At 35.7% G+C, this 72,089-nt stretch overlaps 2 protein-coding genes and 2 long non-coding RNA genes across 7 annotated transcripts; 2 read left to right on the plus strand and 2 right to left on the minus strand.

The window, feature by feature from the left end:
- Positions 1 to 9,955: 9,955 nt before the first annotated feature.
- Positions 9,956 to 13,271, minus strand: LOC149414450 (uncharacterized). Its single transcript, XR_016304135.1, has 3 exons — positions 13,135 to 13,271; positions 10,906 to 11,078; positions 9,956 to 10,122 (listed from the first exon to the last, which is right to left on the minus strand). It is a non-coding gene; the product is annotated as an uncharacterized LOC149414450 (long non-coding RNA).
- A 9,440-nt stretch (positions 13,272 to 22,711) lies between these two features.
- Positions 22,712 to 26,946, plus strand: LOC149414451 (uncharacterized). Of its 4 annotated transcripts, none has more exons than XM_089643797.1 (4): positions 22,712 to 23,994; positions 24,146 to 24,566; positions 24,718 to 24,852; positions 25,003 to 26,946. In XM_089643797.1, exons 2-4 carry the CDS (start codon positions 24,488 to 24,490, stop codon positions 26,898 to 26,900), a joined length of 2,112 nt encoding a protein of 703 aa, XP_089499923.1. In that variant the 5' UTR covers positions 22,712 to 23,994; positions 24,146 to 24,487; the 3' UTR covers positions 26,901 to 26,946. The 4 variants fall into 4 exon arrangements, with proteins under 4 accessions (XP_089499923.1, XP_089499924.1, XP_089499925.1 ...); XM_089643798.1 differs by having other exon boundaries at positions 22,712 to 23,707; positions 23,860 to 24,566; XM_089643799.1 differs by having other exon boundaries at positions 22,712 to 23,539; positions 23,618 to 24,566.
- A 6,770-nt stretch (positions 26,947 to 33,716) lies between these two features.
- On the plus strand, positions 33,717 to 38,322 carry LOC149414452 (uncharacterized). Its single transcript, XR_016304040.1, has 3 exons — positions 33,717 to 33,730; positions 34,191 to 34,326; positions 35,616 to 38,322. It is a non-coding gene; the product is annotated as an uncharacterized LOC149414452 (long non-coding RNA).
- A 2,457-nt stretch (positions 38,323 to 40,779) lies between these two features.
- On the minus strand, positions 40,780 to 47,245 carry LOC149414453 (uncharacterized). The gene is made up of 3 exons (XM_089643859.1): positions 46,961 to 47,245; positions 41,039 to 41,185; positions 40,780 to 40,948 (listed from the first exon to the last, which is right to left on the minus strand). Exons 1-3 carry the CDS (start codon positions 47,094 to 47,096, stop codon positions 40,893 to 40,895), a joined length of 339 nt encoding a protein of 112 aa, XP_089499985.1. The 5' UTR covers positions 47,097 to 47,245; the 3' UTR covers positions 40,780 to 40,892.
- Positions 47,246 to 72,089: the final 24,844 nt, after the last annotated feature.

The following is a 72,089-nucleotide window of genomic DNA, read 5'->3' on the forward strand; positions in this document are numbered from 1 at the left end:
TGTCTAGCCACTATTTAACTTTGTTTATGCCAATTTCTGCTTTACTGTGAGTTTTTCCCAGGTTTTTCCTTCAAATAATAATACTGTATCATCTGCAAAGGTAATAATATGGTCTGCAAAGGAACTATTACAAAACTCATTTCTATAAACATTAAACAAAAGTGGTCCTAGCGTACTTCCTTGAGGTACACCGAATTTTATATTTGCTGGATCGCTTAGAGTACCGTTAATTTCCACTCTTTGGCTCCTATTTTCTAGGTAGCTGACCAACCATTTTAGAAGTTGCCCCTGGATACCGATTCTCTGTAGTTTACTCAGCAGAATTTTGTGTGAAATAGTGTCAAATGCTTTGGCTAGATTCAAGAAGAGTGCAATGCATTTAATACCTTTGTCTAGATCTAGATTATTAGAGATGATTTTTGTCAAATTGGCAATGGCATTTTCAGTGCTTAAACCATTGCGAAAGCCATATTGTCTGCTAGAAATGATGTTGTTATTTTCAAGATAATGACTGAGAGGGATCTTCACAATTTTTTCAAAAATTTTAGTTACAGAATTTAGCAACGAAACAGGTCGGTAATTTTGTATTAGTGATTTGTCCCCATTTTTGTGTAGTAATATAACTATTGAGTGTTTCAAATGATTAGGGAATTTACCCGCTTTAAAGCTTAGATTAGAATTGAATGCAATAGTTATGGCTATGTAAGATTTAATGATTTTTAGCAGATTTGATGAAATCTTATCTCGACCACACGATTTTGAAGATTTGAGGTCGTCAATTATCTTCATGACTTCATTTGGTGATGTTTGGATTAATTCTATTTTGTGACTGAGATTAGGGATAGATAAATTGGCTAGATCGGTTTCTGTTGTCATACAATTATCGAGAATTTTTTTTACAAGTGTATGTACACAGATGTGAAATAATTACTGGCATAATTTGCCATGTTTTTTGGGCCTTGAGAGTTTGAGTTGTTGATGTAAAGAGATTTAATTTCTGAAGATTTGTTAATTTTAGATTTGGTTATTTGACGAAACGATTCCCAAAAATGTTTTGGAGAACAGTTGTTTTCGTAAATGAGTTTTAAAAAAAAGTTTATTTCGCTGATTTCACTTAATTCTTACACAAATTCCTATACTTTTTATAATAAACTTGTAATAACAAATTCTCTGGGTACGTTTTCGCCTTTTCATGCAGTTGGTTTCTTTTGTGGGTCGATTTGACTAGTCCCGGGGAGATCCATGGCGTTAGTTTTATTAGTTTATTAGATATGGGTTTATTGCTTGTGTGTTTTGAAATATACTCATTTAGTTTGTTAACAAATTCATTCATTGCTGCATCAGTGTCTGCTTGGTCAAGAACTTTTTGCCATTTTTCTAAACTCAATTCGTCAAGTAAATTATTGAAGTTTGTTTGAGAAACGAATTTAATTTTTGTAGAGGTATTGGGCTTTTCTTTGAGGCAAATCGCTGTAGTGTAATGGTCTGAAATAGTAGTGTGCATAACAAAAGAGTCGATAAAATTATTTTTTTTCACATTGATATGATCTATACAGGATTTACTCAGGCCCTGTTCACGAGTAATGCTGTTAATTGTCTGAGTGAAACCATTTTCCGCAAGCAGACAAAGATAATCGTTTGTTTGACGATGGTAATCCGGGATGGTATTAATGTTAATATCTCCTATAATGATTTGTCTTTATAGTTTTTTTGAATTATTTATGATTGAGTGTAATGAATTCAGGAAGGGGTCGATATTTTGGAAAGAGGGTGACTTGTAGATAGCAAATTTACACATATTATTTTTCAGTATTATTTTCATACAGTTTGATTGCGATAATGAAATTTCTTCTACTTGAGCTTGTAGACCGTCTTTAATATATATAACAATCCCGCTTGATTTGTTGAGTTTGAATTTGGTGTGATGTTCAGAGTAATTGGGGACTGTCTTGGAGGTGTAATCTTTGTTTATCCAACATTCAGTTAATATGATAACATCAAAAGAGGAATTAAATTGATCAAGAAAAATTGTAAAATCATCAAGATTCGATATACTTCTAATATTCTGATGTATGATTTTCAAGCTATATGAGCTCCAGTTATAGTTGTTTAATTTATTCATATCTAGAACAACGTCCATGTAACAGCTTATATCGGAATCACTGTAATTATCCACATGCAGCTGAATCATAGTTATAATTTAATTAATATAATATTTAAATATATGAGTTAGTGAGTTCTGAATGATGTGTAGGATTTTTGTGATGTTTGTGTCAATGATTGTTGTATAAAAACACGCGTTATTGTTCGTTCTGTAAGTTATTTGTATGTTGAGAATCTTGAAGGCTATGCATATACTAAAAACAATAAAATGGCCTATATCATGGTAAGTACTTATGATAGAGAGAGGTTGATGCTGAAAATAAGTTACAATGAAAAAATGAAAAAAAAGCAAATATATAAGATCAATTACATAATGAATATATAGGGTATGATTTTGATCTTGTGTGGGTATTTGGGGTGAGGTTTTCTTTCTAATCTATGAATAATTGATATAAGTATACTGTTACCCATTGACAAATGACTTATGATAAAGACAGTTGCTATTGATAATTTTTTTTTAATTTTTTTATTTAATATTTGAAAAAAATATATTTTTACATAGATAAGTATACAGGATATAAACAAGATATAAAACAATAAAAATTAAATTAGCCTTTCCTCACCATAAAGAGACAATGCTCTTGTGTTTGGTGAGGGAATTCTAGTTCAATTATGTATATGTTAGTATTAAGGTAAATAAATTATTAAGAAACAACACAAGATTTAAACAATATTACTTCTAGATGAAAGTAGTGAACGTATTTTGGACTTAAAATAGTTTAAGGTAATTTTTTAATTTAAGGTGAAATTCCTGAATATTTTCGATATTTTTAAATTTAATGGAAGGTTATTAAAATAAATTATGCCTAGATAAAGATAGGTATTTTGAATGAGCTTAGTGTTAAATTTTGGGATTTTAATAGTTTTCTGGTATCTTGCTGATGTATTGAATTGCAAGTTATGAGTATTTGACTGCATTTCTTTGTAAATTTGAAGTATTGAATATTTTTGATACATTTTGTCTATTTTGGGTACTTTAAAAATTGTAAAAAGAATTTCGGTAGAAAATTTTGAGGGTTTTTTCAAAATTACTTTGATTACCAATCTTTGAACTACTTTAAGTGGGTTCAAAATTTTATTATATGTTCCTCCCCAACCAATAATACCATACTGTAATATAGATTGAACAATCGCATAGTACACTCTTTTTAGGTTTTCTAGTCTTAGAATATTTCTAAGTCTTATAAATATATAAATACATTTCCTAATCCTTTTGACGAGTTCACAAATGTGTGTTTTCCATTTAAAATATTGATCTATATATACACCAAGATATTTGATTTTGGATGTTGGACTAAGGATAGGACAAGTTTGATTGCAGTTAGTTCTGCCACATTTGTGTTGGTGTATTATAATGTTTAACTCTGGTTCTGATTTAAATTTATTGATTGAAAATGGGATAAATTTTGTTTTTTCTGTGTTTAAGGAGAGAAGATTTTTATCGAACCAAATTTTCAGTATATTAATATTAGCATTTGCCAAGTTATTAACAGTATTCCAATCCGTACCTTCGATTGTTATGACAGTGTCATCAGCATACGATATTATTTTCCCGTTTAGTTTTTGTATGAATATGTCATTAACATAGATGATAAACAGTAACGGACCCAGAACTGTACCTTGCGGTATGCCGAATTGACTCGTTTTTGGCAAGCTAAACACATTGTTAATTTTTACGACTTGAGGTCGTTTGGAGAGGTAACTTTTTACCCATTCTAGAGCTGTACCATTTAATCCAATGTTTCTTAATTTACTTATAAGTTTGTCATGTGATATGCTATCAAATGCTTTTTTGAGATCTATGAAAATTCCAAGGCATTTTAATGATTTATCTAAAGAATTATATACTAGGCTACTCAATTTTGCAATTGCATCCTGTGTGCTTCTCCCTTCCATAAAACCGAACTGGTTTTCATTAATTATACCATTGCATTTTATAAATTGGCTCATTCTTTTTTTAACTATTTTTTCAAAAATTTTTGCTATATTTGAGATGACTGATATGGGTCGGTAATTGTTTACTTCTTCTGGATTACCTGATTTAAATATTGGAGTAATGGTAGTTTGTTTGTAAACTGATGGGAATACTCCGCTTTGAAAGCTTGTATTTATTATATGCCTTAATGGTTTGGAAATTAGTTTTTTAAAATATCAACTGTAATTGCATCAAAGCCCGGAGCAGAACCTCCTTTCATATCAGTTATAATAGAAACTATTTTGTCTTCTGTGGTGATTTCAAATGTTGCCATTTTTTTTCAGCATCAATATTACAGTCTGGAGATGTTATATTTGGGTCAATATGTATAAGATTGGCTAGATTTTTCCCTACGTTTGCAAAATAGGTGTTAAATATATTTGCAGCTTTTGATGGGTATTCTTTACAACATGTTTTCGAGTTATCATGATTAATAGCACTGATTTCATTATTCCTGTATTTTTTTTGTCAATTATTTCATTTATCACCGTCCATACTCTTTTGCTATCATTTTCAGCCTGATCCAACTTATGTGTATAATAACTTTCTTTTGTATGTTTTATAATATAAGAAAGTTTGTTTTTATATGCTTTAAAATGATTGAGTAAATTTTTATTATTTGGTTGTTGAGTGGTCAATTTGTATAGAGCTTGCTTATGTCGTACAGATACTTTTAAACCGTGAGTACCTAATCCATGGTTTTATAGGTTTGAATTTAGATAGTTTGCATTTGGGTATTATATTATTTGATGAGTCATTTATGTATTTGGAAATTTTTTCTTCAAATATTTTACAACAAACATTGAAATCATTACATTGAAATAATTCTATCCAATTTTCCGATTCTAATTTATTTTATAATGTATCCATATCGAGTACTTTTTTTGAGGTATTATTTTGTTTAAATGATGGCAATATTGGATTGCTAAATTTATGGATAAACATACATGAGTAATGATCAGTAATATTAGTATGAATGACAGCTGATTTTATATTGTGGATATCAGGAATATTTGTAAAAATATGATCTAAACATGCAGGTCGTTGACCTGGAACGTTCCTAGTAGATGAATTTACGCACGATAAATAGTTGAGTTCCGCTAACATATTGAGGTACTTATCTTTATCCATACTAGAGTATCCGTTTTCGATATTTAAATTAATCTCCCCAACAATAAAATTATTTTTGTTTCTAAAATTGAATAAAATATTTTTTAAATCATCTATAAATTGTGATATTATCGACATATGCGTACGATAAATAGCAATAACGTTATAATGTTTATTTATATCCTTAAATTCAATATTCAAAATGTTAACATTTCTTACACTGTTAATCTCTCTAATATTGAGTACATTGTACTGGTTGGATATGAATATTCCGACACCAGAGTTTTTGTTTAATTTTGTTATTGTTGTATGATATGAATACCCCGGAATAGTATAATTCAATTCCCCGGCTGAATGCGTTTCTGTTAACACTATGCATCCCGGAAAATAATTTAAATCTTTTAATGATATTATTAATTCTTCTATGTTTTTTTCTATGCTTCTAATATTTACATGAAATAGACTAAATCCTTTTTCAGGGCAGGTTAAATTGAAGTCTTTTATGGATTGACATAATTTTTCTTCTATATACATTTTTTTGTTATCTCGAGCGTTACATAAAAAATCATCCATTTTGAAGTTTTAAGTATAAATAAGTGAAATTTAGCATATTTATTCGTAGTCGATGCGCTCTCTAGCGATTTGCAGCATTTTTTGCCGATAGAGACATTTTGTGCTATTGGCTGTGTGGTCGATGGAAAACTTCATATTATACCTTTTGTTTTGGATACAGCAATTGTTGCAGATTGGTTCTTGTTCTTTGTTGTCACATTTGGATAGTATGTGTTCCTTAGCGCAATGAGGGCAAATGGGGGGCTCCGTCCTGGCGAGACATCTTATCGCTGTGTGGCCAAACTTCAGGCAGTGAAAACATTGTGTAATGGGGTTACAGTCTTCGATGTATATTCTTTGAAATTTGATGTTTATTTTTTTTTGTCTATTAGTGTTTTTCTCAATTTTCCGGTTGTTTCGATTATGTAGTTAGTGGTGTCGTTTTCTTTCCCTTCATTGTGTTTGTTTTTTATTTACTTGATAAGTTTAATATCATTTCTATCTTCTTGATTTATTCCTTCATTTTGTTGTGTGATTCCGTCTATAATTTCTTCTTTCGTCAATTGGCATTGGAGTCTTTTCAACATAAGAAATGGTTTCTTTTTTTTGTATTTCTTCGGCCAATACATCTTTACCAACTACCTTGTTAATTTCTATGGTTAATTTTTCTGCATCTTCTTTATTTTGGGCATGAGATTAGTATTTTTTGATCACCAATCTTTTTTACTCCATTAACTCCGACTTTTAGTTTCGTTAAGTTGATATTTTTTTGAACTTTTATTTTTATGTCTTCGGCCGTCAAGGTGTTTTTTGAGGTAATTAAGATGGCATATTTGGTTCAACATTGAATGTATTTGAATCCACTGATTTATTGTTGTCTTTAGAATTTGAGCATATGATTTTCGGTTATTATTTCTTTCTACAATATTTTCTATTATTTTGGTGAGTTCATCTTGATTTTCGATGATTTTTTTTGCAGTTTAATTATCTCTTCTTGGTGTTTGATTCGTTCAGATTTCCAAATTTTTTCTAGTATGTATACATTTTGTTCTAGATTCGTTTTAGCGTATGAATCTTTCACTGTTGTGATGTTTTGAATTTCCGCTTTTATGTTTTCGATAGCAATGTCCATGATTCGCTGACGCGTATGCGCAAGGCGCAAACGCCCGAGTAATTTTGTGGCAAAGATCGGTTTTCAACGTCAGCAGTTTTAAACAGTTGCGCGCGACCTTCCTGGTTGACAGTCGGACGAGAACTGAATGAATGAATAAATGAATGTAAAATACATAAAAATGAGTATAAGATATTATTTTTTATCAGATATATATAGCTTTACTGAGAGTATGGGATTTAATAAAATTTCATACCATAATTATAATAATCAAAATGAGAAAACTTTTTTTGACGACGTAATATCCTGTCGAAAAAAAGGGTTATGACTAGTGAAAAAGTCAGGAAATGAAATAAATATTACAAAATTAACCTTATTAAAGTAAATTAAAACCAAAAAATTAATGGACGCTAGGTAATTGATTCGACGATGTAGTGTCATATTGAAAATGGCGACGTGACTCGTGAAAAAACCAGAAAAGAAATTATGATTACAAAATTAAATTTCTTTAGGTAAATTAAAACTAACAATGAACATGTAAATTAAAACAAAAATGAAAAAGGTTTTTGTCCGCTGTGTGTAAACATGTGAAATTTTAGATTTTGCTTTGTTGAACATGAATAGTTGCAGTTGGTACATCGTCAAGTTTTTTTACACTATGGGTAAACATATTAATTATAAAATTTGTGCTCCTTATTTATTATTTAATTTGAGATGCCAAACCACCAGGCGAGCACATTTCATATTGTGTTTCTATTAATGTAAGTATGCATACATTATTTTGTACTAACAATCATGAATGCAGGGACATTGGAAGGTCTAGAATCGTTTTAAAATAAATGTAGCTTCTTTTTACAAAAAAAAAAATAGAGTCCTGACGTGTGCGGCTAAGGAGGTTGAACAATCAGTTTCCTCACACAGCCGTCGGGAAAAGGTGGGTCCCCTCCAATGTGGGTAAACATGTGAACTTTTAGATCGCTCTTTCGAGAAAATGAATAGTTGCACTCTGAACATGAAAAAGGTTTTTCTCCACTGTGACTCAGCACGTGGCATGTCAGAGTGTTTCTTCGAGAACAAGAATAATTGCACTCAGAACATGAAAAAGGTTTTTCTACACTATGAGTCAGAATGTGGCTCATAAGATTGCCCCTTCGAGAACATGAATAATTGCACTCAGAACATGAAAAGGGTTTTTCTCCACTGTGAGTCAGCATATGGCTCGTCAGAGTACAACTTTGAGAAACATGAAAAATTGGAGTAAGAACATGAAAAAGGTTTTTCACCATTGTGAGTCAGCATGTGCCTCTTTAGATTGCCCTTTGTCGAACATGTATAGTTACACTCGGAACATGAAAACGGTTTTTATCCAACAAGGGTAAACATGTGAATTTTAAGTTGTTTCTTTGTTATTCATGAATAGTTACAGTCGGGACATGGAAAAGGTTTTTCTCCACTGTGAGTCAGCATGTGCCTCTTTAGATTGTAATTTGTCGAACATGTATAGTTGCACTCGGAACATGAAAACGGTTTCTCTCCACCATGGGTAAACATGTGAATTTTAAGTCGTCTCTTTGTTAAACATGAATAGTTACAGTCGGGACATGGAAAAGGTTTTTCTCCACTGTGACTCAGCACGTGGGTTGTCAGAGTGTCTCTTCGAGAACATGAATAATTGCACTCGGAACATGAAAACGGTTTTTCTCCACCATGTGAAAACATGTGTCTCATTAAATGGCCCCTTCGAGAACATGAATAATTGCACTCAGAACATGAAAAAGGTTTTTCACCAATGTGAGTCAGCATGTGCCTCTTTAGATCGCCCTTTTGAGAAAATGAATAATTGCACACTGAGCATGAAAAAGGTTTTTTTACACTGTGAGTCAGCATATGGCTCGTAAGATTGCCCCTTCGAGAACATGAATAATTGCACACAGAACATGAAAAAGGTTTTTCATCACTGTGAGTCAGCATGTGCCTCTTTAGATTGCCCTTTGTCAAACATGTATAGTTGCATTCGTAACATGAAAACGGTTTTTCTCCACCATGGGTAAACATGTGAATTTTAAGTTGTCTTTTTGTTAAACATGAATAGTTACAGTCGGGACATGGAAAAGGTTTTTCTCCACTGTGGATTAACATGTGAACTTTTAGCTTTCCCTTAGTAGAACATGAATAGTTGCAGTCGGAACATGAAAAAGGTTTTTCTCCACCGTGTGTGAACAAATGAATTTTTAAATTCCTTCTTTGAAAACACGAATAACGGCATTCGGAACATGAAAAGGGTTTTTCTTCAGTGTGGATGCGCAAGTGCTGTTTCAACGATGAACTTCGAATGCAACAATAGTTACAATGGGGACAAGAGAATCGTTTTCCCCCAGGATGCGTCTTAACGTTCGCCAACAAGTCTGAAAAGAATGTGTATAAAGCATAATTAGTCAAGTACAGTAAATATATATATTTTTAAATTAGATGAGAATAAATGGTTAACCTTAACAAAACAAAAACGGCCGTGTCGGCGGTCTGTTTAATTTTAACACAGCGCTAAATGTAACAACCGTGTATATAAATAAAAATGTAAATGATCGTTTGTTTAAAATCTTAAATCTCCGTTCTTCATAAACCTTCTTCACGGTTTGCTTTAAAATTTTGACACAACGTTGCATTTGAATACTCGTGTGTTTTTATATTCCTATTTTATATAGATGTCAGCTGTGACAGGTAAAAACATTTTTTTGAAAACCAAGGCCGTCTGTTAGACAAACTTTTTTTATTAATAGTGCCATCTGTTGGACGTACAATAAACACGCGCAAATGTTTCACTACATGCACAGACAGAATGAGCCACAGCAATGCGTGGCGAAGTATAGCTAGTATATAATAAATATGTATATAACTTAAATTACTTATAATAAGAGGTCTTTTGAGAACAGAATAACTAATGAACGGCAAGGACTGAATTAACAAGAATAAACGTATTGTCTATGAAACAGGCAGGAATTCTGAACATTTGAAACCAACATACCTTTGTAACCCAACTTGGAGGTTGCCGGAGTACTCTCCGCATACTGCAAACACTCATTCTTCACGTCCGGGAGGTAGATATCTATATCTGTATACGACATTTCACATCCAACCTCTTCCTGGGACCCTTGTTCCACCTTGATGGAAACACTGTTGGGAAGACCCATTGCCTCCCGGTAAATGGTCCCAGCTAAAAATAAATAACATAATGATCACATTCAGTTGAAAAGAAATATGAAAGATGTCGGATGTAAGCTGGACCACCTACAGTAAATATCACGGACGATTATTTGACCTCGCGCATCAAAGAAGTAAAATATCAAGATGGAGAGCAGGTACATAAAATTATACAGTCTGTTATACAAGAAGTTATAATGTTATCGCATAAAGCTAAAAATGGTTATTGTAAAAATAAAAAAAAATCACTGTCCAGTTGACAGTTTGTTAATTGTGCTTCCTATCATATTAGTCATACTTGGAATGAAACTAAATCGAAAGCATTATATTTTATGGATTTACTTGACATCGTGATTTAAATTTAAACTAAAATAATAAATTTGCAATCAATAACAGGGCAGCAAAACAGTGCGCAATAAAATAAAGATTGATATTTAAAATATATCACGGTCGCTTTAACCAATAAGACGGCAGAAGAGAGACCGCTCAGTTCCTAAAGAGAACTCAGAACGATGTTGACTTCAAAAACATGACTGGCAGTAAATAGTATTATATATAATCTGATTAGTAGATACTCTCCGTATTCCCCGAAACTCCATGGAAAAAACGTAATAACGGATTGTCGGACGCATCGCCCTCATTTTCAGTCAAGTAGGTTAATCAAGTATTTCGGCATAATTGAGATCTCTATAGGGTTTGCAGATGGTCACCATTGAAGAATCTGTATAGAAGAATCTGCTAGCCCTGTACAATACGCGCAGTTTCTAGAAAACCTATCCATTACAATGCAACTTACTACTCGCCAAACATTCCTTCTTTACGTCGGGGAGGTATATATCTATTTCAGTATACGGCATTTCACCTCCGTCCTCATCCTGCGACCCTGGTTCCACCTTGATGGAAATACTCTCTGTGTTAAGAAGATCCATGGCCTTTTGGTAAATGGTCGAAACTCAAAATATGATAGAGCTGAAACGGAATATTAATGAATTAATCATATTGACAAGGGTTATAATTAGTTTAAAGTGATCACCTTCAGATGGAACGAAATACTCAAAACCTCCAAGGTGAAATGGACCACATACAATAAATAATATAGAGCGTTTTTTGACCTCTAGCATCAAAGATGTCCAATATCAGTATGGAGAGCAGATGTCTAAAAATTTTGCCTAGGGTAATTAATTTAATATTTAGTATTAAGGTAATTTTTTATCGCATAAAGTTAAGAATACTTTCAAGGAAACTTATTTATATCACAAGTGTCCAGTTGACAGTTTGTTAATTACGCTTAGTATATAAGTCTAACATGGAATGAAACAAAATGAAAAGAAATATATTTCATGGATACACTTGCCCCTATGCTTTAAATTTAAACTCGATGCATGTTTAAAATCATTAACACATTAAACTTTTAATTTTTATAAATTTTAAATATCCGCTTTCACCAATTACACGACAGAAGAAAGAACATTCAGAGAATTAAAAGCGGCGTTGACTTTACAAACATGACTGGCAGTAAATATATTTGACTGGATTAATATAACCGATGTAAATACGTTAAAGTTGAGTTTTGCAAGAGTTGAACCAGTTGCTACAATGTTATCTGAGTGCTAGATACTCTCAATATCACCCTGAATCTTTATACATATTAGAAAGGTTTCTTAAAATGGCTTAAGCCGTTTTTTGCGACCAGATATGGTATAAAGCAAAATGTTTGATATTAGTTTCAATTTCAGGGTGCAAAGTAAAACAAACTTGGTGATGTCTATTACTGACAATGAGTAAACGCAAGACAATATATGTAATGTAACTTCTAGTGGAATTGACTAATTAGAATAAGCTTAAGTTTTCCACTCAGTGTAAAGATATAAACAACCCCATGTACCGTCTGTCGCGAGTTAACCTGGTTGGTGTTGGGTAACTCAATATATTATAAAGTCAATGTAAAACTGATATATTCTTATAATTAACATGCATCAATTAGGTTGCTCAGGTCTTTCTTATTCAATATAACACGAACCTGCTAACACGAGTACAAGGCAACAGTTCGAATGTGTTGAAGAAATGTCACTAAAAAATTAGAAGTGCAAGAATGTGATTTACTTCGGAATAAAAAATGAGATGTTCACTGAAGTGATACAAAACTGTATAAATGGAACACAAATATTATGCAGAATATAATACTTCTTCAGAAAAGAGGAACAACAATGGTATTGTGTTACTAAGCAAAATGCACTACGACGTAAATAAACCACTCACTAGGTCACTTTCGTGTTTTTTGTATGGCAAAAGTTGGCACACTTCTTAACCACAGATATAGCCGACGGAGCGTTGATGATATGCAAGGCAGAAAAAATGAAAGCCATATAAAAAAAGTGCGACCGTAGACAATAATATTGCGCTCAGCCATTCATTCTTTGGCCCAAAAACAATTTTAAAATTTAAATCGTCTTGGAAGCAGAAAAATATCAAAATGTTACCTGACAGCAAAGTTCACCTAACAAAGCATTGTTCTAAGAAAATTAACTATCAGGGCTCGTGTTATCAAGAGGAAACTTTGTCAGTGGACACTTGTTAATTTGAGACAAAAAACCCAAAAGTAACAAAAAACTTGAATAAATGAAAAACAAAAATTTGCAAACATGATTGTGCTTATCTGCTTATTTTGAAAAGAAAAATAAATGAACTCATGGTCACATGTTTAATATTTTTGAATGTCACTAAAACAATAAGATAAAACGTGATAATCATTGATAAACAGCGCACTTGAGATGATTTTGCATAAAAGACGGCGCTGTACAATTCATCCTAATACTATTTTTATTTTATTATGAAAAGTGAGTCAATGTAATCGATAACATTTATACGCTGTGAAGGTAGACACATTTGCCAAGAAGGCATATGTCATAATGTAAATAAGTAGGTAAGAAGCACTTTTAACAAGCCATTTAACGTATTTTGCGATTGCAAAATCCTGACGCGTAATAACCTACAAACTGTCAATTCTTTTTAAATTTGAACTTACGTAGGGAGTACATTTAGGTTAGGTTGAATATATATTTTTAACTCGCTAACACTACACGGATTATATTTTCATCACAAATAACTTTAACTAGCTAAATTTTAGACACGAAATGATAGTATCTCACGCCATCACACATCTGCGTCATATCCCGCGTGGCCTCGAGCGAGATGTCAAACTCTAAGCCAATGAGATCTGAGCTTTCTGCCACAATATTTTTTTCTATCAGAAAACGGAGTTATGAGTGTCGGTTTCAAATAGGTTTCAAGGACAGGCCGTAGTTATATACCTCTGCACAAGGAAATGGAAACGTCACTAGAGGTGGTCAATATTTGGGTAAAGGTAATGAATTCAGCTTCACGGTAAATATGGAATGTTTACTTTGAATTAATACTTGAATTTAGTTATGTTATTACTAAAGGTTAGTATAAATGTTGGGGAAAACCAAAAATAAACACTTCAAATTTTAATTTCGTTTAAATTATTTCACAAACACGATATACACCGGTCGTCAACCAAAATCATAACACCATGATCATAAACCACTCTCTAGATCGATATCTTCGGGCTTTTTGTATGGCCCCGTTTTGTCACCCCCTTAACCACAGACGACCACAGATAAAACGGTCGTTTGGTCCAGACAGGTAAATATATCGTGGACCATAAAGAAACCTCAAGGCCATTTAAAAAAAAGTGCAAACATACAATAACTGCACCCAGCTAACATCGTTCATTCACTAGCCCAAAAAAATTATATTTTAAATATAAAAATATTGGAATGCAGGAAAATGAAAATAAAAAAAACCCACAGCTACGCACACATCAAAATATTTTTTATTTTCAAAAATACAATGGACAGTAATTCAAAACAGGGTCAGTACAACCCATGTTTTGAACATTGATTTATTATTTAAGTAGAAGATAATACTAATATATCTAAACAAAACATGAAACAGAACAAGACACAGAAAAATAAAAAGTAACGGTCTCAACTAGGAATCGAACCCAGGATTTTTTTTTTTAGTGCAACAACTTAATAGGATTTAATTTGACCTTGCACAAAAATACAAGAATATATTATACAAAAAATACATATTCAACGTGTTGAAAGATATTCATTATGTCAAGTAATATTAATGCCTTTTGACTTTTACATGGTATAATTTAAATCATAATACAAAAACCATAATATAAGAAATAAAAATCGTGTACATAATAAAAGCTTGTAAAGAAATATAGCTTGTAAAACACCAAAGGATATTATAAAATAGAAGTTAAGAACATGTAATTAATATTTCTATTTTGGATACTGACAATTCGTGGTGGAATCCATTATCTATAAATAGTATAAAATAAAGTGACATTCGCGTCTGTCTGTTTGTGCGCTTAGTTCTTCTTAACTATGCGACTGATTTCGTTAAGGTTTTCAGCATCATTTAGAGAATTTCTTCCGGAAGGTTTAGATAAATAACACATGCATTAACACATATTGTTAAAATGCAGAGAAAAGTCGATATAAAGATTATTTTTGGCCGCTTATATTGCTAACGCTGGCGAGACCTTATGAGAATATCAAAATAATGTACTACGGAATTGTATACCTTAAAAAAGCCTAAAGAAAAGTCTGTTATATATATATATACAAATGTTTTATATATCGCAGTTGCCGTCTGGTCCCCAAAATCTCCAAGTGCGTCTTCTGTTTCCTGGGAGAAAGGGCTGCCGTCGGACCAACGCAGCTCAAAATGCCTTTCGTCTTACCTAGAAAAAGACAAAATTTGAGACCAATGATTACACTATTCTAGTATTGTACACATATTATATAATAAATTTCATGGATAAAATTAATTAAAAATATTTTAAGAAAAAGGGGAAATTAATGGTGATGGATTAATTCACTGTTAAACTTTTGAACATTCTTGAATGGGAAAAAATTGCGTTTTATGCAGTTTCTGCAGAATTTGTAGGGAGCGAAAACAAAACTTCTTGAGCGAGTTTCACCGAAATAAAAATTAGGTGTATACCTTCAGAACAATCCTTCAAATGAGGATTCCACACTGCCACTTATAAATATTAGTTAAAGAGTAACAAATTTAAGTGATTATTATTATTGCCACAGCACACGAAGTTATTCAAATTCTCCTGCAAGGGTTTGATATAATTTCCACAGCTTTGTCGTCAGCAAACATTATGGAAAATGCTAGTTAAATCTAAATAAGGTACTTACATGATGCAATTCTGGAGAGGTTTAAATGACCTTGTTTGATGTACTCGTGGCTTTGTTTAGCAGTTTTAGCATCCTAATACGTGGTATAGTATCGCGTCGGAATACGGATAGGTCTGAAAAGGAAATTTAATTAAATTACTAGCCAATGAAGTACATTCAGGAATCAGGAACATTGTATCAAAGAACGAGAGGTTAGCACCTGTATTTAACAACGGGTTCGGGTCCTTCTTTCAATTGGTGGAGATAGACCGGATAACACATTTTAACACAACACAGCATTAATTTATCACCTTGAAGAATTCTAGCACGCAACATTATTTTTAGATGGGTGAAAGAAATTTCAAAATATTTACGCTAAAAACTTCAACTGACTTCATGCTCCAACTTTCGAAATGTCGTCTTGGAAATTACCGTTATGTTTTATCGGATCATAACCCATGTTCAGCTTCTCTTTCTGTTACACGAGTCGCTATGGTAGAGAGCGAGAGATCAAACTAGAATTTTTGCTCTGAGCCAATGAGATCTGAGCTTTCAGCCACAACAGCTTTGTCTATAAGAATTTGGGTTGAGAATAACTCCTCCCATCAGGGTTACAAGGTCAGACGGGAGTTATACGCCCCTGGCCTTACCCCACGACCATGCCACGGAGGCACGGAGTTGGTAGTGTTGTTACCTTTACCAACAAACAATCCGCAGTTTTCCCTGAGTGGTATATCTAAAAGTTGTCCATTGTAGAGATGGGCGAAGCGGCTCAGTTGAGGGAGCCGCTTCACCGGGTCCCGTTCACTTGAAAGATCCGTTTCAGTGAACCGGCTCGATTGAGCCGGTTCCCCCCCCTATTTTTCATTTTTCTTTTATAGAAGTTGTATTAAAAATATTTTTAGGTTTTTACGATTTTTCATCTCAATGTAAAAGGTTGCATCTGACAAAGATCCCTCCGGAAAAATGAGCTGTAAATGAAAAAAATGAAATCGAGAAATATTTTGTATTGTCAGGTTTTTGGTATGAAACGTCAAACTTCAATCGTATGGTAATCGTTGAATCACGATTCTTATCGCTTGTTATTTTTTTTACCCGGAAAACATAATTACGTACTTAAAAATAGCCTTAATTTAAAATTACCATAATTTCCACAAGAAAAGCTATTTACCCCCGGCTTTATGCAATCGTTAAAAAAGGCTATGTATAACAGCAACCTCGGTGCCTTGTGAAAGGATATTTTCTTAAAACTCTTACTCAAAAAAGGTCCAGAATGACATCGTCAAATTGTCAGATGTGTTATTTTTAAATTACAATCCATAATCTATATCAATACTATGAAAAAGTTTCCTTAAATTAAGCTAAAAAAATCAATTAGCGAATCGTATTAAAATATAGAACAATAAAAAAAAACTTAAATCTATTTAAAATTAATTGTGTCCTAAATAAGTGTAATAATAATATAAAAAATGTGTTGTGAAACAAAATACTTCGGTGTGAGAAAAATAGTTAAACGTCGTTCTAAGTGCTCATTACCAACATTATTTAGATATCAATGATTAACTGAAAATAAACCATGAACATAATATAACTCGTTCTTGTTCCTGTTATAATAATCTAAATAAGTGCCGACACAACAACTGAAATGTAATGCAAGCGGGAATACCAATATTATTATGTCGTATCGATGATTAATCCGGTCAGTACGTCAGTAGTGACCCGCGAGCCGTGAGATCCGTTGAACGATGTATGCGGATCTTCGTTCGCGAACGGGTGAGTCGGCTCTTCGGGTCTGGCGGGTCACCTGCTCACCGTTCGCGAACGAGTAAGGGCCCGTTCCCACTTCCGTTTTCAAATCGGAGGCGGGTCCCGTTTTAAAAACGGATGGCCAATGGCCCTGTTCACACTTCCGTTTTAAAAACGGACCATACTCTACGAAAAAAAATAATTTTCGATTCAACAAAAACATGTTATTTGCTCATTTTTCAGTAATGGTGCGCAATGGACGACGATGAAGCTCTTGTTCTCATGTTGTACTTATTAAAAATAAGGAAAAAAGTGAAAAGAAAATTTTGGGTACACCCAATCATAGCCGAATGATTTTCTGTAGGAATTTTTCAAGTGTTAATTTGTGAGTTCAGAAGTGATGAACTAAAGTTCTTTAATTATTTTAGAATTATAATGATTGGATTATTTATATAGCGCCGTTTTCACCATGAAAAATCACCTCAAGGGCGCTTAATGGCTTAAGAGAATGTCTATCACTTCCTTTAACCATCTACTGGAATGAGTTTCAGAGAGCTTAACATATCAAAATACAATATTGAGAGAGTGCATTTGTCCTGAAGAAAGGTTATCGATATTTTAAAGTAAGAAAACAATAAACACTCAAATATTTTTTATTATGTGTTTATTGAACTAATACGCTCTTCCGTGCATCTCATTAAAGCTTTAAAATTTAAAAAAAGTAAATTTAAAAAAATAAAAATAAAAATTTTGATGTACAAAAGTTGTGTACACCAAGTGTTTTGTTTTTATTTAGTTAAAGATAAAATATTACCATACTCTTTCTTCGACCAGTGGTATTAAATTTTCGGGATTTATTTCCTTATCCATTATTGTAGTTTTGATTTATTTACTTTACAAAATAACCAAATACAAGCACGCATCGTGCCTGCTTCCTTGCGACAGGGAGCGGGCGGGGATGGGTCGGGGTTTGGCGGGGACTCTGCCGGAACGACTGGACGACAAGTGTGAACAGCTCCATACAACACTATGGGCGAGCGTGTTCCGACAGGATTTGAAAACGGACGCGCTGCGTAGGCGAGCCATCCGACAAAAAATGTCGGATCCGTTTTCAAATCGTGTCGGACAAGTGTGAACAGCTCCATACATCCACTACAGCCACTAGGGCATCCGTTTTTAAAACGGGACCCGCCTCCGATTTGAAAACGGAAGTGGGAATGGGCCCTGAAGCGGGTCACCGGCTCACCGTTCCCGAACGGGTGAGTCACTACTGATTCGCGAACGAGTGAGCGGCTGATTTGTGAACCGGATCTTACGGATCCGCGTAAAGATCCGGTTCACTGAGCCGACTCGTTCGCGAACGACTCACTTCTAGTCCTTTGTCTATGGTAAAATTTAACTGACAGCTAGATTGTTAATTTACGCGTCGTTAACTGCTCCGTTTTCTGTCAATATAGCATAAATTACTTGTTTGCATTTTAAAATAAATATCAATCACCACATTTTATTCCGAAGATGCTCAATTAACTTTTTACGGACGTCTACTCAACTACTTCCGATATTAGGTTATGTTCCTCGTTATTGAAACACATTGACATTAACACTTTGCTCCTCGCGGTGTAGGTTCATTTATGCTCCTCGCCTTGTACGTGAGTATTTTTATTTTTTTTATTTTTTTTTATTGAATAAATAGTTAATACATAATATCAAAAAACAAGTCCTGCTAAGCCGATTGAATTGGCTTGTCAACAGGTGCTTAAAGTTAGTTTCAAATACATTTTTTAAAGTTACAATTTACATCTTATATCTACAGAATCAACAATTTTTTCATACAATATTTCATACATATTAAAATAAATATTTTTTTTCCGATAGCCAATTTTTCACCATATATTTAACCTTATTCATAGATTTACATTGCTTTATAGTGTCAGGTAATAAATTAAATATCTTCGGTATGTTGTATTCAAACGTTCTCTGTCCGTATTTATTATTAAATTTCGGAACTATTAACCCGTCATTGCGCGTGAATCTAGTACTGTATTTATGTTCTAATTTTTCTTTATGCTGCGGGGTAAATATATACTGAATTATGATTTTTTGCCATAGTATAGCCTTAACAGGTAAAATTTTGGCACTCTGAAACAGCAACGGTGTATTATGTCTCTGTTTAAAAATATTAGGGACGACTAGTAATTTTACAATTGCGTTTTGTACAACTTGGACTTGTTTCAGATTGGTTATACTAGTATTTCCCCATATGGTTAATCCATATCTTATAATAGATTCTGCCATTGACATATAAATTATTTTAAGTGTTTCAATTGATAGGAAAAATTTAATGTGTACATTCTGCCAGCAATTGATCTGAGTCTTTTACAGGTTTTTTTAATATTTTTGTCCCATTTGAAAAAGCAATCTACTGTAACACCAAGATAGACATATTCTGTAACTAATTCTAAGCTTTCACATTTACAATTAGTCGGGATATTTTTATGGATGCAATTAAAACTATGAGAAATAATATTAGGATTAAATTGAAATCTGGCATTAGGTGATCTTATATGCATAACTTTGGTTTTTTTAGCATTTATTAATAGTCCTGCATCATGTGACCATTTACAAAGTTGATTAAAGTCAATTTGCATGAGTTCAATTGCAATTTTTAGATCTTTATGTGATATGACCAATGCCGTATCATCTGCAAATACAAAATGTTTAACAAAAGAGAAAAGTTTTTTCATTATAGTTACATAAATTATATATAGTGTAGGTCCCAATATGGAACCTTGTGGAACTCCTGCAGATACATTCTTTGTTTTACTAAAAGTATTATTTATTTTGGTACATATTTTTCTATTTCTAAGATAATCTTTAAATAAATTTAACACGTTTCCTCTTATTCCAATTTTTTCTAAGGTTTCTAGCAGTTTTTTAGAGTTAATTGTGTCAAAAGCTTTAGAGTTATCGATAAATAACACAATAACATGTAATTTATTATTTAATTGATTATTTATGTAATTGGAAAAATCTTGCAGTAATTTTTCAGTATTTTTTTTTCTTTGAAAGCCATATTGATTTGGATCTATGATAGCGAATTTTTCAATGTAATTATTTAATTTATTTGATAAAAATTTTTCGAGAATTTTTTCTAACGCAGGTAGTATACTAATAGGCCTATAATTTCCCAGTTCAATGTGTTTTCCACCTTTAAATATTGGTCTAGTAATGCTACATTTTAATTCTTGTGGAATTTTTGCTTGCTTTATTATCGTATTGATTAAATGAGTAATTATTGGCCCAAGAGTTTTTATATTTCTTTTTAAATCAAACATTCTTATATTGTCAATACCTGTGCTTTTAGAGTTTTTCATTTTTTTAACAATGTTTTCAATATCAGTTATAGTAGCTCTTGGTATAAATATACTGTGAGGCAGTTCTTCCAGTACAATATTAGTAGCTTTGTGATTGCATTTATGTAACATGTTGCTGATGCTATCCGAGAAGTAATTCACAAAATCATTTGACACAGAATCCTCAGTTCTATCTTTTAACATATATCGTGTTATTGTTTCATCACAATCGTTTTTGGGTTTACGTCCTAAAATATTATTTATCACATCCCAAATATTTTTTTGTATTATTAAAACAGTTTTTAAATTTATTATTATAGTAGTTTGTTTTATCTTTATTTATAATTTTTTTGACAAGGTTTCGTGATTTTTTGTATTCTGTTTCATATGTTTTGTTTGTTGGTGTACTTTTCCATTTTTTATATTGTTTATCCCTTTTATTTATTTGACATAATAATTCACTGCTTACCCATTCATTTATTGCATAAGGTCGTGTTTTCGGGTTTTGCACTATCGTTTTAGAACTACTCTTGTAAAATTTATTAAATAAAGATTTTATTTTTTCATATAATGAAATACAATCCTTATCCTCTATAAGTTTACTCCAGTTATAATCTCTGATATGTCTATCAATATCCTTTTGTGAGATGATTTGAATATACTTATTTGCAAAGTCTACCTGACGTTTATGACATTTTATATTAATAGCAGTGATAAAATTATCGGCAATATTATTTTCACAGACGCAAGCTGTTATTTTCTTGCCTCTAAATTTGGCAAATATATGGTCAATACACGTGTGAGTAATTTGTCCATTTGATACAGCTTCTCTGGTTACTACATTGATGCATTTAGTTAAATAATGGTTAGTAAGTAAGTTTTCATACGAAGTTACAATATTATCTTGTTCATCAAGCAAATTAAGATTTATATCTCCAAGTAAGATAATATTTTCCTTACTATTAATTGTCTCAAGATATGATGATAATTCCGTCAGAAATGAAGATTTACTGAAATTAGGAGGTCTATAGATAGCTATTATATTGACTTTAGTTTTGTCCTGGAGTATGAGCTTTCCTGATATATTTTCAAAATGTATTGATTTTAATGTTTTTAGTCTAAATTCAAATTTGTTTCTTATATACAATATAATTCCTCCTCCTGACTTATCAGTCCTGCAGTAGATGCATTATATCCAGGAATATTGTAAATACACATACTTTCATTTTGTACAGATGTTTCACATAGCATCAGAATGTCAATATGCTTCAAACAATTAATTAAATATATATGCAATACATCCCAATATTTTTGTATAGATCTAATATTTAATTGAATACAAACAAGATTATCAGATGAATTTATGTTTTGTTTTTTTATCCAATCTTCTAAATTATTTACTGTACTACTTTCTATTTCATTATCATTATCTATATAAGAAAAATTATTCTGCGCCATTTAATTGGTGATGGTAATTAATTGTTTTCTTGTTTTGTTTAACAGACATATTTTGAGTATAAATTGAAGAATTTAATGTTAAATATTTAACAAAATAAAAGTGATTGTATTTGAAGCTAATTGGTACAAGTAATTTTTGATAAAGGCTTAATAAATATAAAATAAACTGTATGTTCACATCTAGTGTTATTTCAGAATATTTTTCATATTTAAAAAAAAATTTAAAAGCTGTTTTTATAATTATGAATGTGAAATATAGTACACAGTGAAAAAATGCATGTTTAAGTAAACAAAAAAATGTTTTTGAAGGTGACGTTATGATATTACTATTAAAAAAATAATGTAATATAATAATGTTATTTTTGTTAGTTAATTTGTGATTTTTTATAATTTTTATAACGATATTTATGTAATAAAATGTAATAACACTAAATCTATTTTGAGACAGGTTTAATCTTATTTCTAGTCAATATTCTATTTTTTCTTTTGCTAAAAAGCTCATTTTTTTATACACAATACATTTCGTTTTATCGTTTGCAGAATGCCTGATGTCAATATTCCAGTTCATTTTTTTATTTTTTTTATCACAATTTTTACATTTAGGTTCTTTATCTTTGTTAGCACAATCTTTGTAGGAATGATCACCAGCACAGTGTGTACACAATGGTTTGTCCTTTTCTTTATGAAGACACCTGACAGAAGTATGTCCAAAGCCCAGGCAGTGATAGCATTGCACTAGAGGATGGGCATCCTCTACTTGTTTACTCTAGATGTTTGATGTACTTATCAACTTATTTTCTTACTTACGGAAATACATATCGTCGCCGTAGATGTCAAGAGAGTCAAGCCACAAATTTGGCGAAAATGAGTTAAGTATGCAGAAGTGTTTGAAAACCTTCAAAGTTGCCGTGGTCAAAAGATTTAAGCCATAAAACACTCCGTTATTGAGTATTTTGAAATTTGCCAATAGATCTAACACACATCGATGAAAACAATCAAAGCAGTCAAAAACTACAAGCCGCATAGACTTTTGACTTTCGAATAATTTTACACAAGTTAAAGCAGTCTATGACGACAAGCCACATAGATCTTTTGACTTCCCAATAATTTAATTTTATGCGTGGCTTGACGCCATTGGCAACACAAACTTCTCTCGAAAGCGTGCGCACCTCTACTCACATTCGACAATGATTTATAGTGTTGTCTTCCTCTAACTCAGCAAAATGCCTATCGTGTCGGTTTGTTCACGCTTGCACATACGTCTGCGCCCACGACAGTATCGCGAATCGCGAACTGTCAGTTCAGTGTTCAGTGCGTCGGTCAGTGTTATTTTAATACAACATCAGTTCGGTTCGTTCAGCGATTCTGTGCTTTATTTCGTTTTGTGCCTACAAACGTTTGTACTTTCAACTTTATTTAGTGAAACAGTGATAAGAAATGAATCATTCACGCGGAAAACAAATGGTTGCAGCAGCCAGAGCTGCTTTAAATCCACCGGTTCGACATAACATATTGGAATCTTCACGTGGCAAACAAATGATTGCATCAACTAAAGCTGCTAATCCACAGAACCTAATGAGTTCTTCACGTGCTAAACAAATGGATGCAGCAGTTTTAAATCCACAGGATCAACATAACCTCAAAGGTAAGAATCTAGTTAAAAATGTTGATTCCGATTGTTTGAAAACAATGCGACAATCTGACAGTTTTACTTGTTTTGTAGATTCTGAGGGGAATGCTGTACAAGCTGGACGTGCAGAACACGACCTGAACATGCAAAATCTGGACGTCTCTCGAAGCATGTATGTGGGAGGTTAGTATTTTTATTTGTTATCAATACAATATGCATACTAGTTATTATGTTGGCTGTGTAAAACCTGTGACTATCAGAGAAGCATTTGCTTGTAAAATTCAATGTTTATCTCGGTGTTTCAAAGAAGTAAACTACTTTGTTTTGTTTTACAGGCTCTCCTCTAAATGGTGTGCAAGCTGGATGTGCAGAACACAGCCAGAACGGTGGCATGCAAGTTCCGGATGAAATTGCTGTCCCAGCATTATACGCAGAGCTCCGAAGCTTCGCTTCAAGCACGCATGCGGGAGGTCAGTATTTTTATTTGTTATTAATACTAATGCATACTAGTTATTATGTTGGCTGTGTAAAACCTGTGACTATCAGAGAAGCATTTGCTTGTAAAATTCAATGTTTATCTCGGTGTTTCAAAGAAGTAAACTACTTTGTTTTGTTTTACAGGCTCTCCTCTAAATGGTGTGCAAGCTGGATGTGCAGAACACAGCCAGAACGGTGGCATGCAAGTTCCGGATGAGATTGCTGTCCCAGCATTATACGCAGAGCTCCGAAGCTTCGCTTCAAGCACGCATGCGGGAGGTCAGTATTTTTATTTGTTATTAATACTAATGCATACTAGTTATTATGTTGGCTGTGTAAAACCTGTGACTATCAGAGAAGCATTTGCTTGTAAAATTCAATGTTTATCTCGGTGTTTCAAAGAAGTAAACTACTTTGTTTTGTTTTACAGGCTCTCCTCTAAATGGTGTGCAAGCTGGATGTGCAGAACACAGCCAGAACGGTGGCATGCAAGTTCCGGATGAGATTGCTGTCCCAGCATTATACGCAGAGCTCCGAAGCTTCGCTTCAAGCACGCATGCGGGAGGTCAGTATTTTTATTTGTTATTAATACTAATGCATACTAGTTATTATGTTGGCTGTGTAAAACCTGTGACTATCAGAGAAGCATTTGCTTGTAAAATTCAATGTTTATCTCGGTGTTTCAAAGAAGTAAACTACTTTGTTTTGTTTTACAGGCTCTCCTCTAAATGGTGTGCAAGCTGGATGTGCAGAACACAGCCAGAACGGTGGCATGCAAGTTCCGGATGAGATTGCTGTCCCAGCATTATACGCAGAGCTCCGAAGCTTCGCTCCAAGCACGCATGTGGGAGGTCAGTATTTTTATTTGTTAACAATACTACTGCATACTAGTTGTTATGTTGGCTTGTAAAACCTGTGATTATCAGCGAATCATTTGCTTGTAAAATTCAATAATTATTTCAGTGTTTCAAAGAAATAAACCACTTTGTTCGGTTTTACAGACTTGAACGTGAACCTTTCCGAAAATGAAGACAATAACAGGCAAGAACATTCAAATCAACACCACGTTAATGCCTCAGGAACATCCATTTCTGAAATATTGGAAAGCAACCAACAGACAGATGATTTAAGTAGGAAACGCAAGAGAACCCCAAACCAATGGAAACGGAATTCCCAAAAGATATTGAGAATGGCAGGTAAAGAATACCAAAGCAGATCCGGAAAGACAGTTCAAGCAAGGACAATTAGAGATGTTAGCTGTAAATGCCATTATAATTGCGCATCCAAAATAGGAAAATCTCAACAGGAGCAAATGTTGGCTGACTATCTGAGTCTGGATTCCGACAGAGCGAGATGGGCCTTCATTGGTGGCAATGTAAATTGTATTCCAGTAAAACGACGATACCGTAGTGGAGACACCATCAAACGACAACATACATTCGAATATACGGTAATGTTAAATGGAGAGAGAGTCCAAGTGTGCAAAAAATTTTTTTTGGCCACCTTTGTCATCTCGGGAACAAAAGTTGAAAGTGCAATGAAAAAGTTGACTCCTTCAGGTGTCACTGAAATAGATCAGAGAGGTCGCAAGGAACCGCCAAACAAAAAATCCGAGGAAGTTAGGAATATAATCAGGGACCACATCAAGTCATTGCCCGTAGTTGCCTCGCATTACTGTCGGAGCAGCAGTAAAAGAAAATACTTGCCATCTGGTTTGAGCGAGACAAGAATTTACTTAGACTATGTTGAGTATTGTAAAGAACGTAACGTGGTACCAGAAAAGCTCGGCTTCTACAAACAAATATTTGTGACAGAATTCAATTATGGATTTCACACACCAAAAAAGGATCAGTGTGATTTTTGTACGCAGTACAAAAATAAGTCTGACGAAGAGAAGTCAAGAGACGAAGATCAATTTAATCTTCATTTAACAAGAAAAACAGAAGCAAGGGAACACAAACAAATTGACAAAGCCCAAGCTATGAATGATCCTAGCATCAGTTGCTTCACTATGGATCTGGAAAAAATATTATTGACTCCGAGCTTACAAGTGGGACAGTTATATTATACAAAAAAATTAAAAACGTATAACTTCACGGTGTATGAGCTGGCTTCCAGACAAGCAACGAATTACATGTGGCACGAAGGTGTGGGCACAAAGGGTGCTTCGGAGATCGCTACGTGTCTGTGGAACCTCTTGGTGTCATTAGGCCCCAAAAAAGTAGTGACGCTGTACTCGGACACGGCTTCTGGTCAAAATCGGAACTCAGTAGTATCCGCTATGTTCCTACGTGCAGTGGAACAGCTGCCGATTGACGTCATCAATCAAAAATTTATGGAATCAGGGCACTCAGAGATGGAGTGCGATTCTGTGCACTCCACAATAGAGGCCCGAGGAAGAAAAATAGACGTGTTCACACCAGATGGATGGTACGTTGTTGCCCGTACTGCAAAAACTTCTAAACCATACCACAAGGTTGTGGAAATGGATTATGCTGACTTCCTTAACTATAAAAAATACAGCAATAAAGTTATGACAAACAAAAATATATCAGAAAATGGAGACAAATTAAAGTGGCTCAAAGTAAAGTGGTTTCAATACCGAAAAGGTGAACCCACTACTGTTTTTTATAAGTATCAATTGAGCCGAAATGACTTTGATACCCTTAACATTCAGCGAAGACGGCTTCGAACGTTATCCTGTGCAAGCGTAGAAGTAGAAAGACTGTATTTTTCAAAGCCAAAAATAGGCCAAGACAAATTAAAGGACCTACTCAAATTGTGTGATAAAGGCAGCATTCCGTCCACCTATCATGATTTTTATAAAAATTTGCAGCCTGAGGACGGTCCATCTCGGGAGAATGATGGCTCGGAGAGTGACGGAGAAGATGGAATTTAAAAATTATTATAACATTTTTGTAATAAATATTTTCTTCAGAATCTAACTTTGTATTAATTTTTTTTATGTACCTCAGCCAACTTTATTTCAACAGGTATAAACATAGTAACCATACGATAGATTGCTTGACTATGGACCAAATTTTAAGGGATGATACAGTAGTACATTCACAGACTTAAAATGCAAAAAATGGAATGCTGATACCAATCTTAATGTGTATGGCAATGAGGCATAGAACTGGCAGAGGAAGTATACTATGAGCGTAGAATGATAGATTAGCCTGATTTATTTTGGGTTTTATGCCGTATTGCGCTACCTTCTTCTAATAATGGACACTAACGCTGTTCGACACATTGAAGAAGGTCGTAGCACAACACGGCATAATACCCCAAAAATCAATCGCTAATACTTTTGGTCGTGAAAATCTCAAATCTTGTCTGAATGAATTTTGGACAAATAAGATCTCTGAGGTGTATGTGTGGTAAAACCATGTTTTTATTGTGTGAAAAATGTGGTAATTTGCAAATAATGTAAGCGTGATGAGAAAAATTAAGAAAAGGATGGTTTGAGCGTGTGATCGGAATAACGAAGCATGTAGAGTGGATGAACAATGACATGTAGGAGGACTCCTGAGAAAAACTTGGCGCGATTAAGTGAACCAGATACTATTGTCGGGCCGTGCCATGAGTCAGAATAACTGAAGGGTTATGTATGAATGTGAATGAAGCAAGCAGTGCCAAGCTCTGTTTGGCGGTCCATCCTCTCTGCTCAACCCTTAGAGAAACAGCGCGGTGGTTAGATAGTTAATAGACTTTCCTTTAGAGTTTAGAGTATAGTCCAAAAAAAGTTAGTAATTTGTCCGCAAATTCTCAGTAGTCAACAGGCGTAAGAGGCTTAACTCTTTTGACTACCACACAAATGTACCATCTGTTTATTTCAATATTCAGTGGTCAAGAGATATAACCCAAATAACTTTTATAATACTGTTTTTTACATTTATTCAATCTAACTAATAAAAAGATAACATCACAAAATATCTATGTCTAAAATTACACTCTTCTATCTTTAAAAACAAAAAAGTTATGACAAAAAAATGTGATTTTTTTGTAGCCAAAAATCTTTGAGGGCCGTTTTCTCAGCTTTCTGGTTTTGTGGCTTGACTCTCTTGGCATCTACGGCGACGATATAACTTCTTATTGCTCTTTGTCATAACAATGATCATTGTACTTGTATGTTTTTCAACCCAACCTTTGGTAATTTATTTTTTTAGGTTATGTTTTCTTATTTTTTTTGTAAAGCTGTCAAAATTTACACCGTTTTGTGTTTTATATCCCAAAACTTGAAAAGTTGTTTCGGTGTCTGTTTAAATTATTTCAATCCACGTGATAAACTATTAATGTTAATTAATGAATACATGTATTAATATTTCTAATACTTATTAGTAAAATCTCGACATTTTCGGTGTAAAATGGTTATTACCTTCCGTTTCGTCGATTGATTTTAAAAATTGTTCTTTTCTGTAATTATGGGTACGTGTAGTCGCTCTTTAAAATGCGGTCACCCCGGATGGGATACATTTGTACTGAAAATCAAACAAATAGTAGAATTGACTACAGCGTCCTCCCTGCCAGACTTTTAGCGTTTGATTTTATATGTGTTTTTTTTGTGAATATTTATGTTGTTTAAAATTGCATAATTATGAACAAAATAATCACTTTACTTATTAGTATGCGTATCGTATATCGGGACATAACGAACTTGCTTTATCTTTCTTCCGAGCAGAAGCGATATATTTTCATGGTATATTACTCAATTTATACTTTATTTATTTATTTATTTGAGGAACATAAACAGTCTTAGTAATACAATATACATAGGAGGATAACAAAAAACAGACCAATTATTAATGTTTACAGATAGATATTCAGAAACATAAAACTAACCTGTAAACTAGAATATTTAATAAAAATAGAAGGAAAAAACAGAATAAAGCAGCAAATAAGAAAAATAAGAAAAATAATAATACGAATGTAAATTCAACAAACGATAAACCTATAATATGCCTACAATAAACAGCAATAAATAAAAGTGATTATAACTATACTTAAATAGACTTGGGTTGGAACGGGAAAGGGGAGGAGAGGGATAAGGAAAAGTTTCCACGCAAGTAATGTTAAAATATTAGGTACAATCAATTTAACAGTCGTGAATATGAGTTAGAATGTGATACAATGAAATTCTGTAGTGATAGTAACTAGCAGTGAATATGTCAGCACGAGTGTCTATATTTGCAAATTTATTATTATAATAGTAGTTACATGTCCTTTGCATAAATTCATTTTGGTTGGAATTGGTATTGCATCTATCAATGTAGAAAAGGGTATTTTGTCTGCTGTATCGAATTGGCGCATGGAAATTTATTTTGTTCAGCAACTCCGGGCAGTCAACTTTAGAGTTAATAATTTTATACAAGAGCATCTGATCAGCGACAATCCTCCTGTTGAGTAGTTTCGTGATTGGAAAATGTTTCTCGATTTCGTCGTTAGAGTTGTATATGTTAAATGATTTAAAATTGAGGAATTTGAGAAATCGTTCCTGAACTCTTTCTAACCTGTTAACATAAACAATATAGCGCGGGTTCCAAACCGGTGAACAGTACTCCAGGTGAGGACGAACATGTGAATTGTAGAGAGTCAGATATGTCTTAGTATTTTTGAAAAATTTGCATGTTCTCAGTACAAAACCTAGACTTTTTGATGCTTTGGTGACAATGTTATTAACGTGTTTATCAAAGGTAAGTTTAGAGTCCAAGAAAACCCCGAGATCACGTACATAGTCTTTATTTGTTAAAATCGATCCAGAAATGGTGTAATCATGCAGTATTTTCACACGGTTACGTGTGAATGTGACTTTGCAACATTTAGAAATATTGATAAAAAGCTTATTTCTGAGACAGTAATCTGTCAGTCGATCAAGATCTGCTTGTAAACGCGCAGAACAGTCCGGGGAGCTTATAGAAAGGTATATCTTCATATCGTCAGCAAATAGTAAAATTTGAGCGTTGTGAAAACATGTCGTAATATCATTAATATAGATAGAGAAAAGCAAAGGGCCCAAAATGGACCCCTGAGGCACACCAGAAGTAATGATTTTCCAGACGGAGGAAAATCCACCCACTGTCACAGCCTGGGACCTGTTTGTTACGTATGAGGATAACCAACGAAGGAGATCTCCATGAATACCATGATTAGCAAGTTTTCTAAGCAGAATGTTGTGTTTGATCTTGTCAAAAGCCTTGCTATAGTCGGTATAGATTGTATCAACTTGCACACGTTTATCCATGGAGGCAGACAAGAAGTTTGTAAAAGTTATAAGATTAGTAGCAACAGAGCGACCTGCAAAGAATCCATGCTGAAATTCGTTGATCGAATTCTTTACCACAGGGAATAACTGGTCATAGACTATGTTTTTGAACACCTTTGAAAAAATGCAAAGCTTGGAAATGGGTCTATAGTTATCTGCTTCACACTTAGTTCCCGATTTATGAATTGGTGTGATGTAGGCTCTTTTCCATATATCTGGAAATGTACCAGTCTTGATCGATATATTAAACAGTATTGATAGCGGGAGTGACAAATGATTTGCGCACTCGGTAATGAACAGTGGTGGGATACCATCCGGCCCAGCTCCCTTGCTAGAATCGAGCCGTTTTAAATATTTAGACACGAGTTCAGCATCGATAAAAACTGATCCCATCGCACAAACCTGCTTAACTACAGAGTCATCGCAGGAAATCCTCAGAGGGTCAACCGGTTCGTAGACAGAATGAAAATAATCAGCAAATAAATCACAGACTGCCTGTCCACCCTCGGCTGTTACATCCTTAAGATTTAATACGCTAGGAATAGATGCTGATAGTTTTTTTGATTTAACATATGACCAGAATGCCTTGGGATCTTTGGCGATATTCTCTTCAGCATTATTAATAAAGTCTTCGTGACACTTCTTTGCCATTTTTTTCTGTCTGGTGCGTAGCCTTGAAAAAGTAATGTAATCGGAAGGGTTCTTGTAGGTTGTATATACCTAGTCTGTGAAATTTCTGCTTTTCACGAATAAGTTTTATTAATGATAAGCTATACCACAAGGGGTAGGAATATTTACGAGTACGCCTCAATGGAACCTTATCAGCGATCAAATTATTAATAATATTGTAAAAATGAGATACTGGAGGATTAACGGAATCGGTAAGGTTATGTGCGTTCCAATCTTCTCGTACCAGGCTATCTCTTATGTCATCATAATTAGCCTTGTGGAATGAGGGCCGTTTAATTGAGTTTTCCTTTTTGACCGGGGGTTCAACGAACTCAGCAGTGATAATGATGGATTTATTATGAGCATCCTCAGGAACCAACGGATCGTTCGCGGAAGCAACGCGTACCGAAAAATTACAGAGAACGAGTTCAAGAATTCTTCCTAATGTATTTCGAATACCATTATATTAGTGGAAGTATCAGTAATTAATACTGTCGATAAATGTTGAGCTTATTGTAGAAGTTTAGTTGCTAGGAATCAGGTTAACCTCACACACAGGAAGAGTCCAGGTAATATCGGGTAGGTTAAAGTCTCCCATGATAAGAAACTTGCCGTCTGGTTGATTCAAAAGCTTAATACCTAGATCATTCGAGAAGGCGGTGATTCGAGCATTGAAGTTGAAACTTTTTGACAAGTAGGTACAGCAGAGATGAACGTTAGTGAATCCAGTTGCACGTGGGATGCGAAGAGTCACCCATATGTCCTCATCCGTAGAACACCATGAGTAATTACAAATTGCATTTAGTTCCTTTTTGACAGCCAGGAGCACACCACCACCCATAGTTACACCTTCGATACTTCTGTCGCGTCGGAATACGTTGTATCTTGAGTCAAAAAGCTCACCATCTGAAATAGTATCTGTAAGCCAAGTCTCTGTTATGCCGATAACGTCATAATCACCGCTCGTAACACTACGAAGAAATGTGTCAGTTTTAGTTCCCAGGCCACGTACGTTCTGGTAAAAAACACTTAAAGGCAGTGACTCTTTTTCAGTTGAGTGTCAATAACAAGGATATGCGGAGAATGCGTGAATAGAATGTGAGGTATAATATAGTATTACCTGCAGAAAATAAAATAATAGTAATATCTCTAAGTAATTATTCGTTACGAAAAGGAGTGGATGCCATAGAGGCATACTACGTTGTAAGTAACATAAATGTGCACTCGGAAATGAACGCTTAATGAGCGCTTCGCACATCAGTATTACAGAATCCCGAGTAAAATTATCAATATGACAAGTACATAATAATATGATGAGTACAGAAAGTGAGAATATCTGGCAGTTGACAGGAGTTGAGAACAGGATGATATAATAAAGTAATGTTGTGAGAGTATAATAAATATAATAGTAATGCAGTCGCTACATGAGAGGGAGGGTAGCGGGCGTGTGGAGGGAGAGGAAGGAGTATACAATAATAATAGAATTAGCAGTATTTTATTCTGAAATTTTCTGGAGGTCGTCTTCCCTCCTGACTAAAAAAGCTGGTGAATTATCGTTTTTTCTCACTAAGATCTTACAGTCTTTTACCCATACAAATCTGAAGCCTGCTTCCCGTGCCTTGCTTTTAACTTTCGACAGCAGAATCTTATTGTTAATTGTTAAGTGGTTGTTAACATAAATTATTGCTTCTGGTCCGGAATATTTCAGGTCGGTACTGGTGATCTTCCTGGGCTTCTTAGATAGTGCAATAAATTCCTCCTTTGATAGCTACTCGCTACTCCACCTGGGCGGACTTGGTAGCCACTCGCGTCACTGTCCACATCTTTTGGTTGTAGTTCAAAACCAATCTGCTCGCCTATTTTCTTGGCTATGCAGAGTAAGTTTTCTCCCTTCATCATTGGCACGTTCTTAATTTCGAGGTTTTTCACACGAGAAAGCTGATCGCGCTCGTCCAGTTCGTATCTGAAGATTTGCATGTTCTTCTTGATGGATGCCACCTCCGAAACTAACTTGTCGACAGTCTCCAGTCTCTTCTCAACCGCCTCCACCCTCTTTTCCGCATCGGACATGGCTGCTAGAGCAAACTCGAGGCTCTTCTTTATGTCAGATATCTCCCCCAACATCGGCTTGATGCGAGTCAGCTCGACATCGATTTTGTTGAGTTTCTCCATTATTTCGGCCAGAGAACCAGCCGGTACAGTTTGGGAGGACGCCGCTGGAGTTGCAACTGGAGACCCACTGCGGGCTGCATTACGCGTGCACGGCTTCATAATGTTGTTATTATCGGTTCACTTGTTTTGACTGGTCCAAATTGTGTTTATTTTATAGACAGATAAACACTGGATTTCACAGCAACTGTCACTTGATCGAAAATAACTTGAAATCACTTGAAGAATTAATGAATTAGAACCAACTGTAAAGTTTCTACACTAAATGTAATCTAAGGAATCACCTCCGATCAGTTATTATTCGATAATTCGGTTTTAATGGATTTAATGATTTTTTTGGTAGAGTAAATGTCATGGGTAATATGACATAATGTACTTTCCTACATTATGTCACAAATAAACCCTGGTTTTATGAAGAAATGATCAAACTGACGTGTAAGTTAGTTTTCAGAGTATTCCGTTGTTATTTGAACGCTCTCACAGCGGAGTCATGGACCTTTCTAACCCGGAGATTGTCACCGTCAAGATGGAGTCAGAGACTGTGGAAGAAGGAGGAGGTGAAATGCCGGATACAGAAGTTAAGGTAGACCTGCCGAACTTAAAGAAGAAATGTTTGGATCAGATAGCTGGTAAGAAAAATGGCTGCGAGATTAGTGTTTCTTCGGAATCCGTGTAAATTTTCTATAAAATTGAATAGGGCATCCTTCATGTGTTGAGAGTTAACCTAACTATTTTTTTTAATCTATCGAACCGATAAAATTGTCAATGTGTCGCAAACAGAATTGGTTACCGCCCTAAATTCACGAAAATATGCCAAATCTACCTAAAAGCGTCCCTCTTATTTTTGTATGGCTTTATTGAATCTGCGCCCACATAAACTTTGATATATGTTGCTTTACATACAGTTAAGAGGGCATTTGCAATGCGATCATGTGCATGTTGTATATTCACGCAAAAACTTGTCGCATTACGAAATGCTTTTATTTAAGTACCCAGAAGTTAAATACATCTCGTTAATTGTATCTAATTATAAATGAAGGTTTTCTATTATTTGGTGAATTTAGAACAACCGAGAATTCTTATCCACAGGGAGTCACCATCAAAACACAAACAGGATTTAAAGATAAAGAAGAAAGTGAGGTTTCGTACTCAGATATTGATGTCAAAATCCCAGACATTAAAAAGGAATGCTTGGAATATGCTGAAAAACTTCCCCAAATGACGGGTAAAACCACTTTTATGTCATTTTATTAATGTGTTACACTCCTTCGAATAAAATGTTCTGGCTGAAATAAAGCATGTGTTATGAAGGCTTATTGAAACCTCGTGTATAAATGTTGTTAACTTGGGGACGGGCTATGGACCGCGCTTGTCCATATTTCGTAATCACCTGCTATGTAGTCAGTGATCAGAACTTTAAGATCAGGACTTTAAAAACACGTTTTTTAAATAACAATAATTTTTGACGCAACTTTATCGCCGAATGAAATCCATCACCGCGTAAGTCATCCTGCAATGCCATTTGACAACGGTAATAAACCTACGTCGGTTGGATTAATATTGGATTTTTTCAATGTAAGGGAATAGTCCAACAACGAAAATAATATCACCGCATATCTCAATTGCCTTCTGTTTAGGTTAATCATCGCTGGTTTTTGTCTCTCCTTTGCCATGATGGATTGTCGTCAACGATATGCTTCTCCCTCTAACATATATGTTCCTGCATTTCCCCACCCATTCTGTTACCCAAGTACCTGTACCTGTCTGACGGTGTGGATAACCTACATCAGTGAGATTTGCAATAATTTATTTTAAAACATCACTCTGTTAAAGTGACCCTTAGTGTGTATTAAATCGAATATATAAAGGAAACGTTGTCAAAAGTCCCTTGTGCTGTGTCCCTCAGGGTTATAATATAGAAAACCAACGGTAAGTCAGACTCCCTTCCCAATCTTAACTAACTGTTAAACTTTTAACCAGTTATCCCAATCGGTTACGTCTATTGAAAAGTTAAAAATATTCATTAAAGTCCCCCATAAACTGAGTCGCGTACGTTGTTAACTGTTGTAAATTTTCTTCAAAGTGTCGTTGCGATTATGTTAAACAATGGTAGGCTTAGCAGGAAAAAATGAGCGTGCTAAATTTTAAAGAATCACAATTTGCGGGATATGATATTTTATGCAACACTAAAAAGAGTACAAATACTAATTCGTTACATCATATTCCTTATAATATGCAACATCAAGGTTTTTTTGTTAAGAAAATCGTTTTCTACCTGCATTAAAGTAGTAGAGTGAAATTTGCTCTCTGTGTTGTCTTGGTGAATGACCACCATTCAGAATTGAAACGTTGCTTGAAATGGCTTTAGCCGTGTTTGGCGACAAGAGCTGATAAGACAGGTCCATCCCCACCTTCCTCATCTCCTCTACTTCCCCTTCTACTACTTTCAGTTTCATTAAATACTCCAAATAGCTCTGATTCTGTTAATTAATTAATATTATTTTTGTTTCCAAGGTGCAGCCATCATAGTGAAGAACATCTTTTCTTTTCAACAAAAATGCGACGGGAAGATATTTCACCAAACAAAATCATTTCCTTGTTCTGAATGTGACACAAAACTTGCTTCTAAGGCTGGCCTCATTGCTCATTTACTCACACATACTAAAGACAAACCTTTCTCATGCACTTACTGTAACTATTCATTTGCACAGAAGTCAAACTTAACTGCACACATGCGTATTCATACTAAAGAAAAACCTTTCTCATGCTCTTATTGTAACTATTTATGCTCACGGAAAATTAACTTAATTAGGCACATTCGCACTCATACTAAAGAGAAACCGTTCTCATGCTCTTACTGTAAGTATTCATGTTCACAGAAGTCATCTTTAATAACGCACATTCGCACTCATACTAAAGAAAAACCGTTCGAATGCTCTTACTGTAACTATTCATGTTCACAGAAGTCACGCTTAACTGCACACGAGCGCACTCATACAAACGAAAAACCGTTTTCATGCCCTTGGTGTAACTTTTTATGTTCAGATAGCTCATCCTTCACTAGACACAAACTTACGCATACTAAACCTTTTCCATGCCCTTACTGTAAATTTTCATGTTCAAATAGGTCATCCTTAATTAAACACATTCGAATTCACACTAAAGATAAATCTTTCTCATGCTCATATTGTAATAATTTATATTCAGATAAGCCATCCTAAAATAGACACATACGTTCTCATACTCACTCAGAAATACCATTATCATGCTCATACTGCAACTATTCATGTTAATTTAAGTCATCCTTAATAAGACACATTCATACTCATACTAAAGATAAACCGTTCTCTTGCTCTTTTTGTGACTATTCATGTTCACGAAAAACACGCTTAGTTATACACATTCGTACTCATACTAAAGAAAAACCATTCTCATGCTCTTGCTGCACTTATTCATGTTCTCAAAAGTCAAACTTAACAAGACACATTCGCTCTCATACTAAAAACCGTTTTCGTGCCCTTAATGAAACTATTCTTGTACACGGAAATCACTCTTAATAAATAACCTGCTCATTCAAACCAAATAAGAACAACCTCATGATCGAGACTCTTACCAGTGTAGCTATTTGCTGATGCAACTCTTAAATTAACCTCCTGTGACTTTTCTAGTCAACCATCTACCTTTTTATTTTGCAACATTTTGGCTTACATATCAAACCTTTAACACTTACATTCTTTTACGCTGTGGTATGATTGCCCAGAATCATTTCATAGTTAAAGGCTCAAAAAAAATCCCTTTTCAACGGAGGATTCTTCTTGATACGTACACGCACAGTTCAGACGCTCAGCAACTCAATTATGACCGCATTTGGTTATAAAATGAAAGGATCACGTGTTTTACATGCAAATTTTATGCAAGGACCGAACGATAGCCATCACATATTGTCCCAACTCCCCGGCAACAGTGGCAAGTGAAAAAAAGCGCTCAGCGATAGCCGATAGTGCCGTGTGATATTGGTTGGATACATGGGGGATTTTTCCCGCAGAGTACATTCACACGCGAGCAGTGTGAAACCTGCGTTACGAATGAAAGAATCCAGAATGTTTCCGCAATGACGCTACTGGGTCCACCTTCCGCAGGCCAACGGCTCTCCAGAGGACCAGCACTCCACCGAGGATGCTATTCCCTCGTCTCCAGGAGGCCCGCACCAGCTACCTCCTCATCATGTGGTGCGCTACCAGATGCACCACACGTAAACTGTTCCAAACGCTGTATTTAAAACTTATTCTTGATCAACTGAAACTCACCATCACTAATTTCAGTCTAGAATACAAACTCGCACATTATAATTCATTATAATTAAGAAATGATAAACATTTTAAACGATGGACTGAATAATTTATCACCATGGCTAAAAAAAAGCTTAAATTAAATGCAAAAAATACAAAATGTATGATAATAGGACATAAGAGGACATGCAGTGAAAGCAAAATTAAAAATATTGATTAAATATACTTTGGAGTTATACGAGATTCCAAAATAACCTCAAACAAGCATGCTGAGTATATTTATACAAAAGAAAATTGGAAAGAAGATATCTTTTTTGGGAAAAATTCGTCAAAAAATTTCCAGAAAAACAACGGTCAATATTATTGCTCCACATTTTACTACTGACAAACGATTATTTTATCATACAACGACAGAGAACAAAATAAATTGATTTTAAATTCTCCAAAATGGAGCAACGAGAATAATACTTCAGCGAAATATATATGTGGTATTCGTCCCTGAGCTATTCCTTCTATCGCAGCTCTCTGCAAGCTGCTGGGGAGGGAGTGTTGTTGCGTTGAGAGAACAATCCAGAATTGTCGCATTAATAATAAACAGCTCGACCTTCTTAAGTACTTGCAGAACGAATAGCAAACAACGCGACCTACCTACGACAATACGTTGCGAGCAAGTCTGACACATTACGCCAACTCGCTAGAAGGTTCTAGCCTATCGCCTATGCGTAATTGCAGCGCCGCCGAAAGTTCCCGAAAGGCCCAGACTGAGCGGGTGGCTCCGATTTATTTGCGAATTCACCTAACAACTGTTGCCGTTGGCTGTACAGTATAAATAAGCCCGACGCAGCGAGCAGTCAGTCAGTCATCAATCAGCCGTCAGTTTGCAAGTCTCGCGAGTGACAAATGGCGCGACTCGCGCCCCCCGCGCAGGACGATATTCCCGGCTCCGCCCGTACTCATCATGGACTCCATCGGGACATCAGCCAAGCGCCTTGGCCCCCGTCCTTGGCCAGCGCTACAACGGATTACAGCGCCCTGGTTCCAGCGTCTCTGACCAGCGCTTCATCCATGCACCATGACCACCACGAGAACACGCAGCATCCTCACTGGTCTACGCAGCTCCCGCTCAACCGCCTACAAGGTCCACCGCTCCTTCGGCCTTCTCGTCAGCACTGGAGTACCTGATCCCCAAGATCGCCAGTGCCTGACACCTCAACGAGTCCGGTCACCAGCGCCCGGCGTCGACTCACAGACCCGTGCTTGACCAGCCATCACAGCCTGCATCCGGAGAATACTACATCTGTCCTACGTCAACTTTCATTACGGCTACCTGACTCATCAATAAACACTGACCTTCACGACACGTCTTTCATTTCGTGCCTCTCACCAGATCCCCAAATATATTCAAAATTAACTAAAATGGCTGACAGTGAAACAGATGCTGACTTTGAACGCGATAATATTTAATTATAAAACTAGTTTTGCCCTATTGTAAGACCATCCCAATCTCCTTCACCTCCCGAGTACCTTCAGCCTCAAAACATACCGCATTTATTGGGGATGCCATAGTCTTACTGGCTACAGACAGTTGGAAGCAGTTGGGACCGTAGTGTGGTATTCACATATAAATAAAAAAACCAAAAAAGGATTTTGAATATTTATTTATTGAGTTAGTTCTTATAACATGGTTTATTCAAACTAACGTGCAAGTGGTTATTTACTTATTTCATAATACAATAATTTACTAATTTTATAATATAATTGGACCGGTCGGTGGCCGAGTTGACATCGCGTTTGGGTCCCACCCGGGCGTAGTGTGTTCAATTCCTCGGCTGGCTAAGTCCTCCATCACAACACAAGCAACATTTTCAGTTTACTGTGGTGGTAGTAGGAGATTTTCAAATATTGTCAGGTTATTCGTAACCCAGGAATGTTTGTCTTTCGTTTTTAAAAAAATATATATATATATATTTTTACATTAAATATTCATTAACTAATTTATATTAATTATTTTCTTTAAGGCGTCAATTTATATCTCAACAAACAGCATTTTATGTAATATACTCGTAGGTGGTAACATAAACTTTTGAAAAAGTAACATAATTTACTTACATTTCTAATCGCATAATAAATTATCATGTACATATTTGTGCACTTTTAAAATTGTGTTTGCGTTCGGTTATTGAAAATATGAATTATCAACACATTTGTCGTTTTTATTGTAACTTGGTTTATTTTTGCATGTTTGCCATTATTAAGAAATTTATCTCGCAACTAAGTTTGGAATAGCTTCTGGCTTGTTCAGGTTCCCTTAATAAGCAAAATACTGTATTGTTTATCTTATTTGACTCGAAAATTTTACGATAAAATCAAAACGACTCTCATAAATAAAATTCTTACTTGTGTGAGCGAGCTATCTCCCTGCTGTGAGACAGAGGACAGTTATGATATATGAGTTGATAAGGTAAAACATCTGGCTTAATGTGGTCATTATGGGAAGCGGATATGGTAACCGTTGCCCAGGTAACCAATCATTGGATAACTGACACCTCATCCATAGGTCGGCTCACGTGGTTCGCAACGTTTTGTGACTTAACAGGGTTGCACGGGTTTGAGGGAGTAAGGTTTGTCCAGGTCTTGACGGCAGATGCGTCTGACCACCCACTGTGTGCCGGATTGGGAGACGCCAGTCGAGGGAGATTTTTGATCTCTGCAGCAGGAATCTCTCGAACCACCGCCTTGCGCCGAAGTGGGAGGGATGGATTCATCCATCTGTCACTTCTAGACACGCTGACCCTCAGCTTCTTACCCAATAATTATACCGTTTTCTTCTCAGAACCTCCTCTGCTTCGTTTTCTTAAAAGACCTTGTAGAGCTAGTTTTAAAACAATGTGAATACTGTTTTCCTGAACATTTGCAAAAAGAGCTCGAAAAAAGGTGTTCAATGTTTGGTAATATAATGACGTTTTAAATTATACTTTTGAGAACACGAATAGCTGCAGTAGGAACATGAATACGATTTTCTTCCAGTATGGGTAACCATGTGACGTTTTAAATTTGTCTTTAGAGAAAATGAACAGTTGCAGTCGGAACATGAAAAAGGTTTTTCTGAAGCGTGCGTAAGCATGTGATGTTTTAAATAACCTTTTTGAGAACATGAATAGTTACAATCGGAACAAAAAAAACGTTTTTCTCCGCTATGGGTAAGTACATGAAGTTTTAAAGATCCACTTTGGGAACATGAATGACTGCAGTAAGGACATGCAAAAGGTTTTTTCCCAGTATGGGTGAATACGTGACGTTCTAAAGATCCCTTTCGAGAACATGAATAACTGCAGTAGGAACACGAAAAAGGTTTTTCTCCAGTATGGGTACGCATGTGAAGTGTTAAAGTTCCCTTTTGACAACATGAATAGCTGCAGTAGGAACATATATAAGGTTGTTCTCCAGTATGGGTACGCACGTGACGCTCTAAAATTCCTATCCGTGAAAATGTGGCGCTGCATTACGAACATGAATGAGCTTTCTTTCCTGGATGGATCTTCAGGTCCATTATAAAGTCTGAAATAGAAAGTGGATTAAGCTCAATAAGTAGGTATCTGTAATGAAAACTGAAAATTATTTATTCAGAAAAACAAAGATCGATTTTACCTGCAGTCTGGGTAATACTAGCAGAGTGCTCTAAGAATTCCTTTTTTACATCTGGCTGGTCTATTTCCACACAAGCATTGCCCCCTCTATCCTCTTCTCGCTGTCCTGCTTCTACCTTGATAGGAACTATCTCTACATTAATGCTACCTGGAATAACAAAACAATAGTACATTGATATATCATGACAAGCTGAGCATATCGCTGATATTTATGTTAGTATTTTTGTATTGATGCGTTACATAATATTGTCTAACTAAGCTCCTGGTGATAAGGTACTCTGAGTAGCTTAGCTTGAGTGCAGATTGAAATTAGAGGCATAACAATTATAATAAAAAACGTTTCATGATATTTGGAATTTTTTTTAAAGGTGTATGAATTTACTGTTAGATCTTACAAGTCATTCTAAAACTGTGGACCCAGTGTGTTAATTACCCTGTCTTCAAACTTAGGAACATTCATAAGGTAGGGTTTAATAAGCTCTCTAGATTTTGCTTTATTTCAGTACAGGATAACATGTCTGTTCATTATAAAATATAGTTTTACCCGCCATTTGATGAAATCTGTCGGAGTGCTCCGAACTTTCCTTTTTAATATCTGGGAGCTCGATGTCAATTTCTTTATACAAAATCATACTTTTTTCTGGTTCTGCTTTGATCGTGACTCCCTCTAGATGGGAAGTCTCTGAAGTACTAATTTTATCTGATAAAATAAAAATTTCATCAAAAATTGGAAAAGCTAAACACAATTCTTGTTATTTTGTTTGACTTGTCAATCAGTCGCAAAATATCGTCGAAAATATAATTTAAGTTCTTGTTTAACCGTATTACCACGCTTACAGTTGTACAGTTGCAGACAAAGGAGAGCAATCAGTGTAAGGACAGGAAAACTATCAAGGCGGTTCTACAACTATAGCGAAGATGTTAGAAAACTGCTCTTAAAGACGCCCTGCACTGCCCTATACATGTCAGAACTGTGGAAACAACATCCAGTAGCATTATAGGACAAGCTGAGGGTGTGCTACAACAACGCATACAGGCAACTAGCAAGGTTCTGCAGTGCCTCCGAGGTGTTCACAGAAGGGAGGGTGCACTCATTACCGGCCTCTGGGGCAGGACACGAAAATCAACAAACGTCATCATCATAGCTGCTTCCGAGTGGCTCTTATTTTTATTTGTCATTGTTTTTATAACATCATGTAATATGGCAGACTGGGATCGCACTACCCTCCTAATCCTGCTAGATTAAAACCTTAAATAAATAAAAATGGCTATAATAACATACCTCAATTACAATAATTAATGTCAGGAATGATAATATTCTTCTGCATGGCTCCTATATCATATTTTATTACATCTAAACTATTTACTTCAGACATCTTATAGTTGGCCGGGTGGTTATAGCGCAATACATTGGTCCTAGGGCCTGGACCGACATAGCTTCTCCCACCCTCGCTTCTCATACCTCCACGCGGTGACCAACGGGCAACGGACTGGAGGGTGAAGTTGATGGTAACCAATCCGTCGGGGGACCCCAAAAGTACGGCTAAAGTGAGAAGCAGTGAGCGTCTGTTCCGCATGTTAGTGGCGGCTCACAAATGGTGGGTGTGGCAACTCGACATATTCGGGTACTAGTCGCATACACCACATCTAATGGGTATCCAGGCTCATTAGTTTAATCCGATAATTGACCATAAACGGGCAATGATAGCGGATCCAGCCCTAGTTAGTTGGGTCACTCTGGTTCCACGTCTGACGACCATCGGTGGATAAAAACCATAGTCAATCAACCAAAGCTTCATGGAAAAACATACGCAAAGATGCACTACCCTGTCTGGCAGCGAGGGGGAATCTCTCCTCGGTGATCCAGAGACTAACATTATGTTAGGGTCAGCTTGCAGGACTCCAGGGGCAAGCAAAATGAAGCGGAGGAAAGCCAGTCGTTCTGGGTTTGAAAAGATAAGAGCCATTACTTGGAATCTGGGAACGCTTACAGCAAAAAGCAAAGAATTGGCCGAATTGATGAGAAGACGTAGGATTGATATTGCATGCATTCAAGAAACCAAATGGAAAAATACAAATATAGACAAGTGCCGCTACCTAGAAACACAGACAAATGATTACAAACTGTATTACTACGGAGAAAGTAGTACCAGAAATGGAGTAGCCATAGTACTACAGCAAAGGTTTCATGAAAATGTGATAAAAGTAATAGCACCCAATGATAGAATTATAATGTTAAAACTGGTAATATGTAACGCCATTTACAATATTATTTGTGCATATGCACCACAAATGGGATGTGATAGAGAAGAAAGAGACAGTTTTTGGGACAAGCTGGAAGAATTAATCCAAAACATTCCAGAAAATGAAGCTATCATGATGGGGGCAGATATGAATGGGCATGTGGGGATGTCAAATAGTGGCCATGATACTAGCCATGGAGGCTTTGGATATGGAGCACGAAACGAACTAGGAGATGAGCTACTAAATTTATCAGATGCATACGGTTTCACTATCGTGAACACATTCTACCAAAAGAAACCAGAACATCTCATAACCTACAAAAGTGGAAATGCTGCAACACAAATAGATTATTGGTTATGTAGAAACGAAATGAGAAAAATGCTCAGAGACTGTAAAGTTATCCCTGGTGAACCCATTGCAACACAACATCGCCTACTATTGCTGGAATTACATTTAACTAGACATAAATTGTATAAGGACAAGATAAAACCAACAACCAAAATTAAGTGGTTCAATATCTCAAAAGAAAACGGAAAACAATTAACGTCAAAACTCCAAAACTGGATGCTTGAAAATCTCCAAAATGAAGAGACACAAAACCCAACTGAAATGTGGAAAGCATTTGAACAGGTATGTTTACAGGAAGCCAAACAACATCTGGGAGTCTCCAAAGGTAAACTGAAAATAAAGAAGGAATCATGGTGGTGGACAAACGAGGTGCAAAAATGTGTAAAAGAGAAGAAAACTGCTTTCAGAAACTGGTCACAATGTAAGAGCGATAGCGAGAAAGAGCAACTCCGGATAGTGTATAAGCAAATCAAAAAGACAGTAAAGAAAATAGTTGCCTCTGCACAACATGAGGTATTGAGAGAGCTGTATGATGACCTAGAAACACCTAACGGAGTGCAAAGAATATACAAAATCGCAGCGCACAGGAGAGAAAGGGCCAAATCTATTAGAACACCCAAATACATAGAAAACACTGACTGACGTGATTGATCACAGTTGATCACAGACGAAATCAAAATATGTGAAAGATGGAAAGATTATTATTCTACATTACTGAACGAAGAATTTCCAAGAACAATTCATGTGTCAGAGAAACCAGTGCTGGGGCCAGTTGAAGAAATCACTCCGACAGAAGTTAAAGTAGCCATATCACAAATGAAAAAGGGGAAAGCAGTGGGGCCAGACAATATTCCAGCCGAATTATGGAAAGAGTGTGGGGAAGTGGGACATAAATGGCTGTGCAACCTGTATAATAAAGTACTGACCGGAGAACCAATGCCAGAAAGCTTTAGGAAAAGCTATCTTCTTCCATTTTACAAAAATAAGGGAGACTCTAGGAAGTGCGACAATTATAGAGGGATAAAGCTTATGTCTCACACCATGAAAATATATGAGAGGATTATAAACACACGAATTAGGAATATTGTAAAAATACACGACGATCAATGCGGCTTTGTATCGGGGAAATCAACAATAGATGCTATTCAAACAGTCAGAATCATAGTTGAAAAATATCGAGATGCAAAAAAAGATTTACACATGGTATTTATAGACTTGGAAAAAGCATTTGACAGGGTACCCCGAAGCCTGATATGGGCGGCATTGAGATCTCATAACGTACCAGAAGGATATGTGCTCTCCATACAAGATATGTATACAGACGTAGAAACACAAGTAAGATGCACATCAGGGATGTCACCAACATTTCCAATTAAAGTGGGGGTACACCAAGGATCTGTCCTCAGCCCATTGCTATTCATAATGGTCATGAATTACCTAACGAGTCAAGAAATGAACAGTATTCTCAAGACTATGCTTTTTGCAGATGATGTAGTACTGATAGAAGAAAATCATTATGATCTACAAAATAGCCTGGAAAGGTGGAGAAAGATCCTGGAGGATAATGGACTAAAAATTAGCAGGAAAAAGACGGAATATTTGTATTTACCATTTGAAGACCCAAATGCTGTAACTCCTTCGATGCAATTGGATGGAGTAACATTAGCCAACTGTGACTCATTTAAGTATCTGGGCTCACTCATCCACAGAGACGGAGGATGTGCAGCGGATGTCAACCATAGGATAGGAGTGGGATGGATGAAATTTAGATCCGTAACAGGAATTTTGTGCGACACGAAAATGCCAATAAAACTTAAAGGAAAGACATACCAGACTATTGTTAGACCCGCGATAATGTATGGCTCCGAATGCTGGACTATGTACAACTCTTACTCTAGGCAACTCGAATCAGCAGAAATGCGAATGCTTAGATGGACGGCAGGAGTATCATTAAAAGATAAAATTAAAAGCTCACGCATTCGTGGTAGCCTGGGTGTCACTGACATAAACAGTAAGCTAGAGGAACGACAGTTAAGATGGTATGGGCACATAAGACGGAGACCACCAGACCACACTGTGAAGCAGGCAATGTCTATAGAGCTTCAAAGACAGTCATCCAGAGATAGACCAAAGAACTCCTGGATGATCCAATGCTCCAAAATCCTACAAAGAAACGGCCTAGATGAAAGCGACACTCAGAACCGAAGAAGCTATAACCTGAGAACGAGAAGAGCCGACCCCAACAGCCTACCTAGGCAATGAGTTGGGATAGTGCTAGGAAGAAGAAGAAGATCTTATAGTATTAGCTAACACGTGTATTATTTTATTTAAAATTATTATTTCTTATCCATAAATATCATTGGATCGCTGAAATCCCTGAATTGTTAATGCCAAGTTGCGATGCCTACTCAACTGTTCCAAGTACAATTAATTTTGTGGATAACAATAAACTCACTACTGACTATTATCATAGACACCTCATACTTCGACTTATGACAGGTATTATACAGGCCTAGTATAAATTAGTTCAACTATTAATAAAAAAAATAAATTATACTGGTATATATTCATTTTGAATTATGCATTGTCTTACTGCACTTATATTAATAACTGCATCACTTGCAATAGTGTATTTGGTGCACACATTAATTGTTCTTTAATTTATTGCTATTATTTTCCTGTTTACCACTGTACGCTTGTAATATGATTATCACTGTATTGTAAAAGCCATTTTATGGCATTTGAATAAATAAATTATGGTTACCCCCCTCAACCGTTCACAGGTAATATCGCAATTATTAGAATGAGCCAAACGGCGCCTGCCGTGAATACAACTTTGACGTCCCTTGCCAAAATCAGTAAACGTCTAGTTAGGTGATCATTGTAATCAATAATTTTTGGATTTAGGACTGTTAGGATAAGGTATTATCAGCGCATTGGCAATTCGGCATCTGGAGAGGATTTCTCCAATCGAGCCCTGATTAGAACGGGTTGTGTAACCGGCCCGAATGTGGATCGCTCTACCTCAATCTGCCCAACCTTGTGCCGATATCGTTCCAACACTGTACAGGAAGGTGTGCTCTGGTGGTGAGGTGTCAGATATGCCATAGAAATTAAGAAAGGTAACAATCCAGCAAAAAAGCGTATGCAAGATCGATTAAATGGAGCAATACTAAAATTATAAGAATTCTAATGAGTTCATTGAGGTTAGGTTAAAAGTGGTATGCACTACGCGCGATCGTTACCATATCTATACAGTAACGCCGTACCATTTCAATTTCGATTGTATTTTGCTTCTGTTATATGCCAAAAAAGACAGAGCAATAAATACCTGAAATGTTTTCACAGATAGATTCCAAACATTTTTCAATGATAAAAGGATTGTCTGTATGGATATCCACATACATCAAAGCGACAGTCTCTTCCGCACTTGTGCCTGGTTCTAACTTAATGGTGGTGGAATTCATCCTTTTGTGCAAGGATCCGGCGTCTCTGTTTTACTTCAACTTTATAACGAGGTTGAGAGAATGTGTAAATACTTTCGCCGAAGATTTACAAAAAAGACGAAACTAGTAAACGCAAAATCTCAAAACCACCAAATATGTGACAGCTAGCTGGCGACAAGCTTTACCATAGAAATTACAGAATTAAGATAATATTTTGTGTTTGAGATGAAATCTCAGTGTTGCCATTTCAATTATTTAACTTGCGTACACGTCTAGGAAAATATAAATGTTGGCAGATTGAATGCGATAGGGCTAAAATACATATAAATATCCCCGTGTGATTTTTCATGTTCTGAGTGCAACGTTCATGTTCTTAAACCATGTTCATGAATCTAAGGCAATCTGACGAGCCATATGCTGACTCACGGTGGAGAAAAACATGTTTTCATGTTCTGAGTGCAACTATTCATTTTCTCGACAGAGCCATCTAACGACATACATGCTGACTCACACAGTGGAGAAAAACCTTTTTCGTGTTCTGAGTGCCACTATAAATTTTCTCATGAACAACTTACCAGTAATAATGAATACATATAAAAGCCTTCAAGACGCGAATACACAAATAAATAACCCCAATTACAATAATAAATTTTACATAATGAAAATATGCTTAATTTGTAAGACAAAATGATTATTTAGGTAATAATATAATTACCCTAAAAACTCTTTTCTGTTTGTTGGTTCGCCCTAGTTTAGAAAATTCCTGCGTTATTTGGTCTCCATTCTATGATGTTCACATTTATCATATCTAATTTAGATGTAGATTTATAATTTAAATTCAGACTTTTCGTTTAAAAGTCAAATAAATAGGACTGTAAGCACCGGTTATTTTCACCTAAGACAACTCAAGTCTGTCCGAAGAAACCTTCCTACAGAAGCAACAAAACTACTTATCAACTCTTACGTAGTCTCACATCTCGATTAGTGCAACGGCATTTATGCCAGCCTTCCAAAATATCAAATTGACAAACTTCAATCAGTGTTTAATGCAGCAGCACGGCTCATAACTGGGGTTTCAAAATTTTAGAACACCTTCGTAACCTTCACTGGCTCAAGTGCCTTGAAAAAATCCAGTACAAATTGTGCTGAGGACATCTCTGAACTATGCGTCCCGGAAAACACTGGTCTGAGGTAGTCAACTCTTAGTTCAGCAACATCATCAGCTGTAGGCAGACTGATGGAACCTAAGCGCAAGCCAAATACTAAGTTTTGGAACCGAAGTCTTGGAATAAACTCCCTCCAGAACTAAGATCCATAACAAGTCCAATAGAATTCAGACCTAACTAAAAACTTACCCTTTTAAGCTTTCATACCCTTAAATTAAATATTTCATTCCTGAGAGAAAGTCCAGTTATATCCAATTTTCCAATTATGTCCTAAATCCTGTATCTAAATTTCGCTAATAAACAAATAGTTAATGTTAATCTCAAGTGACCCACAATGTAAGTATTGTACTGTATATTATCTCCATAAAGAGTTAGTAATAACATAGATCACTCTAGAAATGTATTATTAATTTGAATAGCGCCCTTGAGGTGATTTTGCACAAAAACGGCGCCATACAAGTCATTCAAATATTATTATTATTATTATCTAATCCGTACAGCATATCTTCTTAAGGGGAATTGCTTGGAGGTTAGAGCTAGAAAGAGGCGATTACTCATACGATGAATTTTAAGTAAAATTAAACCTTTCTTCTTTAGAATAATGTAGGAATGACTTTGATCTCATCTGCATTTTAAAAACAATTAACAGTATAATTGACTCACCTACTTTTTTGCAACGCATCTCTTTCAATATCCCTTCCCGTGGACTCAGAAATAATTCATTGCTTTTCCTTAATCAACACTACAAATTAATGATACCATTTACCAATGTACAGAATTGCTCCTTGAACCTTGGTCCTGTCTTGACTTGACATTTTTATTGTTTATGCGCCCAATTTTTGTCAAAGTTGTACTTTTTTTTAAATTATCCTGTTTTGTAACATTTCTCCTTGCATTAATGCTTCGTTAATCTCTAAATGGTATAAAATATAGTCGCTATCCGCGTCTGTCTGTTTGTGCGCTTAGTTCTTCTAAACTACGCATTGGATTTTGATGGGGTTTATCTCAGGGTTTATCACTATCATTTAGAGATTTTCTTCCGGAAGGTTTGCATATATAATACATGCATATTATATGTATTTACAAAAAGTAGAGAAAAGCCGATGTTTTGTAATCAATCGTAAAAATATATTTTCGGGCACTTACATTGCTAACGCTGGCTAAACCTTGTGAGATACATCAAAATGATGTACTACAGAATTGTATATCTTAAAAAGGCCTACAGAAAAGTCTGCAATGGAATATGTCTATCTCCTGAGGATAACCCACAGCAACGCCGGGTCCAGAATTGCTTGCATTGATAAGCTTTCATATTACACTATGTAATACTAGGATTTATTTCAGTGCAGAAATTCTGGGACTAACTACCAAATGTATTCCTCATTTCCCAGAATACTGATGGAGGGAAATAGTTATGCCGAGTCAGAGGATATCTTCAATTTATCACTAATTAAATACAAAAGATGATTACTGAGACAGTTTAGTCATGTATAATTTTTATTATGTAAAAGCTCCTAAAGAGGGCGTTCATAATTAAATAAATATATTTTAATGAAAAAACATACACTTAGTAAGACACCACTTTATTTTTGAATTAATAACAATAGCCAACCGGGTTTCGCTTGTCCCAAGCTTCATCAGGACTAAATATCAACTAAAGCAAATTAGATACAGGCACATATAAATATAGGTAAATGAAAACAATGAGTGAAAGAGATACAAAACAGATAGAAAGAGATGCAAATAGAAAATGTGGAGACAAATTATTAAGGATGATGAGGAGGGTGGGGGGGAAGGAAATAACAGTTTCAGCGGCGGAATAAATTTAATATGGGACTATCAGATAAATTAATTTGGTTATTTATTATATTTAAATTATTATTAACTGCTTTTTTTATTTCAAGGGCTTCTAAGTTGTTTAATCTAATTCCAGATCCATTTTTATGCAATATTTTAGTTCCCGAGATTTTATCCTGATGAAGCTTGGGACAAGCGAAACCCGGTTGGCTATTGTTATTAATTCAAAAATAAAGTGGTGTCTTACTAAGTGTATGTTTTTTCATTCAATATGTCACACCCCAAAGTATTTGCTTCCTTCGAAAATATTATATCGGCTAGTACTGCCAAAAAAGCAAAATATTATAAAAACTATTCTATTAAATACAGACTTATGTGTTTAGATATATATTTTTACAAAGAGTGTTTAAAGTGCAAAGTGTTTCCAAAATATATTAATGTAAATTTTAATCGTATCAAAAACGACAGTTTATCCAAATCATCAATGTGCCAAGCTAAAATAGCCTGGCTGAAAGAAGACCTCAAGAATGCCTACAAAAAACGGAACAATATAAAATTAAAACTCAAACTCCTACATATTGAACTTGTTCATGAACTTCATCCTGTTGAATGGGACCTGTTCGATGATAAAATCCGAAACTTCGTCTCTATTAAAGCTTTTAAAAAACGTGAGATCTTAAACAAAAAACTGAAAAATCTGTGCAGTATTCAACAAACTTTAGATAATAGTGCCCATGTAAAACCTACACATCAGTTTTTTGACCGTGTCAAAAATCTTTCTTCTGGAAATTTTAACAATCAAGAAATTTCCCTTTTATCTAAAGGTCTTAAATATAACTTAAAATATAATAAAAATGACTTCGATAATGCTGTTGAAAACGTTGCTGTGGACATCGAAACTGCTCTGCATAATAAACCAAAACCGTTTCTATACAAAAGTGCTGAAAATTTAAAAAAATTAATCCCAAAATTTAATCTTAACCTTAAAACAGATCCAGAAGCCCACATCATGAAGAGTATCCGGAATAAGTTAAAAAATGACAACTTAATTTTAACAAAAGCCGACAAAGGCAACACTGTCATCATATTAAACAAAAGTGATTATAACACAAAAATTGAAGATTTCATCAAAAATGATGTGTTTAGTGTCTTACCATCTGACCCTACATCTAAATATTTAGATAGTATAAAATGTGCTATAAAAAATTCTAAAAACTCCATTTTTCAGGATGATTCTTATAACCAAACAAAGTTTTTAACAAAAAACCCCAAAGCACCAAAACTTTATGGATTTCTGAAAATCCATAAAAGTAATTGCCCCATTCGCCCTGTAGTGTCCTGTTGTAATTCCCCCAATTTTAAATTATCTTCATTTATAACAAAAGTATTTAACGATGCCAATGTGATTTTCCCAAAATATACTATCAAAAACTCATTAGCATTAATCGATGAACTAAAGGACTTGGTTCTTCCCAGTAATTGCAAATTAATATCTTTCGATGTAGTCAACTTATTCCCTAATGTACCTGTCACTGAAAGCAAAACCCTAATTTCTAATTTACTGAATAATTCTCACTTGTCTAAAGATTTAGCTAATGATTTATCTCGTCTTTTTAATATGTGTTTGAATCAAAATTACTTCCAATACAATAATGTTATTTACCAACAGAGAGAGGGACTAGCAATTGGCGCTCCTACAAGCCCCCTTATCGCTGACATCTTTATGAATAACTTAGAAAACAATATTTTTGCTTCAAATTCACCTCTCTTAAAGAATATTTTACTATGGAGAAGATATGTTGACGATGTTTTTTGCATTTGGACAGGCACTGAAAGACAATTAAACACTTTTCTTAAAATATTAAACTCCTTTCACAAACAAATTCAATTCACTGTAGAATTAGGTACAAACTTAACCTTGAATTTTCTAGACCTAACTTTAAGTATAATTAACAATAAATTTGAATTTAATATCTATCGTAAGCCCACGTATACTGATATTACAATTCACAATTCATCCAACCATCCTATATCCCACAAACATTCAGCATTTCACTCCATGATTCATAGATTGGTTACCGTTCCGTTGAATAATAATAATTTTTGCAACGAATTATCCATCATTAAACAAATCGCTTTAAACAACGGGTATGATACAAAACTAATAGACAATATTCTTAATAAAAAATTGAAACAAATAGCATAAAATAAATTCCTATTTAACAAATCTTATAACCCTAATAATATAAATATAAATCAAACATTCCAATGGCGTAGAGTTCTGTATACAAATAACTTTTCTTCTTTAAGCGTTAAAAAATTCCCATCTGAAATAAAACCCGCTTTTTACACTAATAATAATTTAAGTAAATACTTAATTAATACTAAAGATAAAGACGACAAACTAAGCCACTCGGGCATATATAAACTTAATTGTAATGATTGTTCTGCTTTTTATATCGGAAAAACGGCCCGGAATGTCAACTTAAGAGTAAAAGAACATTTACGATGTTTAAACAATAATGCCTTTTCAGAATTCGCAAATCATTTAATAGAATCTAATCATTCATTCGATAAAATCTCGGGAACTAAAATATTGCATAAAAATGGATCTGGAATTAGATTAAACAACTTAGAAGCCCTTGAAATAAAAAAAGCAGTTAATAATAATTTAAATATAATAAATAACCAAATTAATTTATCTGATAGTCCCATATTAAATTTATTCCGCCGCTGAAACTGTTATTTCCTTCCCCCCCACCCTCCTCATCATCCTTAATAATTTGTCTCCACATTTTCTATTTGCATCTCTTTCTATCTGTTTTGTATCTCTTTCACTCATTGTTTTCATTTACCTATATTTATATGTGCCTGTATCTAATTTGCTTTAGTTGATATTTAGTCCTGATGAAGCTTGGGACAAGCGAAACCCGGTTGGCTATTGTTATTAATTCAAAAATAAAGTGGTGTCTTACTAAGTGTATGTTTTTTCATTCAATATGTCACACCCCAAAGTATTTGCTTCCTTCGAAAAAAAAAAAAAAATATATATATATTTTACTCTAAGGCCATTTGTGAACGGAGATGCAAGCGATTAGAGTTTTGTGTGCGTAGCGTACACGCCGCTCGTGAGTATCCGCCATGCTATTTTCAAATAATCGTACACGTCGCGTCGACCCGGGGTTCGACATCACTAGCACGCCCCTTTGACAGAGCTGGTAGCACGCTATGCGAGTTACCTTTGCATCTACTTAACTTACTTACCTTAACAGAAATGACGTTCAAACACGACTTGAATGTTAAATTTGTTTTGGACGTGGAAAATACCTACAATTATCTAACGCTCCCACTGTGGTCTCAAGTCGATGGGTTCCTTCTGTTACATAAGTGGACCCAAGTGGACTGTGGTCCCAAGTCGATGGGTTCCTTCTGTTACATAAGTGGACCCAAGTGGACTGTGGTCCCAAGTCGATGGGTTCCTTCTGTTACATAAGTGGACCCAAGTGGACTGTGGTCCCAAGTCGATGGGTTCCTTCTGTTACATAAGTGGACCCAAGTGGACTGTGGTCCCAAGTCGATGGGTTCCTTCTGTTACATAAGTGGACCCAAGTGGACTGTGGTCCCAAGTCGATGGGTTCCTTCTGTTACATAAGTGGACCCAAGTGGACTGTGGTCCCAAGTCGATGGGTTCCTTCAGTTACATTACCTGCAATTATCAAAAAAAGGCAAAAGTGATGAACACAAAACATTGTATTTAATATTTATTTATTCAAATGTTACAGTACACTGGGATATAATAAATGATATCTTATACAACAAAACATTATCAAAAAATAACTGTAAACAGATGAAAATTTTATTTATTTATTTACACTTTTATAGGCCAATGGAGGTTTTACATTTTTAGTTTACAATTTGTTGGTAAATAAACAACGGTTACAAAAAATAATTTCTTACAATGGATTACAATAATTGATAAAATTAAAAAATATATATTTAGGTATGTTTTAAACAGAATTTGTTAAGTTGAAATGTGAACATAATTTGTATATTCGTTTACTAAACAATGTAGGCGAAGAATTGGCGAGTTTGCTTCGTAATTTTAGTTTGTGAATGGTAACATTAAAATAGGTCCTTGTGCCCAGTGCGTCGAGTAAGTTCTCTTAAAGCGATTAGAAGATTGACCAAATGACAAAATTATACTACAATTGACTGCAAAAATTTTCATGATAGGAAGTGAATTAAAGTTTTTAATGGATCTCAGCTAAAATACTGAGGTTTTCATACAAATGTTTGTAATCTGATTTAAATTGTGAACAAATTATAGTTTTTCATCAAATATAACTCCGAGGTATCTAATATTAATTAATATCTCCAGTTGTGTGCGTTCCATCGCATAATTGGATAGTATTAGAGATTTGTTTCGACAGAAACTTATTGTATCGTTGAAGACTTTTACGAAACATGAAACAAAACACGACACAGACAATAAAAAAGATAACGGTCACAACTAGGAATCGAACCCGGGATCTCTTGTATTACCGGGACAGGCGTCTTAACCACTTGACCATCGGGACCTATTTATTAAACGTCATTTCTGTAGATCTCATATCTCAAAATCACAATTAACAATATCATCTTGCAACAAATTTTTCCACATTTTTTGGCACATTTTTCAAATGTTCACAAAGTTTCTAATGACATTGGTTTGTAAACTAGATAGTGTCTTGGATATGATTTACATTTGTTAATATTAAGAAATAGTTCGTTAAACACCAGTTATAATACATTTCATTTAAATTTGATTGACTCGATAGATTAAGGGCCAGTTATTTCACAGAATTCGATTTAACTTTAAAAGTTGATGAATTTTTCAAGTTATGTGAAAAAACTGGCCCTAAGAAATTGTATTAATTACATAGTTTTTTTTGCATGAAAGACAAACATTGTCGAATTATATTATAGAAGGAAAACGTCGCTTGTGCAATGATGAAGGACTTAGCTTGCAGTGGATTAAACCTGCGATGCCGCAGTGAGAACACATAATTCAGCGGCAGTAAGTAAAAACTGTGCTTACTTACAGCAAATGGACACGCCCTACGCAACTTCAATCTTCAGTGCGCGAGTGCTGACTTTTTAGGTGTATCAATATTTACTATCGTAACTTTAATGCCAGTAAGTATGCAATTAAAAATAAATAAATTTAGGAAGGTTTTCATATTTGAATATGTAGAAATTATATTTTATACCTTGGTAAAACGGTACCGATTACAAATCTAATGGAAGTGTTAGAAGTTGTAACAAACTAGGTAAACTTTATTTTTAGCTCAAAAGGGCTAAATAAAGTGTATGAAATCAAGGTAAACTTTTACCTAAAACTACTATTTTAAATTCACATCTTTTTGTAAATAACAAATCTGTGACAACTTAATGACGATAAGAAACAATTATTTCAGTTGACGGAGATGGAAAAAAGGGCATATTCAATTTAGCTATTTCCATCCAATCAAAATGATTATTGTTGATCGAACCATAACTTATGGCTGTTTTATACAACACCTTATTTCATCCAGTTTGTCTAATCTGGATGAAAAAAGGGACACATTCTATTCTGGTAGATGGTGTTACCGATTTTCCTACATTTTAAGATGTCGGACATTATTTGACGTCTGCCACCTGTCACTGTTTTACGTAACTATATTACGAGAAAATGTTACATGTATATTCAGTGTTACATTCAAAATTTTAGTAAAAAGACTATAATATCTATTTATTACTCTTTGTGAGTGTCAATTAGTTAGATTTTGTCAATTGTTTGATGAATTGACAATCTGTTTTGCAAACAGCAATACCGGTCCGGACGTTCGAGAGAGCGGGAAAGCCGAGTTGACGAGAACGGAAGTTGAGGGGTATACATATGAACACGTGGGACAAACGTCCGAGGGTCTGCGGTGACGAGGAAGCCAAAAGGCAGACGATTTGCGAACCGAAACTCATGTCCCAGATGCAGGACATGTTGCGCCTGCCTCTGGAGAAGTGTTGAAGATGGCGTGAGCTCACTACGTATTCATGACGTAATATTTTGCCAAAAAATCTGGTATATTTTTATAATATAAAGAACCCGTTTTTTTTGCCTTATACAGGGTGTCCGGTGGTAAAGTGCAGTAACTTCGGGAGGTGATTCTACGTGATCGTAGGAGTAAAAAAGATAAATAACTTTTTCTGAAATTCCAACTTTTAGATGTACTTTTAAGCTAATAACGAAAAATTTCTCCGACGTGCCTAGACGGCATTATTTTTTTCGTCGTTGCCAAATCTACATCCCGCGCCCCTTCCTGCACCCCCCGCTATTGTAATTCAGTAAGCAAACGTCTGTGCTTTGAATGTGTCACATAATTTGACGCGCGGAGTAAATAACTTTGAAAATTTAATTTATCTAGTGTTAAAAGTCTCATTTAAATAAAAACTTGTTAATTTAGTGTCTTTATCTAGTGTTTAAGTCTTACTAAAAAGTACATCTTTATTCGGTGCGTGTTTTCCTTAAACATCGAGTTTTATTTAGTTTAAGAGTAACCTAACTGTTAAAAATGTGTTTCTTTTGTGCGTAATTTTAATATTGAATTATTGTGACAATGCCTCGCTTTACCAACGAAGAACGGGCAGATATTCATTATTTTTATGGACTACATGGTGGAAATTCCGAAGCGGCGTGCCGGGAATATGCACGTCGTTTTTCGAATCGTAATGTGCCCAACGCTCGTGTTTTTGTTCAAACGCATGCACTTATTCGCGAACAAGGAATTGGCCGAAGACCCCGAAACAACAATGCTATTAATTTACCAATATAATTTGACGGCCGGCGTGGTCTAGTGGTATACGCTTTTGACTACAGATCCGAAGGTCGCGGGTTCGAACCCGGCGTGCGCAAATAAATTTTATTTGATTAATTTGTGTTATTTCACAATTAATTAATTTAAAATAATATATAGTATATTTGCGGCACGTTCCAGAGTGGAAGATACTCTCAGTATCGCCCTGGTGTAAGACCACCATTCAGAATTGAAACGTTGCTTGAAATGGCTTTAGCCGTGTTTGGTGACCAGATCTGAATAGCCAGGTACTTCCCCACCTTCCTCTTCCCCATCTCCCTCCCCTCCCCAATACCCTCAGCCTCACATCATACCCCAATTGGGGATGCCATAGTCTCACTGGCTCCAGACGGGAGCAGTTGGGACTCTTGTGCGGTAATACTGTAAAAAAAAAAAAAAAAAAATAGCGGACGAAGACTTCATCATGGCTACAATTGTAAATGATCCTACATTGTCGCTTCGTAGAATTTCCGCAATGACTGGTGTTCCTAAGAGTTCTATCTGGGATCTCTTCAAGACGTACGGAATGCACCCGTTCCATTATCGGTGCGTGCAAGGCCTTCTGGAACGTGACCCCGTATCAAGGATTGCATATTGTCAGTGGCTACTTCGTAAGCAACTTAATAACCCGAACTTCATTGGGAACATCCTTTGGACGGACGAGGCCCAGTTCAACAGAACTGGTGTGATAAACCTGCATAACTTGCATGAATGGGCGGAAGAAAACCCGCGCTCCGTAAGGCAGTTGCACCATCAAGTTCAATTCTCCGTTAACGTTTGGGCTGGAATTATTAACAATCAAATTATAGGACCGCATGTGTTGCCACCTAGGCTTAATTCAATAAATTACCTGGATTTCTTGAAGAATGACCTTTCCGTTCTTTTGGAAGAAGTTGATTTAAATAGAAGACGTGAAATGTGGTTTCAACACGATGGAGCTCCACCACATTTCGGACTTGCCGTTCGTCGCTACCTAGACGAACAATTCCCAGATCGTTGGATTGGACGAGGGAGTACTTCGCCATGGCCGGCGCGTTCTCCAGACTTGACACCGTTAGATTTTTTCTTTTGGGGTGCGATGAAGGATAAAGTTTACGCCAAAGAAGTAAATAACGTCGAAGATCTCCGGTTACGTATTCACGAAGCCGCAGATGAAATACGCCACAATGTACGAATTATAAATAATATTACTGTACGTTTACATACTTGCCTACAAGCAGAAGGTGGACATTTTGAAAATATTTTAAATTAGTAAAAAGCGATGAAATTAGTTAAGTGTTCAATGAGTTATTAATATTTTTTATAATAAAAAGTGTAACGTGATTTTAGTGCAGTTCTCTTTTTGAATTTGGTAAAATATCAAAACATACGGCGAACTCTGTGTTGTTATTGTTTACAATTCACATGCGGTTTCCATGGATACGCGCCACTCACAATATCGGTTTCCATGGATACGCGCCACTCACAATATGCAACGTTGCCACGTTCACACTTGCGAATTTATCGGGTAAGTTTGCACCTACACTATGGCTTTTTAGCAGGTATGTCTTTTTGTATGAAAAAGAAAAAATTGGAATTTCGGAAAAAGTTATTTATCTTTTTTACTCCTACGATCATGTAGAATCCCCCCACGAAGTTACTGCACTTTACCCCCGGACACCCTGTATTTGTAAAGTGTGTAAAATATAATAAAAAAAATATTTTTTTAAATAAATAAAATATAAAAATTCCAATATTCAAAAACACAACTCACGTGATGAGTGTTATTATAATTACTTTCGGAATATTTCCCACTGTCGACCATTTTCATCCAGATGGTATTAAGCACCCTATTAAGATCTGAGGCCGTCCTGTCAGTGCAACTGGACCATGTCAGGTATGTAAAGGTTGGGATACATTATAAACCAAGCTTACAACAGTGTTAGAAACATGTTAACAGATCCAAGACCCTCAAATGAAGAGTTACCTTTCGCACAGTTGAGGATAAAAGATACTCAATATTTTTTACATATGGGAGAAGTTTAGGGTTTCTTTGAAAAAGACAACAACATTAGACATGAGGAGTACAACCATTTGATTGAAACGCAAAATGCCTGATTATGTATGAAACCATTTGTTGAAAGTTAGGCATCGCAACCGAGACTTGCCAATTCACCGGACTGAATCTAGGATCATCTACACCGAGAAGAAGTCAAGGGAAACAGATGCAGGTTCCGGGAAGAGGGCAAACACTTGCTGAAGATGCCTGAGTCAAGAGTCACGGATCCTAACTTCAGAGATCGCACTCCGATGCGGCTTGCATCCGAGGTCTGCAAAGAGGAGTCGCTGGGGAAACATTTGTATTATATAAAGAACCTGGCTTTGCTCAATAGCTGGTATCTTCTAGCAACTGGATCTAACGCAGATTGGGAAAACTATTCTTTAATATTGTCAAGTGATGTAAAGTGGAGCTCTTGCAGCATCTGGGGATGGCTAACTGGAACAACGTCCGCTATCTCGAGATACAAAAGTTGTATATGTTGGCATTGAACCCGAAGTTGAAGGATCAGTCAGCACGTCAACAGACTCCCGAATGCCCCAGAGTTCGCACTCAGATGCTGCTTGCATCCAAAGTCTACGCCAAGAAGAAGTCAGGGGAAAATTTTTAATTACTTCAAGAGCCTGGCTTTGCTCGAAGACTGGTTTATTCTGGTTACTGGACCGAACCCGGAACGGGCAAACTATTTATTAATATTGTAGAATTACCAACATTTGACATGAGAAGTGTTATAACCAAACAATAACTGGCCATCCCCGGGGGCCAAATTCTACTGCAGGAACATTCATAGATCACAAAGGCCAAGGCGAAAAAAGATTCGGTCAAGATTAGAGACGGAACACATTACAACCTTGCCCTAATAGGTCACTCCCATAAAGGAGGCTTAAATATGCCACAGCATTCACGGCTTATAAAGCAAGTTATAAATTTAGCGTACACTTAATTTGGGGCAAGATAATAATATACTCGTCATAACGTGCCAACAGGCTTTGCTTGAAGACTGGCGTCTCCTAGTTACTGGATCCAATCCGGAACGGGCAACAAGGCGACAAAATAATTAATCAAGACTAGAGACGGAACACGTTAAAACCTTGCCCTAATAGGTCACACCATAAAGGAGGATTAAATATGCCACAGCATTCACGGCTCATAAGGCAAGTTATAAATTTACGATTGTACTTACACCGGTAGCACCTGTCGTTGTGACAGAATTGGTGAAATCAGACTGATAATCCATGTGATAGTCGGAGAGTTATTGTCCTGGACGATGATCATGGAATCGATAGCAATATCCGTGTCAGAAGAACGGTTCCAGCTGGAGCAGGGGAGACTTCTGCGAATTATTTAATCTGTGAATTATAATACTGGTTTTGCTAAATGTATGTGTTGTGATCACTCGCGAGACAGGCCTTGGAAAGCAACCAGCGGACCACTAATGCATAGAGCTAGCCGAAAAACTATATCCGTATCAGAGGAACAGTTCTAGCTGGAGCAGGGGAGACTTGTGCAGAACCGAACCAGATAAACACCAGTCATTGTACATATTAACTGTGAATTGTAATACTGGTTTTGCTACATGTATGTGTTGTGATCACTTGCGAGACAGGTCTTGGAAAGCAACCAGCGGACCACTACTGCATAAATCTTGTGGAACAACTGTATCCGTGTCAGAAGAACGGTTCTAGCTGGAGTAGAGGAGACCTCTGCAGAACCAAACCGGACAAACGCCAGTCAGTCTACATATTAACTGTGAATTGTAATACTGGTTTTGCTAAATGTATGTGGAAAAATTGCGGTTAGGACTGGGAGGAATCGAAGTCAACTTCGGAAACGGAATTGAAAAAATCTATGGAAGCGGAGGAGGAACAATTAGCCGAGGATGAAAAGGAAATGACGACACGACTCCTGGGATGGAACCGATCGGAGAATTCCGGAGAACCACAACATTTCGGAAGAGTTCATAAAAGCCCTTGGAGAAGTGTAATGTACCATTTCGGAACGTCGAAGCCGCACTGGCACTTCATATACATATCTAAACCTAAACAGTGGGGATATAATTCAGCCACTGGAAGAGCTATTCGCGCCAGCCCCTATAAAGATTACACAGTTGCTCAATGTGCCCTTCATCAGATGCGAATGGACGGGGGAGATCCGTGGGAAAGAGAGAATAATGTTAATATTTTAATATTAAACAGGTTGTATCGGCACGTACACGACAAACTTTAATCAACTATTCCTTAACACATTTGGAGTAAAAAATGTTATAGGCACTTTGCTGTCCGGTAACATTTTTAATTAAAAACAAACAAAAAAAATAAATAAAAAAATCTACACTCCGTCACTGTCATTGGTATTATTTCTGGTTTTCAACAGCGGTTAGCAAGTGTGTCAAAAAGTGTCTTCGCTCTTTCATACACACTAAATAATAATAGTTAAAAATGTGACGAATGGCGCCAGGATCGACTACATCGCTGACAGCGAACTCTTATCACTTTCTCCGCCTGATGGGATCGACTACATCGCTGACAGCGAACTCTAATCACATTCTCCGCCTGATGGGATCGACTACATCGCTGACAGCGAACTCTAATCACATTCTCCGCCTGATGGGATCGACTACATCGCTGACAGCGAACTCTTATCACCTCCAAGAATGATGTATCGAAGTATGAGACCGCCTCAAGCTGCTGAAACATCTGCACCGAACAACACTGATATTACTTTTAGTGTTAATGATGCTAAAGTTGAGGTGAATTACTTTCTTTAGTAAATTATGTATTATCCCTGGTTGCGCCAATACGCATTATACATCAACACACATCTCATGCATACCTATGTAAGTACATGCGATTACTGTACTGAGAGAATATTGTTGTTCCTTTGTCCTACCTACTTCGATTCCTGCACCTTTTCTGTGCACATTGTGTGTCAGTCTGTTTCAATAACCCGAACCGCGTAGCTCACATAAAAATCGCATCCGTGCGAGATCTTATCTCGCTTACTTTATTACATTTTTATCGGCGCCAATATCGTGCAAACCGTTACGTGTTCAGTGCCATTGCCGTGAGAAGAATAAACAAGAAAACGAGTGCCCTTGTTCCTAATGGTGAGTCCTTTCTTCCATACAACATGTTATTGTCTCATGTGCAGTGGTAATTACACCAACATTCAAGGTCCTTCGACAAACATTTTTTACACTCCTAAAACAACATAACATCTTTTACACACCGATCCCTATTACTATATTTTAGCTTTAGAAGGACTTTCTGAGGTTTGTTTAAATTGTTACTGTTTTTACTCTGAATTAAATCAAAATATACCTAATAAGTATAGTGTGGGTACATTTATTAATACCTTTTTTTTAGAATTTTAAAGCAACGTGGAAAAAAACGGAGAAATTGGGACAGAAAAAATGCATGCGTCTATTGTGAACATTTGGTTACCAATTTTACAAGACATTTAAAGAGACACCATCTTAACGAGACAAAAGTAATACCGATTAATACCAATAGTAGATACCGATTCAAAATAAAAATAAAAAGAAAAGACAAGTTATTACTAATGAGTTAAGGAACTGTGGAAATTATGTGTATGTGTAGTAAAGTTTGCTTTGAAAGGACAGGAAATTTGCTACCTAATAGGAGGAATATTCAGGACAAAACAGTAAGTCCTTTCAATTTCGTGATTTGCAAAACATGCTTAGGCACGTTCAAACGTTTTATAGACACAGCAAGAAATGCAGAAAAGGTATTGAAGAAATTCACGAGAGGACATCGGACGAGAGGTCACAAGGTCTGGTGATGTGGCTGAAGCGGAACTCGCTTTTTACCTCAACAGAAAAACTGATGAAATACCGTTGAATGTATTGGGATAATTAGATAGCGAACAAAGAAATGCAATTACCGAATTAGATATATTTCAAATACCTGGAAAAGGCGTTGGTTAAATATACCATCATCGAATACTTACTTATTTGCAAGACCACTAACTGCAGAGCCATTTGATGGAGGAAAATGTCTAAGCAGAATAATAATCAAAAAGGTAGTAAGTTACTCGCTATTGAAAAAACTTCATCCAATCAAAAAGGTATTGTGGGGAGTAAGTTACTCGCTATTGAAAAAACTTTATCCAATCAAAAAGGTATTGTGGGGAGTAAGTTACTCGCTATTGAAAAAACATTATCCAATCAAAAAGGTATTGTGGGGAGTAAGTTACTCGCTATTGAAAAAACTTCATCCAATCAAAAAGGTACTGTGGGGAGTAAGTTACTCGCTATTGAAAAAACTTCATCCAATCAAAAAGGTATTGTGGGGAGTAAGTTAATCGCTATTGAAAAAACTTTATCCAATCAAAAAGGTATTGTGGGGAGGAAGTTACTCGCTATTGCAAAAACTTCATCCAATCAATGAGGTATTGTGGGGAATAAGTTACTCGCTAATGAAAAAACGTGATCCAATCAAAAAGAAACCACTGAAATTATTGAAGACAGAAATACCTTAGAAATCAACGCAGTTGGGCTAGAAGGGCTGTCATGACAATGAAACCGACATGGATAGGCTAACATTTTAGTTCTGACACGGCGAGTGAAATCGATGACATCTTTGAAGAAAAAAAGGATCAAAGAGAAGGAAAAAAGTACACATGAAATGAAAAGAAGAAGAAAAATTGTAAAAAATTGGTTTAAAGAAAACATATTTAAAAAAATAGAGGCAAAGCAAAATGCTTGGAAGTTTTGAAAAAATAACCAACACTACATAAATGCAGTTAAATACTTATATAGAATTTAAATTCCTTCACTTATATTATAATATTTTGAAAACAAAATACCAATTAGATCAACCCGGCGACCACGACCGCAGGTACCAATTCAATTAGAGCAACCCGGCGACCACGACCGCAGGTACCAGTTCAATTAGAGCAACCCGGCGACCACGACCGCAGGTACCTATTCAATTAGAGCAACCCGGCGACCACGACCGCAGGTACCTATTCAATTAGAGCAACCCGGCGACCACGACCGCAGGTACCAATTCAATTAGAGCAACCCGGCGACCACGACCGCAGGTACCTATTCAATTAGAGTAACCCGGCGACCACGACCGCAGGTACCAATTCAATTAGAGCAACCCGGAGTGCTATAAAAGGTAAGCTATAGAGGTAATAATTTTCTGCAAAGCGTAACAAAGCTAGTTTCTTGTAAGATCCTATTTTGAACAAATCACCTCTCTCTTATTGAATGAATCCAACATGACTGCGTCAAATAACTCTCAAACTTGAACGCGTTCTTCGTCGAAACAACGAGGACCGAAACCCTCTACTTTTACTGAGAATCGAGGACCGAAACCACCTACTTTTACTGAGAATTCTATCTCTGCCAATTCGGCGAGACTACGAACTAAGGTATACACGCGTATGAACGTTGTATATCAAGTCGAGACCTATGTGGTAGGAGATGGTCCCCATTTCATATCAATCTCAAAGGTTGCCATTGCTCCATTCTGCCGCAAGGTAGTATTGGTCAGGGGATCCTTACCCAGTTTCAAAATCCTTATGACTCATGTATCATATAATACTGAAACGGGAAAAACTTATTTTAATAAAGCGGGCGACAGAGGTCGTTTCTGTAATAATATTGCTGCTTCAACTGGAACTACAAGCCAAGTAGTTGTATTCTACGAAACTGTTAGTTTTAACGACACTGTCGTCAGCACTAATCAACTAGAGGCTTCCTTAGCTGCTCTGGGGTGGAAGCAGAGTACGAAAGAAGAAGCAAAGAAAACACTCAACAGGCAGCCAAGTCATTCGCGTGCCCGTGACACAAGCTCTTCTAGAGCTATACCTTTAAGTAAGCCCTCTGAAGAGAAAGCTGCTTCTAATAAAACTTCAAAAAAACATGATAAACATGATAGGAAAGATGATAAATTGACAGCTCCACGTGATCCACCTGGAGCTAAAATGTCTTCCATTGCGCATGATATTCCACACTTGCCCAATACTACAACTGAACATATGCCTAATATGAATGAATTAATTGAAGACCAGAAGAGAAAGAATGTAGAGAATTGGATGGATAATAGTTCAGCATCACAATCCGCAGCATCTACTTCCCCTGCAATGAGGATGTGGACAAAGCGACAGCCAACCTACCTACGTATATCTTCTGCAAGTAACCAACACCATCACACTGTCATTTTATATTGCCATTTCGTATATCATAACCTATAATAATTATACAGCATTTGCTAGCGTCAAATTACCAATTTTTTAATGTCACATTGCACATAAAAGTTCAGTATACCTACAGGATTATTTTTCAAATAGACACTATTGTAGTCATCATAAATTTATTGTTCAATAATTATCAAACAATACTTTGAAATAATCAATATTTATCAGGCTGAGGCACAGTCAGCAAATTCTAGAATTAAAAAAGATTTCACAAAATACAATATAATCATTGCAGCATTGGACACTGATACGCTACAATTGGTTAGTGATATTGTTATTGAACCACCGCCTAAAGATAAATATATCCGTATAAAAACGGCATTAATTGAGCGCCTGCAGGACTCTGAAGAGAAACGCCTGACCCGTATGCTAACAGGAATCCAGTTAGAAGACAGGAAACCTAGTGGACTTCTACGACACATGGTAGAGTTGGCGGGACCGATGCTAAATAAAAGCGCAATAATAAAGACACTTTGGCTGCAGCGCCTGCCTCAACACGCCCAGGCAATACTTTCAGCACTTCCCGACAATGATATTGAGCAACTAGCTTCGGCTGCTGACAAAATCTTGGAGGTCTACCAGAAACCAGAATGCAGCGCGGTGGATGGAAATCACAAACCAGGCATTTTTATCTAAATCAACGGGCGGTCCTAGTTACTTGTTGAACACAAGAGTAAAGGATGCCGCTTGGAACAAAGTTTTAGTCCAGTTTAACAGCGGGAGCTCATCTCAACGGTATGTGATTTATCTTATATAATATTGTGTCTTCTTCAAATTCAGATGAAATTAACACGCGTCCCTCAATTCTGTTTCGTATTAGAGCGAATGAGACATATATTATTCAATCTGATTCTACCTTATTTGCACTACAGAAACTTATGTTCTTGTATCTCTTGTTTACTTACTTTCTTACTCTCTAATGTCATTTCACAATCAAATGCCACATATATTTGTAATTCTTTTTTAAAAATATTTCTACGATTTTAACTGTGACATGTTATCATTGTTTATGGTATATTTATACCGTTGATATTAAATAAATAAATAAATATTATGACGCGAATATGAATGGTAGAAGTCGGGGATGCCCGAAGAAGACATCGATTGTCAGAGTGACATTTGATCATTGATTCTTGGTATTTTTTCACTCTGTCGACACTTTTAGTTTTTTCCTTACATATTGCTTAAATGGCTAATCCAGCTGTCCGGCTGGCTTAGACTGGGCGGCTTGCTTAAGCAATTATTGTGTGTTGGAATTACGTAGTGCAGTGGTGATTCGCTTAGAATTTGATTATTAGGATTGGGAACAGCGGCCGTTAGTCATTAAAGATTGTGTCAAACCAAATAAAAAATAAATCTTTATAATCAAATTTTTGCCCCTCCTCTCAACCCAAGCGACCCTAATTGGTGAGACGGTAGAGTGGAGAAAGTAAACGACTGAAGAGGTAAAGTATAAAATTGCATTTTATTTACTTATTCATTGATAATTATTTTAGAAAAAACTGATATGTTTTCTGATGAAGAGAGTTGGTGTAACTCCCTGTGACCGCACATACCAAAAAAATAAAAATTACCACTGAAGCAGTCCCACGAACGTACTCACACTGAAATACTAAGCAGTGGGAGTTCTCGGAAGTACGGTCGAACTTGGTTATAACGATCACAGCAATAGCGAGTTCACGGCTATAATGAGCAATTACAAAACAATAGTTTAGTTCAGGCTTATCTGCATGTAATTGTTGACTGACATAACGAGGTCGATTCACTGATATACTGAGCCCATAATAATGTCAACAAAATTTCTGAATACATGAATGGGTCGTTAGGTCTGAAAAAATATTTGGAAATTATTCTTCAAGTAGTAACAAACAAAGGGGCGGGAATTTCCTATACCGTTGGGATAGATTGTCGGCTATGAATCATTGCTATCCATCGGGCACAATGTAACATGCGAAATTTGTTCCCCTTTAGGTGTTCTTTTTTACTTTGTGAGTTAAAGTTTCTGTTGAATTTTGTGTTATGCAAATCGGTTCTACTAATTTGGTTCCATTTAGGAAATGCAGCGTAAATTAAACACAAACTATAAAAAAATATTCTCAGTCAGGTTTTTCAAGAATTGACCCCAAACATTTAGATTTTTCTCTATGGCCAAGTGGGCAGTATGAAACTGATGATTGAATGATCACTGATTTGTGACAAGTAAATTTTTACAGCCGTAAACCAAAACAATATCGCAAGCTAGTTATTTACGACAAGTGCGATTTTACAAGCGGGTACAGTACGCACAAGCTAGTGATAACTAGACAATTTAATGATATTTTTCTTGGAAGCCTTTAACTAGGTGATGGTAGTTATAATGCGATGATTGTTTTGAAGAGGAAATTTAAAAGCACGAATGCGAAACCTTTAAAAAAATCATTTGTAACAGTTATATTTGCCTCGCCTGTAAGATAGAACTGTTACGTTTAGCTCTGCTGGCTGGTGAAACCAACACTAAGCTGTTAACGCCACTCTGTCGTCGTAAATTAAAGGAAGAAGACTTGAACGCGAGAGAGATGGGTTTTTGGCCGGCAACGGAACTTCAGTTTCAAGACATTTTGGAAGGACTGGACGTGGGATCTCGGACGGAAACGGTCGCGTTAGTTAGTTTCACTTTGATTTGACTGGACACTGTCTTCTTAAAATTACTACTAAATTTTGTAGAGATTAATCATCTCCGCATGGCGCCCTATACTTTATCTCGGCATGGCGCCCTATACTTTATCTCGGCATGGCGCCCTATACTTTATCACAGGTTAGTTTATCTCCTGGTATTTTAGTCACTTTTGCGAATTCATATTGTTACATCTTAAATTCCAAGTTGCTAGTGTTCTTCAACCTGGCACATAACCTGAGTTTATTATAACCATTTATTAAAATTATCTCATGTTTCTAATTGTTAATTAATAAATATTCTTAACTTTACATTATTTTATTCTTTAACAATGCAATCCCTTCTTATAGAAAGCATAATCTGTTACAATGGCGGCGCAATCGCGGTTTTGTCATCTAATTATTTGGTAATTATCGCTTATTAAATTACTTGGTAAAGATTTAATTATTACACATTGATAATAAATTTGAGTAATTTAAGTGTATTTTTCTAATTTATTTTTAATAGGTAATACATACCTACTCGTATTAAGAAAATATAATGTACTTTTGCAAATATATTGATAGTAGAGGAAGGTAGGTACAGGTACGTTACAGTGTCATTACAATATAATGTCTGCAGAATTATATTTGGAAACAGAAGATATAGCAACGTATGGATAATGTTCACAAGGCAACGACAGATCCATTACGCCCAATGACAACCAATTCCTTCTCCAATTATATCCATACTTCTGCGAAGATAATGAGAATCAGTTTCGGTTCCTAAATGAACATGCAAAACCCGCTGTCGATTTAGAAAGATGGTGACAATGTAGGGGGCAACCATTCTCTCTTCCACAACGCACGCACTAATACGCGCAACCAAGTTAGTTATCGCAGCGAATCGCATGAAAATATCGAATCAAAATGGGTTGTTCCAAAGAATTTTAAAACTTCATCAAATTTTCAAGTTCTATTCAAGTTATATTATTATTTCAGTTCTGTGGAGCAACTGGCCCATATTGAAATAATAACAGAACTCTAATAGAACTTGGAAACTTGAAAATTAACATTAAAATTTGATGAATTCAATAAAGCAACCTGTCCTAGGAGTAAAGAATATCATATATTGAGGGGACCAGATAGAAGAATTGTATTCGACTTGACTTCGAACTATAGAACAATACAAGAAATCAATGAAGCAACCCGTCCTAAGAGTGAAGAATATCATGTATTGAGGGGACCAGATAGAAGAATTGTATTCGACTTAACTTCGAACTAAGATTACAAGAAAGTTGATATGTATATCAATTGTTTGTAAAAGCCCGTATTGGCATATAATAAATGAATAAATAAATATGCCAAAATTCGTTTACGATATTTTTGGATATTTTATAGAATCGTCTAATTCAAGTTTGTCATATGAAGATGATAAATTGGGTTTTCTACCAAACACCCAAACCAACTGAGAAAATGTGGTTAAAAAATAAAATTCAAATGCTGGCATTTAAATTAGACGTTAATTATCACAAAATTACTAACATAATTAAATTTAAAAAAAACAGACTGTTTTCTTGAAATGTATCGTAGATACTTTGGTTACGATTTAATATTTTCATGGCGTAGTGTCGTATTATTGTATTGTCCAACTTTTGGGGTAAGTTATGCTTAACATGTAGTATCTCCATAAACAATAATTTAGACTCTGCAAGAGTGTCCGTAATGTTAGCTAAAGAAAGAAGAAACGCAACCCCAAAAGTCTAACAATATAATAAAGATAAAATTAGTTTTTACATAAAAATAGATATTTCAAAATAAAACTTGTATGATTTTAATAAAGACAGTAGCGAATGATTATTCTTCTGGTGCTATCATCAGAACTTCTCCTTGCAGCCTTCATCTTAGCGGAACTGCACTGGTACCATTCCTGGATCAGTGGTGACTTGTGATGGGATAAGTATTCTTCTTTTGATTTTGACAATTTCGATGAAAGAACTTTTAAATTAGTTACCGCGTCCGTTCGGTGTGCGCCTGCGCAGCAGAAACGCAGTCATCTGGAGCCTCTGGTAATCTGGAACCACTGGTAATCTGGAACTACTGGTAATCTGGAACCACCGGTAATCTGGAACCACCGGTAATCTGGAGCCTCCGGTAATCTGGAGCCTCCGATAATCTGGATCCTCCGGTCATCTGGAACCTCCGGTAATCTGGAACCTCAGTAATCTGGAACCTCCGGTAATCTGGAACCTCTGGTAATTTGGAACGTCCAGCAATCAGACACCTTTAGAATTCCAGCATCATTAGGTTTTATATGGAAAACTGCAAAATAAATAAAAAAAACAACAAAAAAATTAGAAGAATTTCAAATAAATTGCTTTAAAAACGTATGAACGAGGGTAATAAAAAGTTTCCATTTAATTTAAGAAGCTTAATTCTTCTGTGGTTAACTTCTAGATTTGAATATAAAGCATGGTGTTTTTTCTTTCTAACACCATTTAAAATGTATTTCTAACCATGGCAGTAGTAGAGATACAACAATTTCTATGTGACAAAGGAGTTGTTCCAAAAGCAAACAAATTTGCCTGGAGGTTAAAATAAATATCAAATCTACTTTTGCCATTAATTTTCTAATGAATGCAAAATGAATAGTAATGAAGAAGGTAATGTAAAATCAATGTTCAGTGTTTTAACTATAGCGTCCTCTGCGTGGAAAGTCATGCAAGTGTGCAAGTATATTTTCTGTATCTGTTTGTAAATAATAAAATTAGATAGAGCCTAGGAACTCATAATAAATTGTACAGCGCCCTTGAGGTGATTTTTAACAAAAACAGCGCTATACAAATTATCCAATGACTATTATCTAGGGGGTTCCAGACTGGAGGTGGCTGCCATAGTTACCTGAAGGCCACGTTGAGGGACAGCGGCGAGCGCGTGGGGCAGTTCATGATGTCAAGCCATGGACGGTTTCAGCCGGGAAAGACCAGAATGACGGCGGCAAAGGTCGTCGACCTAGAAAAATTACATTACACAATTTAATTTAATTTTTTTTTAAACATTAATGGAATTATAGACAGCCCTGATTCATTGAGTCTAATCACCTTCAACATACCAACTAGAACTATTCGATCGATATAGTTGCAAGAAGGCTATAATAACATACAATATTAGTACAATACCATTCTTCTGCATAGTTTTAAAAGAAAATTTTAGTTATATTTACTGTTTCACTAAATTATTATGTACAAATTTAAACAGCACTTATGGTCGTATAATATAGAGACAGACCGCATGCTAAAGGTCTAGAATCAAAAGGTACTAAGTGTGACGAATCAAATTTTGTCACAAATAAATTTGAACGATAAACTGAGTGTGTCCCGCAGTGTGCGCCCAAAGACAAAGAAAGTGTTGCCAGACGTGGGTTGTAAGGAAAGAAGTGAGATGTGCGGGGAAGAGCAACAGGTCCTACGAGCTCTAGAAGGAAGACAGTCAAGATCGAGGCGGGAGAGATAGGAGACTGAGACAGGAGTGGAGGTGAAGTACGCGTTCCCCGCCCAGCGGTGTGACTCTGGGCAGTGGATGAAGAAGTTACCGTCGAGTTAGAGAAAGTGATTTTCAAGATATGTTATCCTCCACCCGGCGACGTAATTCTGGGCGTGAGGCGAAGAAAGTGCGGTGATCAGACGCGGCCGGGGGGCCTGAGTTACAGAACTGCAGAAGCTAGGACTTCGCCTTACTAAAGCCAACGCACAGAATCAACTCATCGACAACAGTGTAGCTACAGTGAACAATGACAATGTGAATAGTGAAGAAGTAACCCGAACCATATGACAACTTGTTAAGTTATTTATTTATTACACGCCCTAGTGGGCTTTTCTTTAAAAAAATATACAAGCATTTTGTATCAGAGTAAACACTTAAAAATTAATACAATAAAGAAGAATGTAAACATAATGGCAAAAATGAATCCTCACGCATTTAATTGAGTTTAAAAGATTCAACAAAACAAAATAGTAGAAGCGGAGAAGTTATATGGGTACATAGGTCTATTTGTGTCTAGAAGAATAATAGAGATAGAATATACAACATTTATACTGATAAGTTTTCAAATGAAATATATCACCCAGATCAGAAAGACTGTGAAGTCTCGGAATCGGAGAATTCTGGTAAGCTAGTGTCCTGGTGTTATTGAAGTAAAAAGGTAATAAATGTCGGCATGATATTTTGGGAACATGGATATTGATACATTGAAGTAATTCGGAACAGTCAATTTTAAAATGTAGTA

The sequence above is a fragment of the Hesperophylax consimilis genome, chromosome 20 (genome assembly GCF_061612785.1).
Source record: "Hesperophylax consimilis isolate HC1 chromosome 20, BYU_Hcon_1.0, whole genome shotgun sequence".
Classification (NCBI taxonomy): Eukaryota; Metazoa; Arthropoda; class Insecta; order Trichoptera; family Limnephilidae; genus Hesperophylax; species Hesperophylax consimilis.

What these genes read in the sequence shown, in the direction of transcription:
- LOC149414451 (XM_089643797.1), top strand. Translation starts at nt 24,488, where the DNA reads ATGCAAGTTCCGGATGAGATTGCTGTCCCAGCATTATACGCAGAGCTC. An exon ending in TTCAAGCACGCATGCGGGAG is followed by an intron (nt 24,567 to 24,717) that starts GTCAGTATTTTT and finishes TTTGTTTTACAG; the next exon opens with GCTCTCCTCTAAATGGTGTG. An exon ending in TCCAAGCACGCATGTGGGAG is followed by an intron (nt 24,853 to 25,002) that starts GTCAGTATTTTT and finishes TCGGTTTTACAG; the next exon opens with ACTTGAACGTGAACCTTTCC.
- LOC149414453 (XM_089643859.1), bottom strand. Translation starts at nt 47,096, where the DNA reads ATGAATTCCACCACCATTAAGTTAGAACCAGGCACAAGTGCGGAAGAG. An exon ending in TATCTGTGAAAACATTTCAG is followed by an intron (nt 41,186 to 46,960) that starts GTATTTATTGCT and finishes TTGTTATTCCAG; the next exon opens with GTAGCATTAATGTAGAGATA. An exon ending in TAGTATTACCCAGACTGCAG is followed by an intron (nt 40,949 to 41,038) that starts GTAAAATCGATC and finishes TTTCTATTTCAG; the next exon opens with ACTTTATAATGGACCTGAAG.